Genomic DNA, 60,948 nt, shown 5'->3' with positions numbered 1-60,948 from the left:
GTGACACAGAGGCTCACTGTATTGTATTTTGATAAAGTACCAACTGCGCTGTCAAGTTAGCAATATTGGAAGTGTGTGTGTGTGCTCCGGCGCAATCACTTAAACTGTTTCCTTATACCAGCAGAATCAACTTTAAACACTTATTAATAATCACTGGTCTGCTTTTATTTGTGTGTACTCACAATGAAAACAAAACATTTATATATATAACATGTTATAATATTTTGTATTTTCACATCTAGATGCAAAAGAAAATTGTAATTTGCACTGCTGTCTGTTCAAAATAAACTAAAAGAAACTGAGCATAGATTTGTTTTTTTCCCCTATTGTACCGAAATCGTATCGAACCGTGACCCCCGAACCGAGGTACATACTGAACCGTGACATTTGTGTACTGTGCCACCCCTAATACACACAGTATGACAAGCATACATGTAATAACACTTATGTTAGCTGGAATTAAGAGCAATTATTTATTTATTTTATTAAAATTTTTATTTGCTTCAAAAGTGAAATTAAAATGTGCACAAAAGAATTAGAAGGAAAACACAGATCATGCAAACATTTACCACAGCTTTCTAACTTATTACATGATTGTCACATTACATAGCCCTGTATATGCATATATAAATATATAAACTAAGCTTTTTTCCCTCCAATGACCTAGCAATGACTAAAAAAATAAATAATCACTGAAATGACCGTATTAAGTCATTAGATGTGTAATTATGCTTCACGATTTCACTAGAAACTTGCAGTACCATCAATTTCAACTAAAATGGCAATTTTCAAACATTTAAAAAGGTCCTGGAGGTTTGTGTTGAATAAATAGACAAAAGTGCACAATTGTGATATATTCTCTGTGCTTCTGGATAGTGAAACATAGTGCAGTTTACACATTATCTCAGGAAAGTACCTCTGAGGGAACTTATAAACAATTTCAGAGGCGGTTTATTCATTCGTCATCTCAAATATGTGGGAACAGTACAATTTGATTGGTTATTGTGTTCTTCATAGCTGTAATTCAGAATATAATTAAATATAACTAGCTTTGATAAAAAAAGGTATATTATGTGATAATATACCTTATAAATGATACATGAAAAATATATAAAACACACACACACACACACAGACTCGTGTGTTTAGTTTCAGTGTCTTTTTTCTGAAAGGGGAAGGTATTTGGGCTGAAAAAGGTTCTCAGGCAGGTCAAGACATGTTTCTGTAAACAAATATCAAAAATAAAACAAGCTTCCTGTATAAAGATGTCATAACAGAGCTCACGCATCAAATTTGTGGATCTTTGTGGAACAGATCGTTTACAGTCACTTGTACAACTGCAATTTCACAGACGAATAAAAAAGGTAAAACACGTATATACATGTGATATGAATTATCACAAAGACTTGAATTGATCCCATTAAATATTTGGTTATGTCTCAAACGTGAGCAGGGTCTGGGTGGCACGTATACGTGGCTATCGTCTTCAGCCTGGCTTCTTTCTGTGCTCGGAGATAGCGCTCCAGAGTTTACACAGGACTCCACCTCTGGAAACACAAGACAAGAAAAAAACAAACAGAATCATACACTACTTGTGGCCACATTGACTGTGCATAGCAGAGAAATGTAATAATCCTAGAGCTAATGTAAATAATGCCAGCTTCACAAAACCACAGCAGCACTACAACATTGAATAGTTCCTTTAAAATTACCATTTAATCATAAAAATATTTATTAAGAGTGTGCCACTCAGAATATTATTCCAAGAACTTTATCATCATGAAATATAAGAACTATACAATTTATTTACAAAGAAATGGAATCCAATACACAAATGACAGAATATAACACGCTTAGTAGTTTGGGTTCATTTAGATTTATTCAATAGAGAGTATTTGTGTGTCTGCGTCACTGTGTCTGGAACTTGCAACAAGCCCAACACACGCCTTTCTTTTTCTTTCTTCCAAACAATGAACAAGCAGTTTATGCCACAATTTGGTGCTTCTTTATAGAAGCTTATATTGCAAAAGACTGTTAATAAATTGCAGAGGCATTTTCATATTTCAGACACCACACTGCAAAAATAATGCAGAAACTACACACTACTATGCAGAAAAACATTGTCATGCAGAAAAAAAATATATATTTCAAATAAATTCTGTTTTAATTTGACACTGAATACTGAATTAATGGCAAATGTCTTAAAATAGAAAAGAGTTATTGTAAATTGTTGTATTTCACAATATTAGTTTTGTAAAATAAATTAGTGCTGTCAAACATCCAAAATTAAAGTTTTTGTTTACATAATATGTGTGTGCACTGTGTATATTTATAATGTATATATAAATACACACACAAAGTATATAAAGTATAAATATTCTCGTGTGTGTGTGTATGTGTGTGTGTGTGTGTATATATATATATATATATATATATATATATAAATATACACAGTACACACACATTTATTGTGTAAACAATGGATGCGATTAATCATGTCACAGAACTAAAATAAATGCAACATCTTATTTCAAAAACAAAAACTATTTGACTGATCCTAACTTTCTGAACAGTAGTGTACTGAATATTAGAAATAAACCTATAAATGTTCTTGGCAGTTTTTGAGAAGTTGTAGTAAACATAAGCTTAAAAAACAAACAAACCCTGAATATCTTACAGAATATCAGAAATGTTCACGCACCGTAATCTCAAACTCTTCAAGTCATCTCTTGTGACATCATGAAGGATGTCGTCAAGACTGTAATCTTCAGATATAATCTGTGATGTGGACAGAAAATATTGCTTTATCAGTTTATACATACAGGACAACTTTTATGTACAATGTTTGGTGACCAAATTGAGTTATTACCCTCTCTATGGAATCTGCATCCGCCCCGTGGCGTTTAAGCCATTCCAGAAGCTCCTGGTCTCCCTCTCGTTCAAATGAACTACTTGTGCTCATGAAGTGTGCAGGAACATCTGCCATAAACACAGTGAAACACAGGGATGGACTGGTGTTCATTTTGAAAGGTTAATACTGAAAATATATTCTAGCGTAATGATTTAATACATAGCAAGAGGTGAAATACAAAATACAGAAATGAAAAACAACCCTCTAATTCTAGCAATTTTCTCTGCAAATGCAAAGTCACAAAGACGATAATCTATGATGATCATTTACTATGTTTTTTCTAATTAACTGGTGAAATTAGTTGAGACAATGGAGGCAGGCAGTCTGTGTTTGTCGAATATGTATGATGATTTCTACCACAAAGCAGGATCACATATTGTGAGCAAAAACTACCAGCTTTAAACTGTTTAAAAAACATTTATATTCAAGACTGTTTGTCTTTTCTCTCTTCGATCTCTTTAGTTGCAGTCTGGAGCTTGAATAGCGCGCGTGTGTGTGTGTGTGTTTGTGTGTGTGTTTGTGTGTATATTAGACTCACCGGCAGGCCTGGATCGACACTTCAATAGTTTGATCTCTTGTTCTCTCTCCTCCAGCACTTGCTGTAAGATGGCCTGATACTCTCTCTCCTTCTCTATTAATTCCTCCAACAGCCTAGAGCACACAAACCAACAGCTATGAGCAAGTCTATAACTTCAGATTATGACGTAATTTGTCTACAGTGGTTAAATGTATGACTTAATGCTAATAAACACAGAAGTGTTCTGAGAGCACCGCTCTGTGCATCCTAATCTATACAGGGGGGGATTTCAACATATATGGCTTATATTTGTTTGATTATGTAGCACTCGTCGAGCAGTTTCTGCAAATAGTAATTTTTTTGTCAATGTTTTAACCACGGCTGTTGTAACTGTCTGCAAACTCAGAATAGAGTTTTGTGTGAACGCAAACCAGAATGCTGGAAAATTCGCTCCCAGGCTCAGGACATTCCCAGGATTTAAATTGAAATGTGTGTTTGAACGCGAACCGGATTATGTAGGATTTGTCATAGTGACAACATTTATTCTGCCACTATTTGACCGATAACATACACAATGCAGTTGTTTACGAGAGAACAACATAAAAATGAACGAGCAGGGCTACTCAATAAATACATTCGATTTCACATAGTCTTTATGGGAACAATGCCACTTCGTCTTTACGGGATTATACGGGAACAAAATCCCCACATTATCAGAACCATTTTCTCAGCACTTTTCCAGAATCTCTGTTTGAAAGGGGCTCATGTTCAGAGAGAATTTGTGTACTCCAGAAGAATATTTAACTGCTCGACCATTGCTTGGGGGCCAAAATGAATGAAATACAGAAAATTTAGAAGAAAAAAAAAATTGTAGGCTTTTGGTTTGATTCATAAGAAATCAACAGATTACTTGATTATCAGAGAATTATTGCTTACAGTCCTATCTCGATGTGTTTAATATCGTGGAAGCGAGGGCAAGGTTTGAGAGCTACAGTGGAATAATGACTTGGGTCTGGGTCTGTTCTTCACACATAGCTATGGAGTTACTTCAGAATACCTGGAATAAAGCAGGAGTCATATGGACAATCTATGTGATACTTTATGGTAAAACAAAACAACACCACTTACCTCTTGGTTTCTAGCTTCATGCGACCCAGCTGCATGCTGATTGATCGCTGCGCGCTCTGAGACTCATGGGAAACCGTTGAACTGAGCGTGCTCACTCCAGATGTGGCCACAGTGTCATCATGATGAGCGACAGGTGGCACTATATCCTTAAGGGCAGCGTTCCCCTGAGGATCTGTGTCGTCATCAATATCCTCTTGATCAGCAGGGTCGCTCTCAGAAGCCAGCGTGAAGTGTGGCCGCAATTCTGAGAGTGAACAAACAAACACATCACATGAACGGTTCCTGGAGCCTCCCCAGGGATGCACATTTTGGATATGTCATTTACTGAACACATTTACATGAACAGCAGCCAAGAAAATGGATCGTTTTAAATAGAAACTGTTGCTGTTTACCAGGTACTAATATGATGATGGCAGTCTGTACAGCCTTTCGAATGATGTTATCCAGGGCAAACATCCAGTGCGGCTTTATGTTGTGGTTATGCAGGACTTTATTTACCTGGAGAAACATAAAATGTTGGGCCATAACTATTCCCGTTTACTATAATGAACTTTAGGAGTTTTATTGAAGAGTCACATTAAAATTCGAACTTCAGGGAAAAAAGTCATTATTGAGTTTTTCAAGTCTACATAAAATGGCATTCGCAACATTTTAATTCCATAATGTGATCATTTCAAGCAAGAAGTAAAAAAAAATACAGCAGGATTTTTTATCAATTGATAGCTTTCAGTCACGTGACCGGCTCGAAGACCTGGAGGGCTGCTTGGTTTGAAAGTGACTTCCGTGTGAACAGTGCTTTATGCATTTTTTTTACTATGAAATTTTGGCAATGTTTGTGACCACAATTAAACAGATGGCTTTGGCTAGACACTCACCGCATCCTGGAAGCCAAAGAGCGCCACCTGGAGTTGGCTGATCGCTGTGCTGTCAAAGTCAAGCTCTAGTTTGAGCTGAGAGAGGGTGCTAGCAATTATTTTTCTGTCCGCCATCCTCACAAAATCTCCCAGACTTGTAACCAGTGTGGAGATATGCTGATGTTTCAGTTTGGTCTCCTCAGACCCCTGTATTGAGACAGAAAAGGGACACAAAGCACTTAAAACATTTGACCCCACTTTATATTAGGTGGCCTTAACTACTATGTACTTACATTTAAATTAATCATTTGATCCAATGCACTTTTTGTGTACATACATGTTTTTACATTGTACTTATATTTTTAAAAAATACCTATATGTAATTACATCTGTAATTAATTTCTGTAATTACATTTATAATTACACTGTTGTCCCATCCCTTACACCTTAACCCACCCTTAAACCTACCCATACCACCAAACCGGTCCCTAACCTTACCCGTATCCCACCTCGATAGCAGCTAAAGTGTTTTACAATACAATATGAGCACAATAAGTACATTATACTTATTTTCTGATGTAAGTATATAGTAGTTAAGGCTACCTAATATAAAGTGTGACCAATAATTTAACTTAAAGGCATCATTATGTGCAGCAGAGTGACAACATTTACAATGCATCTCAGTGCTTTTTATAAAAAAAAGTGTCAAACTTCTATTAGAAGATCCCTAACGTGCAAAATAAAGTTAATAGTGCTGTTCAGTGATTTGGAAAATGTGTTTAAAATCATCTTTACTGACTTTATTGAACTGTCCCTGTCACCAGGCTTGTGTTTAAAGAACACTTATGGCTCATTTTGTTGTCATTCACACAAGTGTTGATGTTGTTTTCGGGTTCACCTGTGTAAGCGCTTCTAGCAGGTGAAGCACTATTTTCTCTCTGTCCTCAGTCAGGATTCGGTGTAAAGTCGCTCTCCTTTCACTGTCTTTCCTCAACATGAAGAAACCAGAGTCCTTCTCTTCTGGGGACGGTGGTGCGCTGTGGTCTTCAAAGTTCTCCACAGGAATACTGCAGCAAATGTGTGGAGAAGTACCTTTACAGATTTACTACAAGTAGATGCACTCAATGCAAAACAAATGGTACATAGCAACATAATTGGGCATTATCTGCGCTAGAATGAATCTTCATACTCTCTGCTGACCTCAGGAAGAGGGAGCGATGACCTTTGACCTCTCTCTCGCTGTAGCACTTGGTGCTGGGTTTGAAGCTGAAGGGGTTTGTGCAGAGCTCATTGTCAGGTGAGACAGATCCGTATTCACTGCTGCTGCTGGTGTCCTCGACCACAACGGGAACGGGAAGAGATATGCTACGCAGATACTCTACGAGACATGAGCAGCGTAATGTCCCTTCATATCAGTCATTTATGCATTACACACTCTCCTAAAGCATAGTTCTGAGCATAGAAAAGCTAAACTAATATGACCGATGATAATTTTCAGTTGACCTTGCATCTTTTGCACACTGACTGAACTTAAATATGGAAAAAGAGTCAAATTAATGAACATGACTAAATGTGAATATAAATATTGACTAAATTTACAGGAAATTTATCAAAGACAAAAAAATAGGTATAATATATTAACACTGCTTATATGCAAAACAGAAAAGACTCACCGGGTCCTGGTGTAAGAGCTGCAAAAAAGATGACAAGACAATTCACAAAATAAGCAGCAGAGAGGAAAACATATATATTTCCTGTTTTTTTATTATGAGGACTTTCCATAAGAAAATAAGGGGGGCAACACAGTGATGGAAACTAAGAAAGAGCAGTTCTTAAATTGCTTTGAATAAACATTAAATAGGCATTACAAACCTAAAATATTAAATTGATCAAATTAAATAAATACAATAAAAATACACCAAAATTGGTAACAGAGTTGAAGGTAAAGAAACTAGTGCAGTCAAACTATTAATCACGATTAATCGCATCCAAAGTACAAGTTTTTGTTTACATAATATGTGTGTATACTGTGTATACTTATTATGTATATATAAATACAAACAAATGCGTGCATATATTTTAGAAAATATGCTATGTTTATATATTAAATATATTTATATATAATATAAAATCTAAGAATATGAATATATATGTATAAACATGTAAATATTTTCAAAATATATACATGCATGTGTGTGTATTTACATATACATATTAAATATACACAGTACACGTACATATATAACTGTAAACAAAAACTTTTATTTTGGATGTGATTAATCACAATTAATCGTTTGACAGCACTAAACGAAACTAAAGTTAAATTAGTAGCCTAAATTAACCAGTCACTCATTCTGGCCTATTTAGTTGGGACCAAATATGAATGTTTTTACCATAAATAAAAGGTCATTTGATCTCAATAATTTTGGTAATTAATTTTTTCACAAATTCTGTAATTAAATACTGAATTCTGTAATTAAATTCTGAAATGAATATGTACTTGTTCCCCCATCATGTTGTCTAAATAATTTTGGGTGTCACTTGTTGGATGTATAACCATTTAAATTAGTGCAACATTTTCTAATGGGAGAAAATGAAGCATGTGAAATCTCTGACACATGTAAATATGTTTTGTCTATTAAATGATCAGAAAATTCTAATTTATGTCAAAATCTGTATTACTTAGTCACTGGAAACAGCCAAGCGAGTTATGTCCAAAATAATAAAAATAAAAGCAGATATAATAAGAAATAAAAGCAGCTGAAAGTGAGAGGGTATTTCTTTTTGCCGAGTTTAATCTAACATATAATAGATTCCTTTTTATTCCTTAATTTGATCCCTATTCATGGAATGTACCAACTGAAATAATTGCTTGGTATGAGGAGTAATGCCTATAACACACACACACACACACACACCTGTGAAACTGCTGTTCTTTGATCGTTTTTTGCGTGACGTAACAGTGAGGAATTCGTGGGTGAGCAGATCATTGGACGTGGCTCGGCTGTCTGGATCAGGCTCGAAACAGCGCAGGATAAATGCTTTAGCTTCAGTGGACATAGAGTCAGGAATCTCTGGATGGATTTTAAACATCCCAACCTAGACAAAATACACCAGCACAATCCTAAAAATGCATTTTCAAAACTCTGGACCAAATTGAACACAACACAATTTACCAATGCAGGATAAGTATATTTTCCGTGTGCCCTGGTGCGTTTAAAAACCATTTAAAATCTACTAAATAACAAATTACATTCAAAAGACATTTATGTTTAACAAAGCACAAATTCAGTACACAGTAAAAAAAAAAAACATGGCGAGTGAGGCGACATGTTATGCACATTTTGTGCAAAAATATTTGTGGTAAATTGACTGCATATTCGGCATACTGAACACAAAGAATTACTTCAGGACAGGTCACAAAGTAATCATGACTGACCTTGAACATTGCTGCTTGTGGTTCCCCCAGCTCATAGAAGGGCGGCTTCCCAGTAGCCATTTCTATAATGGTGCAGCCCAGAGACCAGATGTCTGCTGGCTTGCCGTACCCACGTGGCCCTTTATCTATGATTTCAGGGGCCATGTACTGTAACGTACCTGACATACACAAACAGCATGGGAGAAATAAATAACTGCTAATAATAGTAACTACTGAATATTTTTAAGATTCTAAAGATATTAATCAAAAGTCAATCATGCAGCACATATGTGACCCTGGAGCACAAAAGCAGTCATGAGTAGCACAGATTTATTTGTAGCAATAGCCAACAATACATTGTATGGGTCAAAATTATACATTTTTAATTTTAAGCCAAAAATAATTAGGATATTAAGTAAAGATCATGTTCCATGAAGATATTTTGTAAATTGCCTACTGTAAATATATCAAAACGTTTGATTAGTAATATGCATTGCTAAGAACTTCATTTGAACAACTTTAAAGGTGATTTTCTCAATATTTAGTTTTTTTGCACCCTCAGAATCCAGATTTTCTAATAATTGCATCTCAGCCACATATTGTCCTATCATAACAAACCATACATCAATGGAAAGCTTATTTATTCAGCTTTTTCCAAAAATGGACCCTTATGACTGGTTTTGTGGTCCAGGGTCACATCTAACAGCTGTGTCCATCAGTTGCTACTGACAAAAGGTGAAGTAAAAATACATGGCAAAACAAATAATACATTCAGTACCAGTGAAGGTTTCAGTGGAGGGGTTTATTCCGGCCAGACGTTTGGATGTTCCAAAATCAGAGATTTTCAAAACTCCACTGTAGGTGTTTATCAAGACATTATCCCCCTGTAGGTCATGAAAGTAGCAATTGCATCAATCATATCTGCTAATCAGTCACTCCTCTGAGCAATTTCAGAATCCCAAAGAAATCTGAAGCAGTAATATAAAGTAATAGTAATATAAAGGCCTAATAAAGCTAATGGCATGCGTACAGCTGAGGCTCTCAAAACATTTACGTGTATGCCTCATTTTATGATGAAAGGGTTATTACCTTAATGTCTCTGTGAACTATCTGGTTGTCATGCAGGTATTTGAGACCCTCCAGTATCTGTTTGGTGTAGAAACCGATAGTTGGTTCATTGTTTTTTAGAGGACCCCACTTTGACCTGAGCAATGCTGACAGACTGCCTGTGATTCACAGAAAAATGATTTAGATTTTTTACATTTTGAATAAAACAGATGAATTTTGGCCTAAAGATGTGTACCTATAAGTACACTATAAAGGTGTAACGAGTCTGTCTCACCTCCAGGCACCTGCTCCATGAAGATCTTGATGAAGCCGTTTTCGCTGATGGAGCCGAGGTACTGCACGATGTTCTTGTGCTTGAGGTGTTTATGCAGGGCGATTTCTTCATGCAGAGGCTGTGAATATCTATCAACACAGAGCCGTTACATGTGATGTTAGATTAACTATTGCTGTGTGTTTGCATGCATTTTTCTTCTTTTTATTTTCATCTGCTTAATCACATCCTCCTGAGCACACATATGAATATTGTATATTCATTTCTATCATATATAAACTGTATAAACCCTCAGATGAATAGTCTGATGCTTTACCGACTGAGTATCTGTTTACCGCCATTATGATGTTATCCATAAGGGCTCTTATGGATAACATCATAATGGCAAAACAAATTTGTCCGACTAAACACACACACACACAACTCCAGCATCAACACCAGAAATTATGCTTGACAGCAGTAACAAGTAATCAGATTTTTACATCGGATGTATGCCATAATGAAGATAGGTTTGCTATAGAATACATTGATACTGGTTATACTCAGTACAAGGACTAGTACACGTGCAAAATTTAATATCAGTTAAAAATATATTCTCATTAATATCCATTCCCACCTGCATGATCTTCAACTTCAACCCTGTCATTCTCTCCCCAGTGATTTGGTGCTTCTCTGCTATTTCTTGTGAAATTGACTTTCATTCACCATTATATCATTCTCATTGTAACATTGTAACAAATCGCATTCTGAATTGATTCGATATAGGATACTTACTTTTTGGGGGGGGGTTTTTATATGGGACAATGCTGAATTTGATGCAACGAGTGGCATCCCCGAATGCTTAAAATATTGAGGTTTGCTAATCAAAATACAATTTAATATAATTAAATATAACTTTTTTTAATGTTTTAAATCAACTTAGCGTCCAACCGCACAGCACTGGTATAAAAATGATGACATTGTGGCAAGTCTACATGAAAGGCTATGCAATGAGAAAAGTACTATTTGTTATAGTATTCAATGAAGGGCAAAACTGTCAATCATAAAAAATAAATAATTCACAGCAATGAAAGACATTCCTATCCAAAAGAATTTGATTTCAAAGTGAAATTAAATTTCATTTCAGAAAAATGGAAAAAAGGAAACTTGCTCACCTACTGTCCCGTTCAGGAATCTCTTTGATGGCTAAGCGCACCTGGTTACTGAGGTCACGACCGGCATAGACTACCCCAAACGTACCCTTACCCAGAACCACCCTCTCTCCATGCTCATCGTATTCATAATCATACTGCAGGCACACAAGAACACACAAATCACTCACTGTCTTACCTCCCTGTTGCTCAGCACTATATAAATACAAATGTATGCAACAATCATTATTTTACCTCTAAAGCCTCGGATTCACACTCATTCTCTTCTGAGCCTTTCCAGGCCTCCTCAGTGAGAGCGTTTACCAGATCACAGAACCTATGCAACACAGATCATCATCAGACACGTGACACATACACTGACATGATCACGATTTGCAAGAAATTAAGTCTAATTAATTAAATGATGGCGCTCATGCTTTAAACACACAAAGTGTGATTAACTTTTAGACCGCATTATAGTATGCCCTACACAGACGTATACATAAGATATTTGTTTTTTTCATTGCATGAGTTGGTCTCTTTCTCATGACTGAAAGGAAATAATTCACTAATAATTCGCTAATGTCTAATGCTTTTAGCAGCAGACAGAATTATTGGCTGATACATTCGGCATTTTAGAATAAGTCTGGTAGACAATCAAATCTGCAATTTCTGCCCTTAAAGAGTCTATGGCACTTGGAAGAATACATGAAATGTGGGGAAAAAGGCATTTGCAAAAACACACACACACACATTACATACCTTTTGCAGTGCATCTCTGTGCAAAAATAGATTTGGAAGTCTTCGGAGTTGTTCACCACATACAGAAAACAGCTGCGCTCATCAAATTTGGAGATGCTGAATGCCAAAAAAAAGAAGGTTAAAAAATGCTTTATCCTAGGTGAACATTTCTATTATATATTTACATACCATACATATAAATATCTTTTACCTCAACGTCTTCTAGTAGAGGGAAGTCTTGTCTTAAAACAAAGTTAAATTAAAGTTTATTAGGGAAGACAGCATTTACCTCACACCTCGTACTGATGCTGCACCGAAATTCCACTCGTGGATCCCATTACTCTAAAACAGAGAGAGAGAAAAATTGTATTCACCCGGATATGCTAGTGACATAAATGAGCAAAGTTCAGCAGGACTGATAGCATTGAAAACATCATAACATTTCCAGTCTGCAAGATACAGTGAATGTTGTTCATCATAAACTGACTACGATGTTTTCTACATTACATTTCATTGTTTGGATGTGCATGATATTCAGGCTGCGTCCAAAGGCAGCTGACCTGTTTCCTCACTGCCCTGTCAGGCAATGACTTTGCGAGAAACGTTTGCACAAGAAGGTACCTCTCAAAACTTATTTCAGACAGGCTTCTGAGGCAGCATAATGGTCTAATTATGTGCAACAAAATATAAACACAGCTGGTGAAATAAAGCAAATATTTCATCACTACAACACTAATTTCTCATTAGAAACATAGTTCAAAAGTTGTTCAAAATATATTTACATGAATTACAATCACTGGATTCAGACAAATCTTGTTGCCTTCCTACCTCTTCAACTTTTTCCATTTTCAACCATTTTCCAACTTTCAGACACAGACTTAGTATAACTTTACAAATTTAATAGCAACATTTTGGGATTTTGTTAAATATACACAGTTTGAAATGTTAAATTTATAGTTTAACTTTGGGACAATGGGTTAATTTTACAGTTATAACTGGACTGTGTTTGAAGTTTATTGTTCAATTTGCAATGAAAGTCTAATGTTTTAGGTTTGTGGTTACATTTCAAATGTAAACCTGGGACCTAAACGTTTTAGGTTAACAGCTAGATTTGGGGGGGTGGCGATAAACGTAGAAAAATCTTCAAAAACTTCACTGTTGCTGAGTGCTAATTCTGTACCGGCCCATAATTTAGTAGTCCCAGTTGAGTATATTTTTTGTTGTTGTTTTTAAAAACATTACATATTAATAATTAATACACTTAAAGAAGGCTAGATACAGAGTATCTGCTAAGTTATGAACATTAAGAGCTTTTTTAAAACCAGCTCAAAAAAAAGAATATGCAGTATAGTAAACATTTGAAGTGGATCAAAAAGGTTCATCAAAGTTGTCCTAAGACAAGAACGCATTTTGGTTTTAGGCTGTAGGACATCTTTGATGAAAGGATTTGATCCACCTGAAATGTTGACTACTGTAGTATGTCCATACTGAAGAAACTTACACAAGCTCAAAATACATAAAACCTGTAGAACATGGAACAGTGTCATGTCTTTAAACGTGCAGCACTCAGTGATGTAGAGAGGTTTAATAAGTCAACAAATCCAAAAAGAACATCTGAATTTAAGAGCGTATGGATAAATAGTAAGTTATTTATTACTTTGTCATCAGGGGTCACATGCCAGATGGATAGTGTGTTCTCTTCCACATCTTTGTTGATTGAGAGGTAAGATGGCTGGTACACTTTAGTGGGCTCCAATATCAATACCTGCACACATCAAAAACAAGCTAAATTAATTCTGATAATAGACAATGCTTTACATGCCATTAATGCCCAATAATATTATGCAGTGTCTCAAGTCAATACTCTTACTAGCCCAATGAAATAATAATTGTCAGAGTTTGAGTGACTATGTTTACATGCGCATCAGAAAAGGGTTTATTCCAGGGTTTTCTATGCATTGAAACAACACAGCGCATGTAAACGTGAACGTCACTTTTGTGTCTTAAATGGCTTTCTCAAAGTAAGAGTTGTGATGTGGTAATGTAATGTGGCAACTTAGCAGAAGAGTCGTTGTGTGAGGAGGGCTCATACAGGAAAACGGACAGATGTCACATCCTTTTTGGTGGCTTCCACCATAAAGTCCATCCAGAAGTCCACAAGCTCTTGTTTAGGGGCCTGTGGATCAGTGGTCGGTTTTGTAAAGTGCTTATAGATGAGGATGGTCTCAACCAGTGAGCATAGATACCTGAAATACAACATAAAACAATGAATGAACAATAGTCCACTCTAAAAGACTCCAAGTATGACTCACTTTTAACAGACAACTACATTCTTACATTTTCTTAAGCGCTTGCCTCTTCAAAATTCATTACTATAATGCCAGGATGTTGTTAGGGGTTTGCTAACCAGCTCAAGCCAAAGAACTCCACCCCAAAGTTTGTATATTATCTCCAGATATGGCTTAGAATTTATAACGCACTAAGAGCGCACTGGCTCAATTGATTTTATAGTGGTTTCTACTGGTTGATTCTCCTCTTAACCACTAGATGGCACAAAAATTACAGCAGAACTTTATTTAACATCCATGCTTCACTATGCACATGGAAATTTGGCTGCTCCTTGATGCAAGAATATGTAAAAGGATGGTATAAAATGCACCCTTGCTGGTATGGATAAAGGCATTATTGTTGGCAGATTTTTCCATTCGTTGACGTGACATGGTGAATTTAGTTGGTTAATATCATTTATTAAGTTAGGTGTGCACATTAAAGATAATATTTAACCATATTTAAAAAATATGAAATTAATCATATGACTGAAAAAAAAAAAACTTTTTTTTTTCAACTGTAAAACCATATTAAATTATTATGGGATCTCCTTCAAAGATTTCAGAATCTCTACTTTTTTTTTTCCTTCTGTATTTTTATAATTAACATTTTAATGACAGGATCATTATTAAACAAAAATAAAATAAATAATAAAATCCACACAGAAAACAGTACAAGCTTTGCTAAAGTAAATGTTTTGAACAAGTATTAACTTGGATATTATTCAAACCATATGTGACCCTGGAGCACAAAAGCAGTCTGAAGTCGCTGGGGTATATTTGTAGCAATAGCCAACAATACATTGTTTGGGTCAAAATGATTGATTTTTCTTTTATGCCAAAAATCATTAGGATATTAAGTAAAGATCATGTTCCATGAAAATATTTTGTAAATTTCTTACCGTAAATATATCAAAACTTCATTTTTGATTAGTAATATGCGTTGCTAAGAACTTCATTTGAACAACTTTAAAGAAGATTTTCTCAATATTTTGATTTGTTTGTACCCTCAGATTCCAGATTTTCAGATAGTTATAAACCATACATCAACGGAAAGCTCATTTATTCAGCTTTCAGATAATGTATAACTCTCAATTTCAAAAAACTGACCCTTAAGACTGGTTTTGTGGTCCATATTACTAAACATTACATACTTTAAATAGTGTATTTTGCATCAATACTTTTGTCCCTTGCTGGTGAAGTGAACCTTTTACCCCCTCCACTCATACACGTATAAGACTTTTAAACAAAACAAACCACTGTTTTATTTTCTCACAAAATTCTGCTCCATCAATGTTTAATAAAAACATGCATTTTTTCATACACTGTGGGAGTAGTGAAAAGCACATTTTCCTTGAGGTGTGTGACTTTAGCCCCACTGTACCCTAGCGTAGGTAATTATAGGTAATATTACAATATTTACTACAGATCATTTATTTCATTACTTATATACTAAAATATTAACTAAAATATTACTATAAAAGATTTCAGTATTATCAGTTTTAAAATGTCCTAAACACCGTTTTGTTCAAAATCAATATGAGCAATAGTAATAGATAGTAATGTCTTGGCAAACACTAGTAATTAATGGCAATTTTTTTACAACTACAAATAATACATAACACATCATATAATAATATATGCATATTATTTTAAACAATGGCGCATGTGAAATGCGAATGTGTGCACATACCAAATGGGAGCTTTAATTTTGAAGAGTTTCTCAGAGGCCTGGATGACTCGTGTGCTGTCACAGGCGAGAATACTAGCACCGAGAAAGAAACCCACATCCCAGTAACTCTGTAATCGATCCAAACTGCCCTTCTTCCCCAAGAGACTGCTCAACTTCACACCTACAAGACACAGATTAAGTGCATATTTATATTAAGAGGCATATTAATATATGGGACACTTATTAATATTGATACATAAGATATTTCGGTTACTCTCACTAATATAGGAGACAGGCAAGAGCATGCATGCTCTCTATTTGAGAAAGGAGGACACTCTTTATTAGCAAGTATCAAAAGTAGCATTTTAGAAAATGACAACATTAATATGCCATTTAATATTTTTATATTGTCATATTGTGTGTGCACAATTAAGAAAACCAATGTAAACTGATGTATTGTTTATTGTAATTAAAAAATCTAAGTCTTAAACAACTACTAAAACTTCTCTCAGATGTAATGCACAGCTCCATGTATTTAATATATATTAATAACAAAAGTCTTTTTCATATGAGTGTGGGTAACAATTATCAAGACCTGTGTCGACCACACTGAATCAGTGAGTTGTTTATTCGAGAACCAATGCAAATTGATTAGTCTGATTCTGCAAACATTCTAGGATTGACTGGAAATAATTGAATTGAACCAAGTACACTGTTCACTTCTGAATATTGACAACATTTTCATCCTCCAAGTTTGGCACCATTCACCTTCCAAACAATGAATACTCCTAAAATAATGTTGTGTTGCTGAATATTTTGTTTAAATACATCACTTTTCTGATGTAAAGCAGATTGTGAAAGTCTTTCATGTTAAGGCAAGTACTTTCTGAAACCAGAAAATAAATGTTGATTTTGCACAATTTATATCACATTTCAATTTAAAAACCATCAGGCCAACATTTCTTATGACACCTGACAGTAAAAACAAGCGCTTTAAATAGATGCATACAAAAATATATAACGTTTGCCCCACCACTTTTATAGAAGTGGTTGAATAGATGAGTGCCAACCATATATTATCCAAACTGTCAATCAAACGCACCTACTTTACGCAGTTCAAAGGAGGAGTCAAACTGATGTCCGGCAGCCAGTAGCAGCACTGCATAGTTTATACCAGAGTGCAGCGTGGGCTCCGATTCAAAACCTTTTCTAAACCTGTACAGAAAAACAAAAACATACAGTACAATGCCACTGCTCCTGTTACTATGGCCACTTTATTGGTGAATCTCACAAAAGCTGTCAAAACTACAAAAAATTAGACTTCATTTTGTTTACACAATATAATTTTGATTCTTGTGTGAAATGTCACCTGAATTTTTTCGTGAGATTCACCCTCAAGTACTCACCAGTGTATGCCTTGATCTCTGCTATCCGTGTCGGTGAAATGAGAGTCCAGGAACATATCTTTATGAATTCGGCCTACCAAACAATAAATATCAGATGCCACCTGCTCTTCTGAGTTCACCAAGGGCAACATAATGTTCAAAGCCTTCTGTCTGTCTCCTGGTAGGTTCCTCCTGCAGAGACAGACCAAAAAGAGACTGTCAAATTCAGAAATTAACCAAAAAAATATTCTGGAATTAAAGGTTAGACACGGCCAACTATATGTAAGCCTTTTATAGGCTACTTTCATTAAAACACTTTGACCCGGTGCTGCTTTCAGAACTTGGCACTGTTTGTTGGATGAGCCCAATAAAGTAACACTGACTCAACCAATGGAGTCTGGAACAAGACCATGTTTTCATAAGATCTCTCATCAATGGTTTTTATGCCATGTCCTAGCCAGGTGCTGGATGTTATTTCTACTTAACTCAGTTTGTAGTAAAATCTCATTGTTCCACTTCACAATACTGTGTACACTACGTTCAAAAGTTTGGAGATGTTTTTTTAAGGATTCACATTCAATTGATCAAAAGTGACATAAAATACATTTGTAATAAACATACTCCATTTCAAATAATTGTTGTTCCTTTGATCAGGAAAAATTCTGAAAAAAAAAAAAGTTTTGGTAACACTTTACGGTAAGGGTACATGAACTACAATGAATTCATGCATAAATTAATGTGTGAATTATGCATTAATATCTCATGAATTATCAGGAACTAACATGAGTTCAAAGTCTTTCATTCATGAGGTTTTCTTTCTTCACAAAAAATCAAGGTCTTTACTATCCATTGTGGATAAAGCTATGCTTATGGTACATGATTCAAAAAAGCATTATTTGTGCATGTAAGACTACTTGAATTATTAAGGGCATATACAAAAATCCACATTACCTCATGCATGCATACAGGCTAGAACAGTATATCAATTAATGTGAGAACTAATGTTTTTCATTAAATATGATATGAGTTATCAAGCATGTTCATATCTTCTTCATAGTAGCCTGCAGGTAAATGTACAGAGCCCAACATTGGCCAATCACAGCACATATAGTATATGAATTCTGTTAACATCCAAATACAGTAGTCATCATTAACTAAGCATTAGCTTCTCATGACTTCATCATGTGTGTATATTAAACATCAAACATTCTGATTAGCTGTGATTATGATTATGTGGTGTCACAGCATTTTAAAGAGACAAATTACTTGATGTTGTAAACCTAGGACAATTGTGCTTAGTTAAGACACAGTAAGATGTTCAGTGTCACCTGTTGAGGGCAAAGGCGTAGTGGAACTTTATGTGAGGATGAGCCTCTGGGTCAAAGGTCGGCAGCTTTTCCAGTGTTTCAACTAAGTTCACAATGGATTCATAATCCTACAAACAGATAAGCACAAAACAAAAACGAAACCGTTCACAAAAAAAATCATATTTATTATAAAATTACGCTCATTTACAACACATGACAAAATGATACAAAGGAATGATACTGTCGTAAAAGTACATTTAGTTTCTTTGTATACTGTATTTCTTTAGTTTAAACCTGTGGTAAATGATAAAAAACAACGTTCAGAATGATTCTCGCATGTAAAGTTTATTTGCTTCCTACTTCACTCAAACTAAAGCACTAAAATAATGACATCCTCTTAAATAAGAGTTATAGTTTGAACTGACTGCACATTATCAGTAACCACAAAAACATAAATAATTCATTAGACCTTTGATACATTTTCTTTCACTCTGAAGCTTTGAAATGTATTAGGTACTGCACTACACTATAATTTTCAACTTGAAAGTAATAATGTCTAATTCATGAACAAACAGTTCTTTTGATCTGTTTATGTTAGTAAATTAGACTGAACAATTCACGAATCAGTCTTTCTTTCATGGCCAATTATTAAAACCTGTGTCAAGTATGTGATGTCTGGTGATAATGTAAAAGATGAAGTGCAAGAACCAACGAATCAAGTTGAATGATTCATTTAAACAAACTGAATCGCCCAAATGAGTCAAACGTCTAAACGCTAAAACAGAGCTGCAAAACTGAGCCAAAAATCATAATGATTATGACATTACAATCATTAACATATGACCGGCCACATTTTTACATCAACACCTACTAAGTTCTGTAACATGGCCCACCCATGATGGACAATGCTGGTATGCAGAGGTTAGCAAACATAAAGAGCTAATTCACATACACAAAGACAAACTTACAAATCCGGTAACAAAAACCACCCATTTAATTTTGAGGCTTTAAGAAAGGGTGGAAAATTGTGATGAAATTAATTTATAAGTGTTTTTGGTGCCAAGAGACCTCGACTACATGCGGACATCAGGAATAAATGCTATGCAAGTGTAGAATTTGGCTTAAGAAGATGAAATGAAATGAATTTGAGGAAAAGAAACTACATAACTGTAGTTAAAAGTCATTTATTATACTTTTTTACTTCTAAAGTAACTTACTCCCAAGGTGTGTCCGAATAATAGCAGAGCGTTTATGACTTCCTGTACTGCTCATAAATGTTTAACTGGACAGGCACTAATAGTCCTAACAATATTAGTATCCTTTCTTTGAACACATACTGAAATGATCGGTACACAACTTCCACATCCAAAACAAACAGTCCTTTTATTGTTAGGTTAGCTGATTTAACAGCCTACCAATTTTGTCTTTACAAAATGTTCTGCCTCCATTCAGTAGCAGCTCCACAGACATAAAGAGAAGGCAGCGAGCGTAAAGCAGAGCCAAGCTTAGGGACACACCAAGCTCTACACCTCACCTTCACATCTTCAGGGGAAATCTATGGTAGAGGAGCTTATTCTTTCCTTGGGAACGATTGTTCTTGGTTGTCACAAACTGCAAATGCCAAAACTAACATTATTTGCTCTCTCTATATATATAATATTTATAATATTTCATGGGCTACTTTAATCAGAGCAAATCATGCTAACATTTTAGGAAATGGACCTTAACCATCACAATCATGAATTACTAGAACATTCCAGGTTCAATACAAATTAAGCTTAATTGACTAAATCTGTAGCATGCAGTTGATTACTACAGAAAATGATTTCTAGTCATCAGTTTGAAAAATCAAATACTCAAAGTGGAAGCATTTGGGGGGGGGGAAGACATTCTGGAAGTTAAAAAGCAGAAATGAGCATCTTGCAGTTTGGTTAAAGTATCAGCTTTTCAGAACAAAAATGTGTTTAAGATGTACAATCGGGAGTACTGTGTTTGACGCCGATACACCTCAGGTTATGTGTTACTGATGTAATTCTTGAGGGTGGAGTGTACTCCGAGTAAACAGTGTTTTTATGGACCATTTACCATGCATCATTTACAAGGTGTACCCTGTTTACATGGTCATGACAGGAGCTGAATATTGGATGTACATTTGCACAAAGTAAACAATTTTTATCACAGTAGTCTCATGTTAATCGAGACCCTGCTGGTAAGGGAATGCTTGTTAATGAGAATTAATAGGTGTCATCACGTTTGCAGTGAGGTGAGAGAGTATAAAACCCTGGGAGATGGGATGAGAGAGATCCAGACAGAAGAGCGTGCTGGCAGTATGTGTATGTGGATCCTGCCTACCCAGTGGGTCACCACATTTATATGTTTTTGTTAAGGAAGCACGTTTACCAGCTGCTCTGCAACCCAGACCTTTTTCCCCCTCACCAATCCACCTTTTTCCAAACGAGTCTACTGTGTTTTAAGTTATGGGTGGCACTTCCGGTTTATGAAGCAAATCATACTCAAATAAGAACTCTGCCAATAAACCAATAAACTCTGCCAATAAACCTTATCTGTCCGTGAACATTTTCAGTCATGCTCTATTTTTAAACATCAGGACAATAAAAAAACGCTTAGTATTTTAATGTGACGCTGAATACAATGACAAAATCTTTGACAGCATCTATTTTCAGTAAGATCAGTTGTGTTCTGTTCCTTCTGATTCTTGTTTTTTTCTTTGCATTTCAATGTATTTCTGAGAAAAAGTCAACAGACTGTGCAGTTGTGGCCTGCTCTCCTGTTTCTATCCCCAAATCCTCACTCTAAAGCTTAATCACCCCCCCCCCCCCCTCCTCCCTTTTTTTTTTTTTTTTTACTTCTAATCCCTATCAGAAGCATTTTACTGGAATATTTCTAAAGCTAGGAAACATTTTGAAATATCCATCAGTGTTGCAGTTAATGATAACGTTTGGATTAACACAACATGCATGTTACATAAACGTGCATATAATATTTAACATCCAAAAGACTCGTTCATTTGAGCTTTTGGGGTTATTCATAGCCTTCTGAAAGTATTTTGTTTTTAACTTAATTTTGCTTTTGATGTTCAACAGTTGAGGAGTGAAAAGACTGACCCTAACACGTTGCTGAATGTTTACCGTTTAACAGCAGTTACTACCATAATTCACACAAAGTGTCATGGTGTCATTTGTAGGCAAAAGGTGGACACACTGAACCCGTTGTGTGAACCTGTTAACATGTGACCTAAATCAACCAATAACATTCTCCCTTCACTCATTTCACCAGTGCATACACGTTTTGCTTAAAGAAAATCTTTAAAGTTAAACAGATTTGTAATGTTACAAATATTTTGCAGTCACTGTGAATTACAACCAAAAGTTTATGTGATGCAGTTACCTGAATATCTCTGTATGACAGAAGGAGGTTGATGACAACATCAGCTGAAAGACACTCTACGTTATCGAGCCGCTGCTGGATCCGTCTGAGTTCAGCCGCTAGCTCTGCTCCGGTGTAAAGCTCACGCGCTTTACGAATCTCATTCAGAACCGTCTCACGGAAGTACTGGCTAAACAAGCACAAAAAACAGACAAAAACTAAAGTTACTCAACTATGCAAGAATGGAAATACACTTTGCAGATTCACAAAAGTTATTATCATACACTCACACAATTTTAGGAACAACATTTCAACCCCAAAGTTGATTAGTTTGAGCAGTATATGCTGTAATTACACCATCTGAGCCCATGAAACATCTCCACTGATGGCTACCAGTGTGTTCAGTATAATGACCCTAAATTTCAATACATAGGGGCAAAAATGCCCCTGTATAAGTCTGTCTTACATTTCTATATGACATAGTTAAGCACACAAAAGCACAATACTTTTAATAATGTGTCTTTTCGCTTTATTTCGCCAACAAAAATAGTTCCAAACAAAGCAATCACAGAATGGTTGTATGACCCCAAGCTAAACAGAATACATCAGCGTTTTTGAACAAATCAATTCAGTGAGCCATTCATTAATACAGCCATTACAGCATTAATACTTGCTCCTGAATAAATCAGCCAATTGAATGAATTGCTTAAATGAATGCCACAAAAACCATCTTAATAAGACAGTGACTTTTTTATATTTTAATTTTCAAACTATATTGAACACATTAATCTCATATCATTATAATAAACAAACTTCTGGCAGAGTCAGCAAATGTGGATCTTGTTCATTTATTTTTAAATTATTGCTTGTATGGTAATTAGATTCACTGTTGATGACTGGTGTCTTGAACTTGAGGACATGAGTACAGAAAGACACGCTCCATGTTCGATATGTGTTCTCCATGTGCTTCTTTGTCCAGTGAGTGACTGGGTTTGTCATGTTGTCGATGCTGAATAGTTGTTAGATACCTAAACTTTATTGTAAAGTCTGGTATTAAACACTGTACACGTCTGTCTTGTCTCTCGCATTAGCCTTGTCTTAAATTATTATGGTATTATGGCAGGACATTCAAACTTATTGATGAAACTACTTAAGGGTGGGCGATATGACCAAAATCTTAAACCATATCATGCATCATTCTGTTCATGACAGAGATACACCTCACCTAACTGTAGCTGAAAATCAAAATGTTCTAAATCAAAACCGGAACCATATAGTGCAGGCTTTTATCCAGAGCCACTTACATCGCATTTAAGCTATACATCTTCTCAGTTTATGCATCCCATGGGAATCAAACCCATGAAATTGGTATTGTTAGTGCCATGTGCTATACTTTAAAGCTGCAGAAATAATTTACTAACTTCACTTGAAAACTATTATGCAACTTTTACCTGATAATAATACTTACATTAACTAATATTTACAATATAGCAAATTTCAACTGGTTGATTATTGATATCACCAAAATGTATGCTATTTTATTGCTGACCTCTCAACAGTTCATATATAATATATATAGTGCTGCTTGAAAGTTCGTGAACCCTTTAGAATTAGCTATATTTCTGCATAAATATGACCCAAAACATAATCAGATTTTCACACAAGTCCTGAAAGTAGACAAAGAGAACCCAATCAAACAAATGAGACAAAAATATTTTCTTTGTCATTTATTTATTCAGGAAAATGATCCAATATTGCATATCTGTGAGTGGCAAAAGTATGTGAATCTCTTGGATTAGCAGTAAATTTAAAGGTGAAATTAGAGTCCATCTGTGCAGAGGTGTTTTCAGTCAGTGCAATAACTATCAAATGTCAGTACGTGACCTGTTTTATTCAAAGAACGGGGATCTATCAAAGTCTGATCATGTTTGTGGAAGAGAATCATGTCACGAATTACTGAGGACCTCGGAAAAAGAGTTGATGTTGCTCATAAGGCTAGAAAAGGTTACAAAACCATCTCTAAAGACTTTGGACACATCCACAGTCAGACAGATTGTGTACAAATGGAGGAAATTCAAGACCACTGTTACCTTCCCGAGAAGTGGGCGACCAACAAAGATCACTCCAAAGCAGAAAGTGTAATAGTCTGCGAGGTTGCAAAAGTTCCCAGGGTAACTTCTAATCAACTGAAGGCCTTTCTCACATTGACTAATGTTAATGAGCCCACCATCAGGAGAACACTGAGCAACCATGGTGTGCATCGCAGAGTTGCAAGAAGAAAGCCACTGTTCTCCAAAAAGAAAATTGCTTGCTAATGATCATGTTGACAAGCCTGAGGACTATTGGAGAAAGGTTTAATGGATGGATGAACCAAATAAAACTTATTGGTTTAAATGAGAAGCTATTATGTTCGGAGAAAAGAACACACTGCATTCCAGCTTAAGAATCTTATCCCATCTGTGAAACATGGTGGTGGTAGTGTCATGGCTTGGGTCTGTTTTACTGCATCTTGGCCAGGACAGCCTGCCATCATTGATGGAACAATAAATTCTGAATTATAGTAGCAGATTGTAAAGGAAAACGTCAGGATATCTGTTTAAGAACAGAGTCTCAAGAGAACGTGGGTCATGCAGCAAGACAACAACCCCAAGCACACTGACTGTAAGTCATTCTACCAAAGAATGGTTAAAGAAGAACAAAGTCAATGTTTTGGAATGGCTGAGTCAAAGTCCAGACCTTAATCCAATTAAAATGTTGTGACCTAAGCAAGCAGTTCATAGGAGGAAACCCACCAACATCACAGAGTTTAAGTGGTTCTGCATTAAGGAATGGGCTACAACTCCTACATGTTATTGTGCAGGACTGATCAGCATTTACAAGAAACTTTACCTTCAGTTACTGCAGCAAAAAAGGGTCACACCAGATACTGAAAGCAAAGATTCACATACTTTATACGCACAGATATGTAACACTATCATTTTTCTCAATAAATAAATGACAAAGAAAATATTTTTCTCTCACTTGCTTGATTCGGTTCCTTTTGTCTACTTTGAGGACTTATATGAAAATCTAATGATGTTTTGGGACATAAAAGGTACATCTTAAAAAATTAGAATATTGTGAAAAAGGTCAATATTTTTGTCACTCATTTCAGAAAGTGAAACCCATATACTATATAGATTCATTACACAGAGTGAAATACTTCAAATCACTAAAAGTTCCGTATTATAGTGTAAGAATGACAACATATCCACGTGTTCTAGTCTAATAATACAATTTTAATCAAAAAACACTTTTTAAAGGAGTATTTACCAGAAATATTATTTACCAGAATTTATTTAGGTGAAAAATGTAAATTCTGTATTTCTGAAAAAAAAAAAAAAAAAAAAAAAAAATTAACTTTATATATATATATATAAAATCAATGAATTGGAGATGCTTTTGATTATTACAATTTAATGGAACCATTAAAATAGAATCCAGAAAATTATGCAAAACAGAATTGGGTAAAGATAAAACTCTAAAACTCAATTAATTAGAAAGGCTTTTTGATTATTTTATTTAACCATTAAAAAACAGTATAGAAAAATGAAATTTGGAAATAAAATGGATTTCATAGGGCCCTATAATTATAATTTTTTTGTGGTAATAATAATAGATGTGAGTGAACAATAGCTTTTAAAATGACTTAAAATACATATATAATAGCAATGATGCAATAATAATTCATTCAAATAAAGTATCAAAAGCAAGAAATCATATGGTTTTATTGAACAAAACTGTTAAAATATATAATGTATTATAAACAATAGAGCTAACGTACATTCCGCATAACAACAAAGGCCTGGCGATTATTTTTACACATTACTGTGCGATCTAATCCTATTTTAATATTGACCAAGCACCATTTAATTCAAATGTCCACTTAATCATTCACTTAATGTCCATTTAATCTTTAATATTTTGCCATTTCTTAAGGACAGAAATACTATAGCCACTGTAATTAAATGAATTGATGTTCTTGATGTTCTTTATGTTTCAAGTTTTGAATGTCTATCACTTAAACTTGCTGGTCCTGCTCCACTTCTGATTCTGTTGATTTATAGACCCCCTAAACATAACGCGAGTTTCCTCTCTGAGTTGACAGAACTTCTAACTCTCGCCTGTGCCCAGCATGACAGAATCATAATGCTAGGTGACTTCAATATGCATGTTGATTCTGATTGTAATACTGATAAAGATTTTTTGTCTGTTTTGGATTATTTTGCTGCATCACAGCATATTGATTTTACACTGTTGGTATTGACAATGTTGGTGCTCAGGGTCATGAAATGGGCATCTCTGATCATAAACTTATTGTCTTTGGTTTTCTTCTCCCTCTTGTGAAACCAAAAACTAAAACTACTATTTCTTACGGTAACCTGAAATCTGTAACCACTGACAATTTTTCTGTTGCCATTGCTGCCTTCCGTCTCTCATCCGCACTCAACCTCCTGAGCCCAGTTGAGATACTCTCAAGTTTTAGTTTATAAGGCCCATATCGGCCTCGCACCTCAATACCTAGTCGAGTTAGTGCAACATATGTTCCTGCACGGACTCTTAGATCTAGCAATGATAACGTGCTTGTTGTGCCCAAGTATAAACTCTCTACAGTGGGTGGCAGATCTTTCTGTATTATAGGCCCTAAGCTATGGAATAACCTGCCCCATAATGTCCGTGTTGCCTCCTCTCTCCAGACCTTTAAGTCTCAACTTAAAACACATCTATTCACTTTGTTCTCTAAACAACTCTTCTACCTCTATGTTTCCCCTTTCTTCAACTTTCTGTCTATATGACACATGAAAATGGTTCAATGTTCATCATATGATTGCGAGACCTCTTGTTGTTAATTATCTGTAGTTCCTTGTTGTCAACACTTGTTTGTATGATTGTTCCCTCTGATTGTTTGGTGTATTATGTTTGCCAATTGCTTGTATTATTTTGTAAAGTGACCTTGGGTTCTTGAAAGGCATAGAAAAAAAAACATATTATTATTATTTGATATGTGGACATCAAAACGTGTAAACTCAGAGTGAGGGTTTGAGCATTTATTTTGAAACCGTGATGTATTCTCCTGTGTTTGCGTAGATTTATAAATGATTTACCTTACCAATCTGATGAACTGGCACAGGTTGTGTTCCCAGATGAACATTATAATAAACCCAAACTCACAACAACATGCAGAGATGGCGTATGAGACGCTCCACACATGTAAATGATAACAGTTTCTGTGTAACTCCTGTGAACAGAGCCGCGGTGAGACGCACATACATAACCTGCACGCATCTAAATAATTAAAGTGCATATACTGTATTAGAACTGCATGCATATGATTATTTAATTAAATCATAGCGTTTGTGAATTCACAATTATGCTTAGTTATGATTTTTAAATGGGTTTAATATATCATGCAGCAAAATTAAGTCGACGATTTTTAAAAATCGACTAGTCGACTAAAATTGAGGAATCGCGACAGCTCTATATATATATATATATATATATATGGTGAACTGAAACAATGTGAAAAACAATATACAATTAATACTTTAGGATGGGAGATATGACCAAAATTTTAAACCATATCATGTGCCATTCTGTTCATGGCTATTGTACTGTATTACTGCTATAAATGACTTTCAGTTAGTTGTAAGATGAAAATGAGAAGTGAGGAGATAAAGGAGGTAGTGAGTTCCCACCAGGTGTTGGTCTTGCAGCTGGTGAGCAGTTGAGTGAGTCTGTCCAGCAGTGGCATACAGATGGGCCCCAGCAGGGCCTCAAAGCTGGGCTGCATCAGTTCACTCAAACCCTTCATCAGACTGCTCTCACAGCAATACACCTTATTCTGAGGCGTCACCATGTATGGAATGAACATGTAGTTAGCGGCACATGTCTGGAAAAAGAGCAAATGGGAAACATGTCTGGAAAAAGAGCAAATATCCACAGTGAAAATGAACACTGATGAATAAATCAATAGTAAGCAGGTATATCATGGCCCAAAAATGGGTCAAAAGTATTTTCTGGGTTGTGGACAGCAGATTTAGAGTCATTTGGCAGTTTGCTATGTTCTCTTGACCTCCTACTGCATATCATTGCATTTCATATCTAACAAATCTTCAGAAGTTAACTCATAAACCTCTAAGAGTTATCCTGCCCCTAATTATTTTGTTGGCTAAAACAATTTTTGAACCTAATTATAAAATCCTACAACAAAGCTTGATGCAAAAGTCACAAACACCAAAATACACCAATAATGTGTCAAATTGCTTATCTCCAATACCATGATATAACCAAACATGAGGTTTTCTTTTTCCACGTTTTCAGGTTTGCAATCAAACCGATTAACCTACATGAATAACAGCACAAACTTAAGAAATGAGGCAAACAAAGACTTTCTTCTTTCTGTTTGAAAATGACAACAAATTAACATGCACCAGGGAGGAAGTAAAGATTAACACTTACCATATTCTTCTGACATATCACCTCCTGTATGTGACAAACAGCAGACACAAATGAATTCAGGTGGTATAAACGTCCAGTTCTTTTTTCAGGACTGTTTTCTGTCACACACATCCTAAATAATATACCGTGTCTTAAGCTTTTGAATAACCGTGTGTGTGAGCCCATGTTCAGAGCACTACACTGGTTTGACTAGTTCTGTAGTATATTCTGTTTCTGTTGAGTATGCAAGGTGCAATTTGCTCAACTTGGCCATCCATTTCCATTTACAACAATAAATCAAAAGTCATGACTATTACTTTCAATACCTTTTTCTTGCCAGATTATTTCATTGAACTTTTAAAAGCACTGTCAAATATTTTTGATTTAAAAATAATTTATCCTATATACCAGTTTAATTTGCAGAGAGAAAAATAAAAAAAAAAGCTTGTTTGGCTGACATCCTTAAAAGTGTAAACTCTCTGATGTTTTCAAATGAATGCCTGTTCTGCAGTTCTGTTTGTAGCTGCTTTTCATTTAAGATAAACTGGACATGGTGAATTAAACATTCACTGTAATAACATCACACTATTACAACAACGTAGCATGCTACTGGTAAAAACGTTATTGATGCATATTGTAGTGTTTCCAGAAACTGCAATTCCTATGCAATGCATTTCATTCCAAACATCTGTGTGCATGTGTGTTTGCCAAGCACCATCCCTCCACTAAATTCTGCCTAGCAATAAAATCACTGCCTTAAAGAGCTCATCTAAATATATCTCATATTATGCAATTTACTCCCCACTCACCTGGCATAATTCCATTTAGTAATGTAAAGTAATAACAGAGGTGTGTGACCTTGCCATGAGGATCTCCATGACAATAATGCCTGCCTACAATTCACTGTGGTAATAAAAGCCTACAGTATATCATTGCGATGAAACTGTTGGAAGTGAAGCACTGAAAATAATGTGGGCTGTATTAATAATTTGAGTCCATCCAATAAATTTGTGAGCACCCTTTTGCTTACAACACTGAGCGTTTCTCCTACTAGCCATGATGCACTTGCTTACATTCATTTGAGAAGCAAGACATGGATCTTCACCAACATCCTATGAAAGATTTTAGTTTTTTTGTTTGTTTTTGGACTTGTCAACCAACATTTATCAGCCTGGATGCATGAAGTTTGTAATGGCTGCCAACTCACACCAAAGCTATTTGTTCATCTTCTCTCTCATATCACATAATGGACATTCTTCGATCAATATCAACAATTTTTGGTAAATGAATACATTGACAAATTTTGATATTGCATGATATGAGAAAAAATATTGTGGCGATATTTTTGGCCTCTTAACTTCAGACTGATTATGAAAAGTAAGATGCTGAAAAAATGTCCCTTTCCGTTTAAATTTGACTAATTTGATTCTTGACTCGGGTGACACTGAGACAAAAGACTTCCTGACCTGAAGAGAGTGCAGCGAGTCTGAGTTGAGATCACAATAAAGAATGATGTTGTTGACCATGCTGAAACTCTCTCTCACACCCAAGTGATAGAAGAGAGAGGGCTGCCGAAATGCATCCGTCATTTCCACCACTGCAATATCTGTGAACAGAGACAGAGAAGTGTTCACATATTTTGAAACACTTTTACGCAGACCTGACAGACAGACAGACAGTATGGGGGTTATTTTCTATCGGGCCTGTCCCTACAACTGAGTTCAACACCCTACATGCCGCATTTAAATATCAGCAGGAAGTCGGTTTCTCTGTTTGCGTGCATCTAAGCTAGAGCTGTTGTTTCAGTTAACCCAAAGGAAACAGACATGATAGAGAAATGAACAAAGCAACATACATTCCTTGGAAGGAAGACATGTAGAATGTATGATCATCCAGAGTCTTTGTATTTACCTCCGTATGACAGTGTGCCGTCTTTGTTATTGTTTTGCGTATGCAAGGCAGTTCAGGACCGTGATTAGTTCACACTTGAATCTGATACTGACCAAATTTAAAAAAAATAATGCTACCAGTGTAGGGGGAAAAACTGATCCGAGCAATAAATCAGAATTGAGAAATGCCTTAGTAGCAAGTGTCACAGTAACTATAGTAGTCAACATTTGAAGTGGATCAATAAAGTTCAAAGCTGAATGCATTTTGGTGTTAGGTTTTAGGACAACTTTGATGAAAGGTTTTGATCCACTTCAAATGTTGACTAGTGTAGATATCCACAATGATCTGTATATCGCCTCTGAAATCATGCCTAATACCTTCGGACAGGCTAAAATTCTCAAGAAGACATTACCAGAGTCATACCACTGGAAGTAGTGGTTGACCAATATGGGTTTTTCAGTGGCCAATGCGAATGTTGACACTTAAGAGAGCAAGGTGGCCTAAGGCTGATATAATGTCAATATATTACAACATATTACAAATTAATGAAAAACTATTGTACACAATATTTACTAAAATACTTTAATATTAACTTAGAAATGTTTACAATCCATTGACAAAGCTGGAAAAAGACTTTCAAATGAACAAAGCGATGCTTCTGTTAATCGATGTGTTGTTATCAGACAATGCCGATCATCTCAAGATGGATATCAGTGGATATCAGCAGATCATCGTGATTTTTTTATCTAAAGTTATACAGTTTTTTAATGCTGCATTTCATAAAAAGGTGATATGTACAACAGAGCTTATAGTCAACTAATATAATGCTAATGATTCATATTTCAAGTTTTCCTTAATGCAAATTATCATTAATCATACAGGTTGTGTAAAAGTGATGCAAATGTATTGAATTATATGTAGCCACTGGTATAACAAAAACAACTGACATGATTTTGTCAGGTCATTGGTTGTATATTTGTTCGGTTCTAAGAAATTGATCTATCTAAAAAGAAAAATTCTCTCATCATTTACTCACCCACGTCATTCAAATCCTGTATGACTTTCTTCCATGACACGCAAAATAGGTAAGACAACATTAGGCCATCATTCCATTTGCAATTTATGGAAAACAAATGCAATGAAAGTGAAAGGCTTTCAAGGTTGTCCTTCACTAACATTCTGCTGTACTGAATATTGCCGTTTATGCTCCATGGAAAAGGAGAGTCATACAGGTTTGGAACCTGTTAATGTGACAATGATGATCATTTCCAGCTGTGAATACAAGATCTAACATTCAAATTCAGAAAAAGAAATCTGTTCCAGATTTCACACATGCAAATGTAGTTTCGAATACTCCCACATAAATCAGTCACAGTTTTGCACGTGTACAGCTGCTGCAATGAAATTACTTTGTTGGGAAATGTGGTACGAGGCTGGGATGAGGTAGTAGTCATCCAACAAATGATTAGTGAGTTCAGTATTTTAACAGTAAGCTTACAATTCGTGTAAGCGGGGGGGGGGGAGTCGTGGCCTAATGGTTAGAGAATTGGACTCATAATCGAAAGGTTGCGGGTTCGAGTCCCCGACCGGCAGGGATTGTAGGTGGGGGGAGTGAATGTACAGCGCTCTCTCCACCCTCAATACCACGACTGAGGTGCCCTTGAGCAAGGCACCGAACCCCCAACTGCTCCCCGGGCGCCGCAGCATAAATGGCTGCCCACTGCTCCGGGTGTGTGTTCACGGTGTGTGTGTGTGTGTGCGTGCGTGCATTTGTTCACTACTCACTGTTGTGTGTGTGCACTTGGATGGGTTAAACGCAGAGCACCAATTTCGAGTATGGGTCACCATACTTGACAATACGTCACAACAACAACAATTCTCAAACAACTAAGATACACAACTTTAGTGAATATGTGATTTTGTGCCGTGGTGTGTTGGACCCATTCTTATAAGCACAGACAGTTTTGTGCAGTCTGTTTATAATTTGAATATCTGCTAGTTACCCCCTTGAAGGTCTTAGTATGAATTTACTGCAAAGAAATGCCTCTGATTGGGGTCTAGTGGACATGCTACAGTCATATTATACAGGGGTTTCAAAGAATGACTTGTCAATTATGGACATTTGTAGCTTTGCACATTCCTATAATGACAGGAAGCTGAAAAAAATACTTGATTTGAATGCAAACAAAGATTTAGGTGGTTAACAGGCACAGAGATTGTTCCAACAGCAATGATCCTCTAATCATGTTGCTATGTAACTAATTACCTTAAGGCCAAAATACGAAGACAACAAGCAATGGGTATTTATTAGCAAGATTCTAAAACTTTCATTTAACTGAAATCAAGCCATGATTTACGTAGAGGTACACAAACGCTTCGGATGAGGCTTAGCTGAGTAAGAGTATTAGGACTTCTGAGTGGAGTTTGTTTAAACAAGATCGATGTTGCTTGCAGACAGGCAGAAATCCATCATGCTGACATGCCAGATTGTATTGGCTGGACTGGCTGCACAATATAATTACTGAATACAATAGGTTATCCAAAGGTACAGAGTTTGGAGTAGAAATGACGCTGGGAGGGAAGCAAGTTTGGACCATTCAATATGTTGAACTGTACTGAAAGCTGGAATAGGGCTAAACGATTAATCTGAATAAAATGGAAATCAGGATTTGGATTAATGCACTTACTGAATTTGCAAAGGTTGTGATTTTTAATTAAATATATGCACAGAGTCAGTAGTAAATGCTGCTCGATCTCGGCAAGCGCTGTTAGTTTGAGTTTATGTTTATATGTTTATATAATTTAGTTATGATGTTTATATCAGCGATAGCTGGATGCCTTTATGCATATTAGGAATTTCCTGGAAGTTCTATTACTTCTATGATCCGTATGTGTATGAATTTTCCTCTGGCTATGAGTATAAATGTGTTTAACGCTCAGTAATGCTCATTCCATCCTAATGTGGGTAAAAATAAGCAAAATAACATTTCAAGTAAGCATTTGATAATCCATGTTTTTCTCTCGTGTACACAAGAGTTTTTTTTCCACAATGAAAGCAAAAAAGGCTCATATTTCATATTACAGTTTTTTCTAGATTGCTAACACACTATAATGGATTAATTTTACCAAATTTCCCAAACCATTCATTTAGTTCTTGAAACAAAGACACATTTTCTTGTGCATGGAATGATCATGAAGGAAGTTGGCCTACAGGCTCATCTACAGGGGTTTTGTACTCGTTACACATACAGTATAATTACAGTAGTCGCAATACTTTAGATGAGAGAACATTTCTATTCTATGTACTGTAAATACTGTAGCATGTTGTACAGACAAATTGATTTGTAGCCAAGTACTTCTTACATGTACTGTATTTTGAGGAACTGAGAGACGACTAACTATGAGAAGTAGAAAATCTTGTGTCAGAAAACTAAGAAACTACTATACTGCAAGTATGGCAAATAAGGTCATTTACTATATTGTAATGCAATTTATTTTTTAATGTAATGTAACTGACAGTATCCTGTATTGTGTTGCATATCAAGTTGACATTCTGTTCTTTGGTATCTGAACTTTTCTTCTCTTTTCATATACTGTAAGTGTATTGTGCAATGAAAATGTCACTGTATCAGCATCCCACAGTTTATGTTGTATACTGAAAGAGAATGTTTTTGACTAAACTATTTGATTTTGACCTGGAAGTTTGAGGTTTGAACAAGTTGGTGTGTAGTTTTGAGATTGTGTTTATAGTTCTGGGAAAATGGGGAATTGTTTCATGAACTGTGTGTTAGCAATAGAGAAAAACTGTACAGGCATGGATTCAGTTTTTAATTTTGCATACCTCCTGACAAAAATTAAGGAATTATAATGGTACAATATTTCAGAATAAACCTTAGTTATACTAAGTTCCAGTTATACTAACTTTTATAGTTTCTATACCACTGTAATTCATCCAACAAATTGTTAAAGCTTACATATAGTTGATATTACACACTGAGCAATAATGAATATAAAAACCATTTATGTGTCATTTATGTGGTTAAAACTGTTTGCTATATCATGCACCAATGTTGGGGGTAGGTTATTGCAATACCCACATTACTTATTGCTAATGCTAGAGCAGATTTTGTTTTTCAACATTAACTCCAAGTAAAGTGTCTACTATCATGTTTCAAATAACTTTTGTTAAACTAAAATGTCAAAATATTGTTCAAGTAACTTTCCAAACTGTAAACCTGTCCTTCACTGTAATGGTCCGGACTTTGATATTACCATCACATTTTTAAATAAACATAAAAGGCTCCCTGAAGTCTGTGTAGTGCTAGAGCAAAGTGAGTTTATTATTCTTAAATATTTGATAGTTTCACCCACACATTTCAAGGTGTGGCAACCTAAGATAGAAAACCACGTCATTCAGTGAAATGCCAAAAAAAATTAATTATATATATCTATATCTATCTCTATCTCTATCTATCTATCTATTACTGAAGAATGTTCAGCAATGACAAATGTTTTAACAGAAAAGTTTTAATGTTTTCTTTAAATATTAACGTTTTAATGCAGTTTTCTGTATTGATTTATTTGTGTCATGATTTATTTTAGATGTCCATGAACAAAGCTGCTAGGCACTGCCAAAAAGTAAAGGCATATCTAATAGCATGGACAGCACTATTAGCAAGGAAACAAAAAAAGATATTAAGGATTGCCAGAATAATACAGTAGCTCAACAATATTTCTGAACAAAATCTTTCCCCATGTTCAGGAGAGGCTGTTAAGGTGATTCTCCAGCCAAAATACCCATCCTGACGATGTCATTTGCCAAACAGAAAGTATTCATAAATAAAGCTGGAAGAAGTTTGGGGCCATGCACGTCAGAAACAAAGTGACAAGCTATGCAAGCATCGCAGGAAGCATCGGAACAGTAGAATGAAATGCTTATTTTCCAACATCTGCTTCCACTGTCATTTATCAGGAATATTAAAACTTTTTTTTAATGATACAGAATAAAAGCATTAATAAATTCATTAATGAGTAATATAAATATATGTATAATTGTCTTCATATAAGTAAATAAAAGAAAAAAAATGAAAGATAGTAAGAAACTATCAAAACTATTGTTACTATTGTTAACTACTGACTGCTATGCTGCTGGAAACCACATCCCAATGAACCGTTATTATCTGCTGTTGTTCTTCTAATCTCTTTTCCAAATATGCATCATGGGAAATTCACACGCATGTGGCTCTCAGTGGGTGTTATTTTCCAACCATTGCTCACATACCATTGGTCATTTAGTCCACTGTATTGGTTTTTAATATTTCTGATATTTTTATTACAACAGTAAATGTGGAAAAACTACTATGAAATCATAGTCGTTGGTTTAGAGTGAGCCATTAAAGCTCTCAGATGTTTTTAGACTGCTGAACATGGATATGAACTGAGGTCAGCATGAGTTAGCCGGACCTCATCTAATGTAAAAGGAATGTGAGTTCATCAGACTACAAGAAATGAGAAGGACACCTGAAACCAAATCTCTCTACAGCTAATAAGCATCTCGATAACACATTTCTAATAACTAGTTTACAGATATACTCCCTTGTTTGGATGAACAGGTCATTCCTGTTTATGCCTTTTATATAGTTCCTATACTAGTGTAATTAATCCAGCAAATTGTTAAGGCCTAGCTGTAGCTGACTTTTCACATTAAGCGATAATGAATGTAAAAACAACACAGCTCCTGGCCTAATGGTTAGAGAGTCGGACTCGTAATCGAAAGGTTGCGGGTTCGAGTCCCCGGCCGGCAGGGATTGTAGGTGGGGGGAGTGAATGTCCAGCGCTCTCTCCACCCTCAATACCACGACTGAGGTGCCCTTGAGCAAGGCACCGAACCCCCAACTGCTCCCCGGGCGCTGCAGCATGGCTGCCCACTGCTCCGGGTGTGTGTTCACGGTGTGTGTGTGCATTTGTTCACTACTCACTGCTGTGTGTGTGCACTTGGATGGGTTAAACGCAGAGCACCAATTTCGAGTATGGGTCACCATACTTGACAATACGTCACGACGTCAGCTCACCGTTGCAGAAACATATTTCAATGTTTCTTTGGCTGAACGTTCGAGACCCAGGTAAACAGTATACTGTACGTTGAGTAGGTACTCAATAATAATAACGGTTCAAATGTATGTACTAAACCATATAAATATAACCTGGATGAACTACATTCATCATGTGGTTATTGTGATAAATAAGCCAATCAGACTTGTAAACTGGCCAGTGTTTCATCTAATGCTTGACATTATTTTGAGATTATCATAGGAGTTGATAATCCATTTATACACAAAAATGGTTATTCCTTTCTTTTTTCAAAACAGGTTTACTCAAAATGCACTAAAATGTATACAGTACATTATACAGTACAGAACAGGTGTGTGATTCACAACTCCTCTCCTGTGGCCTCATGGGGTAGTAAAGTACCCACTGGATGTGCACTTTGAAATCTCACCAGAAGTAGTAGGTCATACTCGTTCTTTTCAAATGTGGTACTCTGTTAATGGTATTACACAACACAAATGGTTCAACTAGCATAAAATCAGACTTAAGCCATCACCACAAAACTTTCCAAAAAAAATGGAGACCGCTATCTGATGACCAACCCTTCCAGAGATAACCATAATATGCAAGAGAATTGCCAACTTTCATGTAATCTTTCATGTAAAAAAACCCACACCTTTGTTAAGATTGTGCTCCACTACAAACCATTATTCCTTCAAAAACTCCCACAGTTCCGAAGTACAATTACACTCCCACGCATCCACAGTTAAAACATGCTTAAGCCTTTTAAAAATGCAAGTATGTAAAACATGCTACCTTTGATCTATTAAAACATGCAGGCTCAAATTATGTACTTTATGGACTCATCAAAACAGCCAGATGTGTAAAATAATAAAGATATATCTATAGACCAAAAAGCATCTTAAAATATGCAAATGTAATAAATTCAGGTTTACAGCCTGTATTTACAGCATTTGTTATAACCTGAGGATTTCATACAAACAATTCTATATGTCAGTCCTGTACGGGAGTCAAAGAAAAAAAAAAACAAACACTGTATTTTAAATGTGTAATTCATTCATTTGAACACTTAAGTTAGGTTTTAACACTAGAATCTAAATGTATATTTTGATGGCCAAAATATGGCTGATATGTAACTCTTTTCTATCTGTTTTCTTTTTAATTATTATTTAAAAAAAAAAAAAACTTGCTACATGTACTGCGTTAAGCTAACTTGTTATAGCACTTGCATATTATTGCTCTTTTGTTGATTTTGATTGCTTCTATTGCCCTCATTTGTAAGTCGCTTTGGATAAAAGCGTCTGCTAAATGACTAAATGCAAATGTTATAACGTAGCATATAAAATACAAATTAATGACAATTAAGATACACAATACAAAAATGATCAGCTCATGCGATAATCTCAAAATAATGCCAAACACTGTATAAAACATTAATATGACACTATTTAAGTATGCAATTTGCTAGCCTAATTGGTTTATTATCTGGATTTCACCCTTGTGAACCACTGAATCTCACACAATCTGTGTTGCATGACTACACAAGACTTGGGTGTAGTAGAGTTGTATGGATTTATTTTATGGTGCACTTCTGTCCTTTCAGAACTTTACAGCCCCTGGTCACAGCATATTGTCTTTGTATAGAAAAATGATTTGTTAACATATTTTATCATACATTTCACAGAACGAAGAAGGTCATACAGGTTTTAAACGACATGGTGGTGGTGACAGAATTTGTATTTAATTGTTTTATTATATTTTTTCATTAAACTGAAGAAATGATGCTGTTAGAAGTTGCATTCATTTCAAATGCAGGTCTGGCAAGCTCAAAAAGCTTGCTGAAGTGCTCAAAACCGGATAAGGATACACCAGGATATGTAATCATTAGTCCACAACTATAGTCATAGTCTACATTTATGAAAACTGGACAAGCTACAAAACCCTCAAACAAATAACAAAGAGTCTTCGGGGCTCCAGCTATGTACTGACGACATGATAACATCTCAGCATCCAAAATAACATAGCGACTTAGCAAGAGCTGTGCGATGTTACCACACAGGAAACAACCGTTTTCATTGCAACCCATCTCAAGTTTTTTTAAACCTAAAGGCCACATGGATCAAACAGCATTCTAGGATGAATAGGACAAAAACTATGGTGTAACATACAGAATTGAGTGCAGAGAAATCAAACCACAATCAAAACCCTATCACAAATGATGAAGGGAGAACAGTGCTGTGGGCCAAACTCCAGGTGGTAACAAAAAAAAACTCTGACCGAGAAAATCTGAGTCTGTCTGTGATATAAAGTCCAAAAGAAACTAGGTCACAAAAAATGGCAATCACGCAAAGCACAAGAATAAATCTTTAGAAATTCTGCTTTTTAGAGATGGAAAATTAAAACTCCAAATCTTCAAATTAATAATAAATAAACCTACATATACATAAAAGCACAAGCTGAAGTGAAAGTCCACTGGGGAAAATACAGTCACATTGTCAGCATGTACAAATACTGATAAGGCAAGACATTGAGTGACTGCATACTCATTAAAAGTAACTACTGATTAATGAACGATTAATCAATTTCATCAATGTTTAATCTCTTCATTTGACCTCGATACTATCATTCCACTTATTCTACACTTATGGGTGTTATTTGGTTATTTTTAGGGTTTCATAACTGCAAATACCAGCAACATTTGCAAAACGATTAAATCAAACTACTTTAAATTCAGCGTTTTGTCACTGAATGCAGTGATCTCATAGATGAGGAGAGTTTTGCAATGCATAATAACAAACAGAGGTACAGGTAAGGGAATTTTGTTGTTATTTAGTGTTTTGGGATGAAGTAAAACCAAAAGCTTCAGCCCTTTTGGTTTTACTTTCATTAGCTCCGCTTGACCTAGTCACTTTCTGAGGAAATGCATGCAGCTCTGATTATGGTGATAATGACATATTTAAACATCTGAACAAGACTGTGATTCTCTGCAGTTCAAAAGTTTATTTTCAAGCTATTGCGCAAAACTTCACTTCCATTCAAGTTTATAAGCCTTTAAATGCCAGTCATTTCTCATGGAAATAAGGTTAAAGCCACTGCACTCCACCCAGGGTTGAGTGCATGTGGGAGAGTGATACCATCACTTGACCAAACAGAAAGAAACCAGCCAAACAAAACACACCTAAGAGAAGACCAAGCATGTGTGTTGTCAACAAACTGTTCACAGCAATATTTGTGCCCATTCAGCAAAAGACGTTCACATTCATTTGCAGGACATTCCCCAAAACTGTCAGTAGACTTACCTGCATTGTAAAAGAGATCAAGAACTGATGTTTCACCAAAGTCCAGCTTCCCAAAGGGGATTATATCTAGTTTAAATCCCACTATGTCACAAGCGTCCTTCAGACACTGTAAAGCCATGTTCTCCGGGCTGTGAGGTTGGCTTGTCTCAGAGTTCCTCACGTAGGCCACTTGCACGGCTCGGTTCTTACATTTCCCCGTGGTCAACAAGGTCCCATTGTCCGAGGGCAAACTGATCACCCCAGGGTTGGCGCTTTTACAGATGGAGGGGTCCTGCCAGAAGGTCCCAGCACCAGGATTCATGCTGCCACTGGATTCCCCATTACTCCCTCCCATCATGTCTAAGGGTTGGTCGAGAGAGGGTACTGAAAGAGAAATGGTCTCCAGATCTGAATTCATTTTTTCATCAGTTTGTTAAAAGACCCCAACAGTGCAGCTTCTCAACCGGCACACTTCATAGCTGGCATTCCTGGTAGTGGCACCAAATGAACAAATAAATGACGTGATACAACCTACGATAAAGGCCAATATCGTTTCATTTTTAGATGAAAATGTAGAAATCCGCTTAGCAGCATATAGGTCTAGACGAGAGAGAATACAAATGGGCAAGAACTGAATAACTGCGTTGATCACGGACACGCTCGTCACGACTCGAAGAAACGATACCACTCTCAAATTCATCGATGTCCTGAAACACAAGCGATTCCGAGGAACTTGCGCTCCTTTATATGAGCGCATGTAGTAACGCAGTTCTGTCGATCTAAACTGCGCGAGCATCACTGCGAGACATCAACGCGTTTCCTCGGTGCTGCTCGCTCCTGTTCATGCCATTCTGTTTATGTCATTAAATTACGAAATCGCACTCGGCTGAAGCGCGTTTGTCTGTTGGACCCTGCCCTGTTTCTATTATTATCTTCAGCACAACTCAGGCTCAGGGGGTGGAGAAACACTCCGAACTTACAGGAAGTGAATGTCTAAACCTACTATAGAAAAGGCTTGGGCAATGAATATTAAAGACGTATTAAATACGTAACGCTCACACAGCTGACCAACATGGGCTCTCCCAATACCCACACTTACCACAAATGTTGGTACTGGGATAGGTATTGATATTTGATATGATATTTATTCATTTATTTTTGGTTAAATTATTTATTTATTGACAACTCACACAACAAATACAAAAATAATATAATTCAGTCTTTCTTGAGACATGGGACAAAACGTGTCCATCAATTGTAACTGCTATCTAGTTTTAAAAATAACAATTTTTAATTGTAAATGTTATGTCGATTAATAATAGAATTGAATTATCCCCTCGGGGGATGTCATGGCCTAATGGTTAGAGAGTCGGAGTCGTTTTGTCTTCTCACTACAGGGTTCAATCATTCATATGCTATAACATAGACAATTTGTTTTTTAATGATGAAAAAGACCTTGTTTTATCAAAAGTAACACTTAATAATATCTCATATCAAAACAAGGTTGTTTTACAGTGACACATGCTTCATAAGGTTTCAAATTTGTGACCCCACTTTTTGTCAACACTGTCAGACATTCATTAAAATGTAATAAATCAGGGAATATCAGGGGCAGCTGTCACTCTAAACGAACCCCTCGCCACAGTCCTCCTCTGCAGAGTACATCACTGTCAGACAGACTCTGGTCAGTTTTATAGTTTTAGAATATTTTAAATCCTAAGGTTAATATTTCCTGGTCACAACCATGATATGTCAACACCATCTTCCAATTTCTGAGGAAATTATTTGAAATATTTAGATTATTTTATTCTCCTGAAGCAGGTTCCATTAGCATCTAGCATCAACAGAAAAAAACACAATGGCTACTACATGCCAAATTTGTCAACACCGTCAGATTTTGGGTTCCATTAATATATCAAAATACTTAAATGTGTCTCTTGAATAAAAGTTTTATATACAATAACATACTCACTGTTTGTTGTGTTTGTTTTAATACAGTAATTGATTGATTCAGTGTATTCAGTGTACAAATTCAGGTTTTCGTGACCACGTGTGTCAACTCCGTCAGATTAATATGTTGATAAGATTTCATTACGATATTTTATATTTATTGAGGAATTGTTGGTCACTTGTGAAAGCGTAATCTGTTGCTGACATGAGAATGTGTTTTGAAATGTTAAAAACATCTTGAATGCTGTTAAAGATAAAGTTTAAATCATATTACATATTTTGTTTAAAAAAAGATAAAAGTTGGGAGGTTGTATCAAATCATAGCTCAGTAGCTTAGTACATATAAGATGTATAAATGTAGTTTCATTTGTCTGAAAACAAGGTTTTATTTTTTCAATTTTGCACTGTTTTGTCCCACTTCTCAAGAATGACTGACGTACAACAGTAACCACTGTAATATATAAAACATTTCAAATAATAATAATGCATTAAAATAAATAAACAGATAATGCAGAAATATATATATTTTATTTTTTGCCTTGATGTTCCTTTCACCCTTTGAAGCTTCATACTGAAAAAGCTCAAACTTAAAGTGTAGAAAATTTGCTGCACTTATGGTCTGTGCACTTGACAACTTGTCTACTTGATGTGATGTATTTCCTGTATTTGGCTTCAAATGGGCATGAAGACCACAAGTGCGAGTAGAACTTCTGATTAGCCAATAGGAAAAACCTGTAGCATTATTTGCAGAGCTTTATTTACATGTTAATTTTCAGTATTATCATTGCACTTTTATACAAATGTCTGTAGTAGTTTGTTTCTATGTAACAGAAGGCATAATTCATTGTGGTGCTTCTAATTAAGTGATGAAAACCAATTGCGAATGTTTTACAAAATACCCATCTCTACACTGAGCAACACACATTTACTACAATATTATATGTAATATCGAATTAATTTAACTGATACTGGAAATTTCTTAATATCTTGTGCTTTTGGGCCACATGAGCACCAGAACATGATGAATGATTGAATATACTCGCCTCAAATACTGTCCACAAAGTGGTATTAATGATTGCATGGATTTAGTGTATTTTAAACACTGGGTCACAGAACTTTGACATTTTTCAGGCTTGTGAAAATTTTGCACACTTCCTTCCTGTTGCATGCGTGCGCTCTCCAGTGTCCAAGACCATTGACCATGTCCATTGTCCAAGACAAATGGTGGTACTGGGATAGGCTCAATGGTAAATGTTTGTAGGTGGGTGTAAATGGTAAATGTTTGTAGGTGATGTAACCCTCAAAGGAAAATAAATTGTGTACATAATGTACAAAATAAGTACATTCATGTTCATATAATAAATTCTAAATAGAATACCAGTTGGCGTTTTAGAGCACCATAGTTGCAATTTTGGGAACGTGCCATGATAGCTTACAGGAACCTATTTTGTGATATCGTAGTCAAATTTGAAAAATAACTTAAGGACTTGGGATCTATACATTCTGATGAAATAAAAATATACTTTTTTATGAAATAAAGATATTTTATGGACAATATTTCAATTACAAAACACTTGAACAATAACTTTTATCTTAATTCTTAACACTTGGACATGGGAAAGGATAATTCTACTTAAATAAAATTAGGAGCATCTTCTAATCAATAATCAAAAATTCTGATAAAAAATTTACCTTCCCACTATGAGTCGATATTTGAATTCCTTAAAGTGATTTACATGGAATTTTGTTTTTACCTTTGTAATGGCATTTTTGTAACTTTATTAAAAGTATGTCATATTTTATGTCAAATAATATATATATATATATATATATATATATATATTATATATATATAAGCTTTTTAACATTTCTAATTAAAACAACAGAATAAAAACAAGAAGAATAAGATTAAGATAATACAGATTAAGAATAAATTACCAATTAAAATGAAATCAGTATTTAAGAAATACATTTGTACTACAGAGGTGGCACAGAAGAACACACAAGTGCCTTGTAGGTGTATTTTCAGATGATTAATGAGGCTCAGAGGTTTTGAATTTGGATTGTTTATTTTTGAATAGAAATATTAAATGATTTAAATAACACAAAAAGATACTTTAAAAATTAAACTAAAACTGCCAGTTGGCGGCAAGTCACTGATTTGATCACGGAATCATTCATTCAATTGATTCTTTTGAACAGCGTGACTGTCTATGGTCTTTATGAATGGGTAATTGAATCATTGACTCACTAGATTCGTTTAAAAACACAGTTCATTAATAAACGAAACACCGCTGTGTTTGAATGGAGATGCCCAGCGGCTCAGCTGGGACTTTGTCGGAAACTATTTTCGTTGACGAAATAGAGCAAAATAAGGCCATGGTGTTGTAGTCAGACAATATAAATCATTTAATATTGACTTCTAGTTTAATTAACTGTTGTGAAGCCCGGTTGAAATTTATTCATATAGTTTGGATATTCATTTGGTTTAGTAATATTTCCTTAATATTATTCTCTAATATTTTATTTATATACATGTATTGTATGTGTATTGGTTTCCTTGTATAATATTATTTTCATTGAAAAGGAAGGAAAATGTATGATTATGTGTTGAGTTAAAAGTACTTGCCACTGTTAAGAGCTGGGATTGGTTAAATGTTGGGGGCGGGGAGAGAGACGTCCGGGAAGAAGAGGTGATGGCTGGAAGATCGATCGTGTCTGAGTACTAGTTTGATAAAAGATACCATTTTAGGACAGTTGTCCATACGAGAACTGAGTTAAAGTTGGTAAAATGTTGTTTGAACGTGTGGGGATAGTAATTTCCCCATTGATTATCAAATGACTGAGTAGCGCGATTCTCAAGAAACAGCGCTTATCACACGTGAGAGACGCGAGGTCGCGTGTGTGGAAAACTACCGTGAATCGTCTCTCTTACCAAATCCATAGAAAACATCCCAGATAGCGCCCTGAGATACCAGGAATTCTCAGTGGTTCCTCTGGCAGCGTTGGACGAGTTCGCTGATCTGCCGTCAGTTAATCGGACCGAAATCCCTCTCGTGCTGGAAGTGTGTGCGTCATGAAAGCCGGCTCGAACTAACGATTGGTAAAACAGTTGTTTATTTTGTTTACTCATTGAGTGAAGCGGCAACCTGTTTTGTGCCTCAACGAACCCCAGCATCGTATCAGGCCTGCAACAGGGTATTTATTTTATTTAGATTGGCATATTTGAATTGACACCCGGGTGGTTTTGATTACTGTTGGGGAATGTTTATGTGAGCCGTAACTGTTGTGTTGAGACAACAAAGACTCGTTTGGACTTGAGTAGGCTATACTAATCAACACATTGGTAATATTTTGGGCATTTTGTGTATTTACTGTCCATCTTTATCTGTTATCTAAATCACCAGAGTGATACGGAATATTAATACAGTGTTGTATTTGTAAATTTTTGATTTGAGTTTGAAGGAGGAAAGATCCTTTTATTGTAAAACTTTAAAGGGTTAAGTTTTATTTTATTTCCAATTGCTATTTGATTTTTTGATTTGAGTAAACAACTAAAAGCTTATATTTTACTTCAGACTCTGTGGTTATTTTAGTCTATTATTAAGCACACTAATTGAGAAGATAGGGGTTTATTGAATAAAATTAATAATATTCAGAGGCTACTTAGAGATCTAAAAATTAAACTAACCCAGGGCCCCTCCCACTTAAATTGAAGGGAGAAGGGTGCTACATAAATGGAGGCACCGCTGGGATCTCATAGTTTCCCTGATATTATTTAGTTTGGACAGTGATACAATTATACCCTTAATTTTTTTTTAGTTAGAGAAAAAAAAAAGAACTCAAAATGCAGCAGTTTAGAGAAGAGCTTAGGGGCTGGTGCAGGGGAGAAGGAGTGAACGAGGACCATGCGTTAATGGTTATTGTACCTGAAGATTTGGAGGTAGCACAGGTTGAAGAGACCATGCAAACAATCAAGTGCTTGGGCCGCGTACGAGTAAGAGGAAGGATGTTCAGAGATAAGCTCAAGTGTTTCCTTGTTCTCTGTGAGAGTAAAGAGAAAATTGATCCAAAATTAGTACCCCCTGAAGTATTGCCTGTTTCTGGAGCAGAACCTTGGAAAATTGTCACTTTAAGTGGAGATGATACTAGTTCTGAGGACTTTGCTAGAAAAGTGCACACCCTACTTCAGAGTGAAGGGAGAAAAGTTGAGGATATTCAGGCTATGTTTTCATCCTCTGCGTCCGAAAACTCTTCGCCTGATGCTATTATCCGTGCTGTTGGAGATCTGTTAGGAAAGACTGGAAAGACTTCAAGTGAAGTAGGAGGTTATAGACGGTTGAGGATGTTCTCTGGAGCAATACCCACTCCTGCAGGCGAGGAACCGTTTGAACACTGGATGGAACAGGCATGTTTGATGGTGGAAGAAAGCGAGTGTCCTGTCAAAGAGAAAAAAAGGAGGATCATTGAGAGTTTAAGAGGCCCAGCATTAGAAATCGTCAAAGCTGTGCGTGATTCTGACACTGATGTTACTCCAGAGAAGTACTTGGATGCCCTCGAGCAAGCGTTTGGATCTGCAGAGTCAGGTGATGACTTGTATGTCGCTTTCCGTTTGTTGCAGCAGCAAGTAGGAGAAAAATTGTCCGATTTCTTAAGGAGACTGGAGCGTGCTCTAACCAAAGTGGTGCAGAGGGATGGCATAACGGCGGGATTACGAGATCGAGTACGTGTTGAACAACTGCTGAGAGGTGCCGTTGGTGCTGACATGATGCTGCTTCATTTGAGACTCCGAGAAAGAAAGACAGAACCTCCTAAATTTCTTGAGCTGTTAAGCGAAATCCGGGCTGAAGAGGAATATGAAGCTTCTCGTGCAAAATTGACCACAAGGGTACAAAAAATCAGTACAAGTGTGGAAATGGATGGTAAGCAGAAAGAGATTCAAACTCTGAAAGCTGAGATCAAAGAGTTAAAGTCCCAGTTTGCCACAATGGTAACTCAGCCCGTGGTAGAACACAAACCCACCTCTAGTCTAAAAACAAATGCCAGTGAAATTCAACAGGAAGGAGAAATTGCTTTTCTTAAGAAGCAAGTGAAGAGCCTTCAAAGGAAAGTCACAGGGAAAAACTGTTACCAAGAAGGGGTTTCAGCTCTCACCCTGAATGCCAGTACTCCAAGGAAACCACTGGTAAGTCCAAGAAAGCAGTGCAATGACTCCGAAGAGTATTTTTGCTACCGCTGTGGAGAGGAAGGGCATATTGCCCCACGATGTCAAAATCCTGAGAATAAGGATAAAGTCATTCAAAAATTGATTCGGACAAACAGAAAAATTAAATGGGGACAAAAAGAAATGCCTGCAGAAACAGAAAAGAGTAATACCTCCTGTTCAGCGAAAAAGAGTGCTGTTAGTTCACTTTGTGGAAAGCAAATTCCAGAAGGACTGATAGGACCCCCCTCTACTGTACAGCTGCGTGTAAATGGACAGCCATGCTCTGCCTTATTGGACAGTGGGTCTCAAGTGACCATAATCTTTGAGAAGTGGTACAAAAAATATCTACCTGAAGTTCCCATCCATCCTGTGTCTGGGTTGGCTGTGTGGGGTTTAAGTGACTCCAGTTATCCGTATATAGGGTATGTAGTAGTGAACATTGAGTTTTTAGAGAAAGCTACTGGTGGCTCAGAAAGTCTTTCAGTTCTGGCACTAATCTGTCCTGGTCCTACAAGCCCTGATCAGACTGCTGTGATCATTGGCACAAACGCCAGTCTGTTCACCCGTTTGGCCCGGTTATGCAAAGAGTCAACAGGGACCGATATTGCGCATACCTTGGGTATAAAAATTGAGCCCACCTTAGAGAAGGATATTCCCTCTTGTTCGACAGCTACCATACCTGTTGACCTGGATGATGCGGTCGGATGTGTGAAGTGGTCAGGTCCTGAACCCCTGAGTCTCTCGCCCAGAGGTGAGTGGTGTGCAAAATGTGAGGTGGAAATGAAAGAGCCTCTTGAGAAAGCAGTACTCATGATAGATGCGTCTTCTGTGACTTCAATTCCGGCTGGAGTGTTAATACAAACCGTCATAGTGCCAAGTGAAGCAATGGAAAACAGTCGGTTACTGGTGCCCTTGCAAAACGAATCAATGAAAGAAGTGACCATTCCGGTAGGAACTGTCCTTGGCCATTTGTACCTAGCAGACCCAGTTAGCCCTTCTTCCGTGAGTGAAACTGTTGAAGAGATGATTGATCCAAAATTGTTCAACTTTGGAGATTCATCTATTCCAGCAGAATGGAGGGAGAGACTGCAACAAAAGTTAAGCAAAAGAACCAAAGTATTCTCGCTTCACGAATGGGATGTAGGACACGCTAAGGGAGTAGAGCATAACATACGGCTCTCTGATTCAAGACCCTTTCGAGAGCGCTCCAGGCGTCTAGCACCCGCAGATATAGACGATGTGAGAAAACATCTACAAGACCTCTTAACTGTTGGTGTTATTAAAGAGTCTCGCAGCCCATATGCGTCCCCAATTGTGATTGCAAGGAAAAAGAATGGAGCAGTCCATATGTGTATTGATTATCGAACCCTGAACACAAGAACTGTTCCCGACCAATACACAACACCCAGAATTGACGATGCATTGGACTGTCTAGCAGGTAGTCAGTGGTTTTCCGTTCTCGATTTAAGAAGTGGCTATTATCAGATAGACATGGCAGAAGCCGACAAAGAAAAAACTGCTTTTATCTGCCCTTTAGGATTTTTTCAATTCGAGAGGATGCCACAAGGGGTCACTGGAGCGCCTGCGACGTTTCAGAGATTAATGGAGAGAGTTGTCGGAGACATGAACCTACTCCAAGTCTTGGTGTATCTAGACGATTTAATCGTCTTTGGAAGGACTCTGGAGGAGCATGAGGAGAGGCTCATGAAAGTACTGGATCGTCTGGAGGAAGCTGGATTAAAGGTGTCCATTGACAAATGTCATTTTTGCCAGAATCGAGTGAAGTACGTTGGACACATAGTATCCAAGGATGGAATAGCAACAGATCCTGACAAAATTGAGGCTGTGACCAGATGGCCCCAACCATCGGAGCTGAAATCCCTGCGACCCTTTTTAGGATTCTGTGGCTACTATCGGCGGTTCATTGCCAATTACTCTTCCATTGTTAGGCCGTTGACTGAGCTTACTAAGGGCTATGCGCCGACACAACAAGGAAAGAAGGCAGGTAAAGAAAATAGCATGACTTACTTTAAGGAATCAGAGCCCTTTGGAGATCGATGGGATGAATCCTGCACGTCCGCTTTTAAACAGATAATTCATTGCTTAACACATGCTCCTGTGTTAGCCTTTGCCGATCCCAGTAAGCCGTACATCCTTCATGTGGATGCTAGCTTGAAGGGCCTTGGGGCTGTGTTATATCAAGAACACCCTGAAGGATTGCGGCCAGTGGCTTTCGCAAGCAGAAAATTGAGACCAGCAGAACTAAGGTACCCCATTCATCAGCTGGAATTTCTTTCATTGAAATGGGCAATCGTGGACAAATTCCATGATTACTTGTATGGTGCCAAGTTTCATGTCAGAACCGATAACAACCCGCTCACATATGTGTTGACATCTGCTAAGCTGAATGCAACAGGCCACAGGTGGTTAGCAGCTCTAGCTACGTATGATTTTAGCATTCAGTATAGACCCGGAAAGAGCAACACAGATGCTGATTTGTTGTCCAGAAGATTTGTGGATGAGGATGAGGCTAATAAGTGGAGGGACATACCTGTGTCTGGTGTAAAGTCCATATGTCAGCGGGTGAGTTCTCAGGTGTCTTTGGAAGACAATCCCAGATATGTGGAACAGCTAGGGGCCCCTCCAGAGTCCATACCAGAAGCTTATGCCTATCCCACCAGGTTGGAGCTTAATTCTTTACAGTTGCTGTCTCAACCAGAGTTGATTAAAGCTCAGAACGAAGATCCGACTGTGAGACAGGCGATAACTGCACTGACGGAACGAAAGTGGTCAAGCAAAATAACAGATCCCGAAGTGGTGGCATTGAGGCATGAAGCTGGAAAACTATTAATGAAAGATGGATTGCTTCAGCGAGTAACCAAAAAGTCTGATCGAGAATTCTTTCAATTGGTTTTGCCCACCAGGTTCCGAGAAGTAGTTCTTAAAGCCATGCATGAGGATCTAGGTCATCTGGGGGTAGAAAGGATTACAGAACTTTTGAGAAATCGATTCTATTGGCCCAAGATGTCTCTGGATGTGCAAGAATATGTCAAGAACTGTGGGGCTTGCATTACTCGTAAGAGTCCATGTCAAAGAGCTGCCCCATTGCATCAGATAACGAGTAGTGGGCCGATGGACTTGGTGTGTATTGATTTTCTTTCTGTGGAGCCAGACTCAAAAGGTTTGAGCAATGTGTTAGTAATTACCGATCATTTCACACGTTATGCACAAGCGTTTCCCAGTAAGAATCAAAAAGCTCTTACTGTTGCTAAAATACTGGTAGAGAAGTACTTCATTCATTACGGCCTACCAGCACGAATTCACTCAGATCAGGGTCGTGACTTTGAGAGTCGGCTGATAAAGGAGTTGTTGAACCTACTTGGTATAAGAAAATCAAGGACAACGCCGTATCATCCTCAGGGTGACCCGCAGCCTGAGCGGTTCAATCGTACCCTCTTAGCTATGCTTGGAACCCTGAATGCTGAGAAAAAACTAAATTGGAGTCAACAGATACCTTACTTGGTGCATGCTTATAATAGTACCAAGAATGATGCTACCGGGTACTCGCCCTATTTCCTGATGTTCGGGAGAGAAGCCCGGCTACCTGTAGACATCTGTTTTGGAACTTCACCAGATGGGATGGATGATATGTCACACTCACAGTACATCAGCAATATGAAAAAAGATCTGAAACGGGCGTACCAGTTAGCAATGGAAGAGGCTGACAAAGTCCATCAAAGGAATAAAAGATCATATGACAAACGAGTGTCATTTCAATCCTTGAATTCTGGGGATCGTGTGTTGATCAAGAACTTAGGGTTGAAAGGTAAACACAAGCTTCAAACCAGATGGAGTCCAGTACCCTATGTAGTCTGTGAGAAACTCCCAAATATACCAGTATATCGGGTAAAACCTGAAACAGGAAGCGGAAAGGTCAGAACACTTCACAGAGACCAACTGTTACCCATAGGGCAACTTGTGAGGTGGCCACAGAGCAAAGTGGAGAGAAACCCAGTGAGGAGGAAGAAAAGAAAGGATGTTGATGCTCCCGCACTGACAAATGAAGATATATCATCTTCTGATACTTCCTCTGAGTTTGAATACAATGTTTCAAAACCTTACAGATCATATCTGGAGGGAACGCTGAATAAGAATGACACTTTGCCCAGCCAGTCAGAATTGATATACCAGGAAAGGAACCTGATCCATGAAGACTTTGGTACTGATGAAGAAGAATTGGTACATGAAGAGGATGCAGAGAGCGACGTTTCAGGTTCGTCCAGTTCTTCTGTAGAAGATGAAGAGGAAAGTCAAGAAGAGACAAGCGAGAGAGTGGAAGAAAGTGCACCAGTTAGGGAAAAAAGGAGAGTAAAGCCAGTTGTTAAACTCACCTATGACGAGCCAGGGAAGTCAAGAGATCAGCCCCTAACTATTGTGCACCGAGGAGTAATAATTCAAATAGGAAAAAAAGTAAATCACAAGAAACGTAAAACTATAGTGTAGGTAAGATCCTAAAAGAAAATATTAGGTAGTCCATTAGTCTGTATGGGGACATCCAGACATTTAAAGGGGGGAGGGTGAAGCCCGGTTGAAATTTATTCATATAGTTTGGATATTCATTTGGTTTAGTAATATTTCCTTAATATTATTCTCTAATATTTTATTTATATACATGTATTGTATGTGTATTGGTTTCCTTGTATAATATTATTTTCATTGAAAAGGAAGGAAAATGTATGATTATGTGTTGAGTTAAAAGTACTTGCCACTGTTAAGAGCTGGGATTGGTTAAATGTTGGGGGCGGGGAGAGAGACGTCCGGGAAGAAGAGGTGATGGCTGGAAGATCGATCGTGTCTGAGTACTAGTTTGATAAAAGATACCATTTTAGGACAGTTGTCCATACGAGAACTGAGTTAAAGTTGGTAAAATGTTGTTTGAACGTGTGGGGATAGTAATTTCCCCATTGATTATCAAATGACTGAGTAGCGCGATTCTCAAGAAACAGCGCTTATCACACGTGAGAGACGCGAGGTCGCGTGTGTGGAAAACTACCGTGAATCGTCTCTCTTACCAAATCCATAGAAAACATCCCAGATAGCGCCCTGAGATACCAGGAATTCTCAGTGGTTCCTCTGGCAGCGTTGGACGAGTTCGCTGATCTGCCGTCAGTTAATCGGACCGAAATCCCTCTCGTGCTGGAAGTGTGTGCGTCATGAAAGCCGGCTCGAACTAACGATTGGTAAAACAGTTGTTTATTTTGTTTACTCATTGAGTGAAGCGGCAACCTGTTTTGTGCCTCAACGAACCCCAGCATCGTATCAGGCCTGCAACAGGGTATTTATTTTATTTAGATTGGCATATTTGAATTGACACCCGGGTGGTTTTGATTACTGTTGGGGAATGTTTATGTGAGCCGTAACTGTTGTGTTGAGACAACAAAGACTCGTTTGGACTTGAGTAGGCTATACTAATCAACACATTGGTAATATTTTGGGCATTTTGTGTATTTACTGTCCATCTTTATCTGTTATCTAAATCACCAGAGTGATACGGAATATTAATACAGTGTTGTATTTGTAAATTTTTGATTTGAGTTTGAAGGAGGAAAGATCCTTTTATTGTAAAACTTTAAAGGGTTAAGTTTTATTTTATTTCCAATTGCTATTTGATTTTTTGATTTGAGTAAACAACTAAAAGCTTATATTTTACTTCAGACTCTGTGGTTATTTTAGTCTATTATTAAGCACACTAATTGAGAAGATAGGGGTTTATTGAAATAAAATTAATAATATTCAGAGGCTACTTAGAGATCTAAAAATTAAACTAACCCAGGGCCCCTCCCACTTAAATTGAAGGGAGAAGGGTGCTACAGTTGTATTAAATCAAAATCACATTTGCAAATCATGCAGATCATTAAAAGCTGTCACTCATCTTAGTTCATCGCGATCGTTACACTGCACAATGAATCTCTCTTTTATAATGAGAGGATACGTCTGTCTGTGATGCATTACTCAAATGCAAAAGCAAGTAAGTTAGAAACCTTTGAAGCTCCCACAAATATGCTGATCAGGTCAGTTGCTCCTAAATATTTTTTCATAGTTGCACGCAGTAGTTTTTAGTCGCAAATAAGCAGTAGCCTAAAGGTCGCACTGTCATAACATGGAAATTTGATCGCGTGAAGCGTGTCATCGCATAGGTGTGTTTGGGGAAAAAAAGGACGTAATCTTCCTCTGCTTTTTTTTCTGGGGTGCAACTTACCTAGAGCCCTGCATTTTGGGCCCGACTTTTTTACGTCCCTAGGGCCGGGCTTCGGGCCAATTTTTCAGACACGGGCCGGGCGTCGGGACTGTTTTGGGCTTCTCCTTATTTTTATATTTTAAACATTCATCAATTAGTGATTACAAAAAATACAATTGCGTGCTACCACGGCTCGACGGTGTTTAGTGTCCGGCAGCAGCGAGCTGATGAAGAGTTCTGCATTCATATTCACGCAATAAAGCCCCTGAAAAAGTAATTACCATGAATGTGTTTGGGGGAAAGGAGATATTTGAATTATTTACTAATAAACTAGTGTTTTCTGTGCAACCCAGTCTCTTAATACTCTGTATCTATACAACGAGTTAGCATTTTCATTCGGCGTAGTATTTCTGTGTCAGTGTCGCAAAGATGAAGATGATGATCCTGACTCGTCATCTCCTCATTAGACGCGCCTTTAGAGAGAAGCATCTTCACGGATTATGATTATTATGAAAGAGTTTTTGTTTTCGATTTTATTTATTTCGTTAAGTAGTAATTTAAAGCTTTCTATAGATATATTTATCATGTCTGTGAGGCATGTATTCGCTGACTTTCGGTTCATTTTTGTGAATTCAAGTGCTCCTGTTCAAGACCAGACGGCACAAAAAGCGCATCATTTTATTTTTTTTTTAATAAAAGAATGTTTTGTTGATATTGTGAGTGCACACAAATAAAAGTAGGCCCTTTGCAGTTCCGAATGATGCATTACTCTTACCTTTATGAGCAAAAATTACCGGTGTAGGCCTATTTTAAGTTGATTTTAAGTTGTTGCCATTGAAAAAAATGCAATTGATTGCTCTGGCGCCTCCATGTGTTCCGCACTCGATCCGTACCAGAAACACGAATTGTACTGCGCATGCGCGGAAATGCGTCTACTTCCTGTCACAGTGAATGTTTTTATGACAGTCTGGCGATATGGATTCTTTTGCGTTTTATAAATAGCTTCAAGAATTTCTCTTAAAAGGAGACATTCCTGACAATTCTGCAAATCGTCGGAAGGTGCGACGGGGCGTCGACGAATTTCATCATCAAAGGTAACTATTAGTACCGAAAGATTTTATTTATTGACTGTCTGTTACAATCTGGGCCATGTGCTTAATTTAAAAAAAGAAAACATTCATATCAAGCTATGTTCACTGTACTTATTAGTATTATATTATTATATTATATTATTTATTTTAATAGGCACAAAAGTATGTTATGTTTGTGCATGCATATTATTTTGTCCCAATACTATTAGGAAAACGTGAGGTCCAAGGATATCATACTATTTCCAGCTTGGAGCAGGCAGGCGGATGATGCTGATCACTATCTGCTCTGTGTTGAGTTTCTTTTAATCTTTCTAGTTGTAATATTTCCAAATTCAACAGGTATGAGGTGAGTTCGATTTTCATGGATATTAACAAAATACCCATTGATTGCAGGTTTTGATTGTAGCTAAGAGGGAGATAGTTTTCTTGATTCTCTTCGCCCTGATGGTTTTGGAGATGAGACCTACAGAACCATATTTAGGTTGAGACTAAATATAATTAATTTATTGGCCATGTTCCAGGCGTGCTATTTGGTTACAATTTCCAAAAGGAGCCTTGTTCTCAGGCTTCAAGTTCATCAAAGAGCCTCGTTCTCAGGCTACAGAACTGATAATTTAATTACACATTATGTATTTTGTGTTTTCCTTGCAATGCCAGACACATTGAAACCTTCATTGACCAAGGATCCTGGACTGAAAAAACAGGAAGAGACCTTGAGGTATGTTTAAATTGATGGAATTGTGTAAAGCTAATTTAAACGTAAAAAAAAGAGACACAAATTAGCATTTTATGGTTACTGCTACTAGAAGGGCCTATAGGATCCTATGGAGATTCTTAACTGTGCAAAACAAGTGAAACATATAAACTTAGTCCAATTTGAAGCTCGAATTTGCATTTTTTTTATGCAATCAGATTTAAACACAAAAAAATATATATTTTGCAAAAAAAAAAAAATTTTTAAATCTGAATTTTAATCTTAACATTAAATTTCATAAATATGTAATACATATCAAATATATATTTAAAACTATCAATATGCTATAAACTCATTGGTCACCACAGCACAAAGTCAAAAACAGCCAAAATGACAGTGATTTCCTAGCATTAACATCATTCATGGTATGATGTTTGAGTGTGTGTACCATGCGTGTGTGTGTGTGTGTGTGTGTGTGTTGGGTATGCGAGCTGTTGATGCATTGGGGATATTCTGTAGTCTCAGCCCTTTCGGTTGGGTATGCATCTTCTGTGGATTGTGTCAGATTTTATATATGTGACCCTGGAGCTCAAAAACCCGCATAGGAATGAATGAAGTTTCTGAAAGCTTTTTTTTACATTTTAGCATTTGTAACTTTATTTTATTTTTTTATTCTCAACCACAGAAACTCTGCTATCCACTCAATTTTTTGTGTACGTGTTCCCAATTCAAGGTTGACAAGAGTCATAGTCTCATACCATAATGATAAATGCTTGGTTTTAAAAATAAACTAAAATCATTTCCGGGTCGAAATGATCCTAAAAGGATTAGGATATGCATGTATACATGTTTAAACAAGCCAGCAGTTGTTAACTAACCGTGGATGCACATTTCCTTTTCCAGTGTTTTCCTCAACAGTCTACAGGGAAGCTTTTGTTTGTTTGTTTTTATTTTTGATTCGCCAGTGGTGGTGCATTCAGTTGATGAGAGGTTTTGTCTTGAAGGGTATGACAGACTCTACAGTTAAAATTTCAGTATCCTGGCTGTATTAAGTCACTGTTGGCAAAATGATACTAGAAAGGTGTTATACAAATAGAGTGCATATACATTTACATATTTTACAAAGGCATGAACGGAGATTTGCACACTGGACAGAAGAATCATCCCAACTCCTTCAGGGAACCCTCGAACCTGTCTTTAGGGTGTCAAAATCCACCACCACCAAACAGTCTCCCAGCAGAAGAGTTGTGATTGAAGAGGACACTGATAAGGTAAATGATTTTAGTGGTCATGTATCAAGGGGTTGCATGCAAGCTGGATAAATAGTTTAACCCTTAAATGCAAAAATGTTTCGCCAACCATTATTACATATCCGGGGTCTTTAGTGACCCGGACCTATACATCCAGCACGGATGGATCTCTAACTCTCTTGATATTTTAAGAACAATTACAGAAGAATAAAATATAGCATATTTCGTTACCTTTTGAAATGTAGAAGGGTTTGATTTGAGCAGATGATTTTACCATCGCTGTCATCGTCAGAGCGCACTTCCACAGTCTATTCAGCATCTGACTCATATTCACGATCTCAGCCATATTCTCAAAACTATTGTTTACAATGATTTCAAAATCAATATTTTGATCACTGGCAGCTTATTCACCACATCCACCATCAAATGACAGTGACGCATTTCATCGTGTACAGTAATTTCTCTGCAGTAAAGCCATTCAAACCAGTTAATTTTTTGCTAATGATATTCTTTTGTTTTATGCTTGCGTAATTATGAGTGAAACATCACGTCCTCATTGTGTATCAAACAGTGCCACCTCGAGGAATAAAGATGCATTGCACATATTGAGTCATCGGATATGTAAATATAGCTGCGCAGGAAATATATACTTACACATTTACATACTTCGGGTCTCTAGCGATCTTATACACTTTTTACAAAAATATTAATCAGAAAACAGGCATTCATGTATTTTTTCATGAATACAGGCCCTGGTCTTTAGCGACCCGGGACATCATTCACTACCCTCTCCCTCCTTAATTTTTTTAGAGTTAGAGGGTAGTGAATGATGTCCCGGGTTGCTAAAGACCAGGGCCCGTTTTCATGAAAAATCTTAGTGCTAAGAGTTGCTCCTAGTAACAAAATTCTTAGAAAATTCTTAGAAATGTGGGTGTTTCCTCTTAAAATTAAAGAAAAAATCCTAGTAAAGAAATAAGTAATTCAGAAAGCATCTTAACCCTTAAAAGAGGTCTTAAGGTCCAAAATTGTTAGGAGTACGGACGAGGACTTTTAGGGGGCTTCTTTAGCAGCGGAGAAAATGTACGAAACGTGAAGAGGGAGAAGAAATGTGTTGAACACAATGCATGACAGTGAGTTAATAAGATGCTATACTTTAGATCGTGCAGAGATCATGTTTATCTTAAAGACATGCTAACATCTCCGACACCGCACTGAAATGCCATAGCGCCAGAAATGGACGTAATCACTACATTAACATATTTGGCAACTGGAAAAATGCAACTATGCAACAGTGATGATTTGAGTCTGTTACAGCACTTATTGTGTCGCTGTTCATTTCCTATAAAATACGTTAAGTATGACAGCATGGTAAATAAAAAATAAAGAATATATATACACATATATAATGTGTGTGTGAGAGAGAGAGAGTACGGTAAATCAGGAAAAATTACAAGTGAAGGCTTATAATAAACCCTAAACTCTCAAAAGCGCTCTTTTATTTCCTTCTTGGACAACCAACCAATCACAGTCTTCAAAAGACCGTCTAAAAGCTAGCAATGGGGTCATATATATTTTGGGGGAAGTCGTGGCTTAATGGTTAGAGAGTCGGACTTGTAATCCGAAGGTTGCGGGTTCGAGTCTCCGGCCGGCAGGGATTGTAGGTGGGGGGAGTGAATGTCCAGCGCTCTCTCTCCACCCTCAATACCACGACTGAGGTGCCCTTGAGCAAGGCACCGAACCCCCAACTGCTCCCCGGGCGCTGCAGCATAAAATGGCTGCCCACTGCTCCGGGTGTGTGTTCACGGTGTGTGTGTGTGTGTTCACTGCTGTGTGTGTGTGTGTGTTCACTGCTGTGTGTGTGTGTTCACTGCTGTGTGTGTGTTCACTGCTGTGTGTGTGCACGTTGGATGGGTTAAATGCAGAGCACGAATTCTGAGTATGGGTCACCATACTTGGCTGAATGTCACTTCACTCACTCACTCACTCACATATATACAGGTCCTTTTCAAAAAATTAGCATATTGTGATAAAGTTCATTATTTTCTGTAATGTACTGATAAACATTAGACTTTCATATATTTTAGATTCATTACAACACAACTGAAGTAGTTCAAGCCTTTTATTGTTTTAATATTGATGATTTTGGCATACAGCTCATGAAAACCCAAAATTCCTATCTCAAAAAATTAGCATATTTCATCCGACCAATAAAAGAAAAGTGTTTTTAATACAAAAAAAAAGTCAACCTTCAAATAATTATGTTCAGTTATGCACTCAATACTTGGTCGGGAATCCTTTTGCAGAAATGACTGCTTCAATGCGGCGTGGCATGGAGGCAATCAGCCTGTGGCACTGCTGAGGTGTTATGGAGGCCCAGGATGCTTCGATAGCGGCCTTAAGCTCATCCAGAGTGTTGGGTCTTGCGTCTCTCAACTTTCTCTTCACAATATCCCACAGATTCTCTATGGGGTTCAGGTCAGGAGAGTTGGCAGGCCAATTGAGCACAGTAATACCATGGTCAGTAAACCATTTACCAGTGGTTTTGGCACTGTGAGCAGGTGCCAGGTTGTGCTGAAAAATGAAATCTTCATCTCCATAAAGCTTTTCAGCAGATGGAAGCATGAAGTGCTCCAAAATCTCCTGATAGCTAGCTGCATTGACCCTGCCCTTGATAAAACACAGTGGACCAACACCAGCATCACTGACTGTGGGTACTTGACACTGGACTTCAGGCATTTTGGCATTTCCCTCTCCCCAGTCTTCCTCCAGACTCTGGCACCTTGATTTCCGAATGACACGCAAAATTTGCTTTCATCCGCTGAGCAGCAGTCCAGTGCTGCTTCTCTGTAGCCCAGGTCAGGCGCTTCTGCCGCTGTTTCTGGTTCAAAAGTGGCTTGACCTGGGGAATGCGGCACCTGTAGCCCATTTCCTGCACACGCCTGTACACGGTGGCTCTGGATGTTTCTACTCCAGACTCAGTCCACTGCTTCCGCAGGTCCCCCAAGGTCTGGAATTGGTCCTTCTCCACAATCTTCCTCAGGGTCCGGTCACTTCTTCTCGTTGTGCTGCGTTTTCTGCCACACTTTTTCCTTCCCACAGACTTCCCACTGAGGTGCCTTGATACAGCACTCTGGGAACAGCCTATTCGTTCAGAAATTTCTTTCTGTGTCTTACCCTCTTGCTTGAGGGTGTCAATGATGGCCTTCTGGACAGCAGTCAGGTCGGCAGTCTTACCCATGATTGCGGTTTTGAGTAATGAACCAGGCTGGGAGTTTTTAAAAGCCTCAGGAATCTTTTGCAGTTGTTTAGAGTTAATTAGTTGATTCAGATGATTAGGTTAATAGCTCGTTTAGAGAACCTTTTCATGATATGCTAATTTTTTGAGATAGGAATTTTGGGTTTTCATGAGCTGTATGCCAAAATCATCAATATTAAAACAATAAAAGGCTTGAACTACTTCAGTTGTGTTGTAATGAATCTAAAATATATGAAAGTCTAATGTTTATCAGTACATTACAGAAAATAATGAACTTTATCACAATATGCTAATTTTTTGAAAAGGACCTGTATATATATTAGGGATGTGCCCGAAGCCGAATACCTTATTTGGAAAGGCACGGATAATGGCTTCAAAACGAATAACGAATTCATCCGAATAACAGAAAAAATATTCGGCAGACACAATCACATGTTTGCTGGAACCGCTAGTGAGGTCTGCGTTTGTTAAGATTTGTGCAATAATAATGGCTAGAACTGCTTTGATAGCGTTTGACACAGTTTCATACAGATAATATCATGGCGATCATTGCGTTAAAGAATGTGGTCTCCTCAGCAATAAATTATCCGCGCGCTCCTTTTTTGATTTGCTGCCTGTCAGTGCCGGATTATTGCTACTAAAAACAAACACAACCAATCCCCTGAAAAATGCATCAAAAGTTTAAATCTTGTATTTTGCAAATAGGATACAGAATCTCTAATCTCAACCTTCAAATTCCCAGTTTATTAATGCCCTAATTACTTTATTAACTCTGTTACATTTAGTATTAAAACAAGTCCAGCGACGCTAATAACTAGATCTGGCAACATGGCGGAGCGGAGTGGAGACGGGATTTGCGCCAAGCTCGTTCACTCAGCTGCTGCGAGTCAGCCACATGAATTTATTCAGCGACATGATTTTAAATAATTTTTCATATGTTTTCAAATTTTATTTTTGAACATGAAACATTTACGGAGGTCTGGACCTCATAGCTGGCTATGGGCCTGGATGTATAAAGTGAATGAGTGCAAACTAGCCTATATGAATAAAATGAGCGCAAATCAATAGCTGTGTTGGGGTCTATGCGCGTCTCTCAGAAATCAGAGCTTTGTCTGGAATTATATCAACTAACTCGCAAAAATATCCTAAAAACGGTCCTAACTTCAAACCTTTTCGAAATCCAACTGTAAAAACGAATTACATTAGCCTTTTTTGTGAATGGCATCACATTTAATTATACAAGACGAAGAAAAGCGAGGTTTGATCAAGGCTTTTGGAGGGTCCAAATGATTTGTTGTGCTCTGTTGATAAAATACTCATAAATGATCACCGAATCCAGCAATACATGATCTCCAAGTTACTTCAAGTTCAAGCGAGCTTTATTGTCATTCTGCTATGAGTACTACTGAACACTTTCTTTCCATTTATTTTTT

General features: G+C 36.9%; 1 protein-coding gene across 2 annotated transcripts; it reads right to left on the bottom strand.

Moving 5' to 3' along the window:
- Window positions 1–487: 487 nt before the first annotated feature.
- On the bottom strand, window positions 488–40,764 carry LOC306844205 (mitogen-activated protein kinase kinase kinase 5-like). Of its 2 annotated transcripts, XM_079376165.1 has the most exons (30): window positions 39,852–40,764; window positions 30,060–30,199; window positions 28,615–28,638; window positions 27,852–28,045; window positions 22,138–22,306; window positions 18,751–18,857; window positions 17,444–17,614; window positions 17,140–17,252; window positions 16,059–16,218; window positions 14,131–14,284; window positions 13,696–13,803; window positions 12,328–12,380; window positions 12,060–12,155; window positions 11,553–11,634; window positions 11,322–11,455; window positions 10,171–10,298; window positions 9,918–10,054; window positions 9,607–9,712; window positions 8,850–9,007; window positions 8,329–8,509; window positions 7,084–7,101; window positions 6,611–6,788; window positions 6,309–6,477; window positions 5,432–5,617; window positions 4,949–5,054; window positions 4,557–4,800; window positions 3,450–3,562; window positions 2,870–2,979; window positions 2,702–2,778; window positions 488–1,547 (listed from the first exon to the last, which is right to left on the bottom strand). In XM_079376165.1, exons 1-30 carry the CDS (start codon window positions 40,246–40,248, stop codon window positions 1,487–1,489), a joined length of 4,074 nt encoding a protein of 1,357 aa, XP_079232291.1. In that variant the 5' UTR covers window positions 40,249–40,764; the 3' UTR covers window positions 488–1,486. The 2 variants fall into 2 exon arrangements, with proteins under 2 accessions (XP_079232291.1, XP_079232292.1); XM_079376166.1 differs by lacking the exon at window positions 28,615–28,638 and having other exon boundaries at window positions 39,852–40,733.
- Window positions 40,765–60,948: the final 20,184 nt, after the last annotated feature.

This window comes from Barbus barbus (assembly GCF_936440315.1).
Source record: "Barbus barbus genome assembly, chromosome: 24".
Taxonomy (NCBI): domain Eukaryota; kingdom Metazoa; phylum Chordata; class Actinopteri; order Cypriniformes; family Cyprinidae; genus Barbus; species Barbus barbus.
This window is presented reverse-complemented; position numbering and strand designations above follow the sequence as displayed.

Coding starts and splice junctions, on each gene's coding strand:
- LOC306844205 (XM_079376165.1), bottom strand. CDS start 40,248: ATGAATTCAGATCTGGAGACCATTTCTCTTTCAGTACCCTCTCTCGAC. Junction 28,046..28,614: donor TGATATGTCAGAAGAATATG/GTAAGTGTTAAT, acceptor CTCTTTTTCCAG/ACATGTGCCGCTAACTACAT. Junction 13,804..14,130: donor TGACATCTGTCCGTTTTCCT/GTATGAGCCCTC, acceptor TGATGTGTGCAG/GTATTGATATTGGAGCCCAC.